We start from the raw sequence: 69707 nt of genomic DNA on the forward strand, positions 1-69707 counted from the left end.
GCTCGTGGGTCATGCCACCTTCTATATATGATAGATAGCCTTTTATAATGATCAAAAACCCGAACACGCACTCTGCAACCGGGCGTGGTTGAATCTTGAGTGCTTTGCTGAAGCACTACTATGTGCTGTTGATCATTAAGAATTGCGACAAAAGCAAAATTTGCTAAATCGCACGCTTCGACCAAAGTGGAAGCAAGAGGCTACATCATTACTACTCCCTCCATCCCAAATTACTATTCATTTTGGTTTTTCTAGATATCACTTTAGCCATGTATCTAGACATGCATATCAAAAGATAAGTATTTAAAAAAAGTCAAAACGAATAGTAATTTGGGACGGAGGGAGTATTTGTTTGCTTGCAATCATATAGTGATAAACCCATTTGTTTTATCGATCACTTTAGGATACAAGCTGTCATCATCACCTGGTTTCCTGGTTGCCCGGCCCGTTGGTCATGGAAGCTGGTAGAGGCAGCCACATTATTTTTTCAGGGAAAAAAAAAACTTCGGAGAATGGGCACATGACGAATTCTACCCATTTGCTTACAAGATCATTGGTAGCAGTCTAGTCTCTAGTAGATAGAAATTATATTAAGCAGTAATCATATGGCATCCATGCCACAATAAGACACAAAAACAAACTGGCAGCCAGGCAACAGACCTGTAGCAGGTAGCCGCAGACAATGGGACCCAGCAGAGGGAAGATGGCAATTATGCAATAAAAAGAGATGTTAGAAGGGGGCAAACAACAGTTGGTGCTTCCCAAGTACTGCTGCAGGAGAGCAGGTTTACGTGCCCATCAGCATTACCACAAGGTCTCTATGCTGTGGTACTTCCAATAATGCATTCAGCTGGACACCAAAGTCCACAAGCTGCATTTCTTTACGAGTTCCAAGATTGAATGAGACAGCAATAGCTAACTGGGAACAATCATATGATAGTTGCGACCTGCCTAATCAATGGTGATGACACTGCAACATGCCATGAACCAAATCCAAAGGTAGATTGTCTTGCCTTTTTTTAGCCACGGACTGTCCGACCTAAAAGGAAACTCCCTATACAACAGGCTTGATGCAATAGCAAGTATACCAGCCTGATGTGAGCTGACCAAAGAGATCTTCAGTGAACACCAGTGGAGTCATAAGCACATAGCAGGTCTGTTTGAAGTTCTTTATCGCATTCATCCCCATACTTAACTTCCTGACTTAACAAGAAAGTTCTACCAAGGAACTGTTTCTTCTCATACATTTATATGGCTTGCTCACCAGTATCTGTTTGACTGAGATTTACAGGTACCAAAGCACAAGGGATAAGTTATGATTTCTTACCTATTAAAATCGCCGAGTAACTTCTCATTAATATTGTGCTGATGGGCACTTATTCAAATTTCAATACATAACCACAGAATGAAAACTCAGTTCAACCTCTAGAGTAGCTAGGATCATTCAGTTCTAAAATATCAGATCTAGTCTTTTGTATTTCCAGAAGTCTAAACAGTGATCATAAAACACAATAAGTACAAATCAGGACACAAGATTTAAGAAAAAGGAAACGATGTAAATAAACACATCACATACAGAGAGTATACGGACCAGAAAGAATAGTACAAAGTAGTCAATAAAAGCAGGAATAGCAGGTACCGGTCAAAGTATGGATGCTAACTGTACACTTCTGCTTCTGGTTTTATCCTTTCCAATAGCTTTTCAGCTTCCAGAAAACCCCCTAAAGGTCCCAGAGGGGTATATTTCACTTGCCTCCAACTGTAATATGAAGCATGCAAATAATTTTAAATGGGAATTAAAGGCTGGTTCAAAGTATCAGTCTCACTATTTCAAAAAGCAAAAGCATCAACCCCTGAACTCAATTACCTGGGCATAAATGGCAGTGCGAGGCAATGAAGATGAAGGTGATCAACACTATTAAATGGCGGTTGATGAAACCCAAGCCTACAATGCAGGTCACATATGTATGAAATATATAAGCAATTTTAAAAAAATTTGCCTGCATATGAAACAGCTTTGAAAGTATACAGGAGAACAGATGATATACTCTCCTCTTGGCAATACCTGTGTTCCTCAGAATTGGGAGCATCTTGATTGAGCAAGTCTTTCCCCACCTTCACCATGTGGCTGACTGAAAAAAACAACAACAACAAAAATGCTGCAGCTCAAGTCTGGGTTGCATTATAATGCATAGTACACTGCAGTAGCAAAGCCAGTCGTATGATGGAAAAAGCCAGAGATTACCCACCTAACTGGTGATCATCTTTTGTTTTGCGGAGGCTATTTACAGTTGGTATATGATCAATGGGTATGACAAGATAGTGCCTGCAAACATGGCAAGGAATAATACATTATAAAACAAATCTTCAAGCAAATAAATTGGGTATGTGCAAGTACAAGCTCTCAGAACACAACAACTTGGAAGCAAGTTGGGGGAGGCTAGAGATGAAACTCAACAAGAACAAAACAAAAAAAAGGATAAAAGAAGGTGAAAATAGGGTACTACAGATAGTAATGATGAATCAAAAACTTCTTCTGGCAATGAATAGGAGACCTGAATTCATTTGTCTCTAGCATATGAAACAATTATCAAACAGCCAGGAAGAGGTCAATCTTTAGTGATAACTTTGCATCATGTACATGACGGTGGGAGTGTGACCAACCACACATCAATGTTTCTTCTCACAAGTTATAGATCTTCAATTGTAAACCAACTATGCCATTAGTACATGCAAACTAAAACACCTAATTACAACGAAAACAGTATGTTGATCTCAATAAGGTAGTAAAATGTATGATAATGTATTGGACAAATATTCCTTTCCTGACAACTTCTTGCAAGAAAATGTGATGCTTCTGCTCATGTACACTGAAGTTCATAAAAATGAACAAGACTTGTGTATAGGCACCTATTGTTCGAGAGGACACCCAAACTCATATAACAACTGAGATGAGATAGGCATAGATGGCTAAGTATTGCCAGCTTCTAAGCAATAAGGAACAGCATCATTTTTTTATGCATGTCTGTGAAACTGAACGAAAACATTGAGGACATAATCTATCAATCTATATGAAAAAATAAGGTGCTTAGAAGGCCAACCCCCGAATAGATTCAGGATACACAGTAATACTAGACAGCAAGACTGCAAGAGACCAAGCTACAAGCTTAAGACAAACAATTCAAGTGGACAAACAGAACGTGGCAGGCTAGCACTGAAAAAAATAAGCTCCAATCGGATACTTCCACTTTCCCCTACTCTGTTAAAGATGGCCAATTCAACCTAAAATGCATTGTTTCAGGTGTTCGACGAAATGAACACAAGCCGCCCTAGTTCGTCTGATCACACGTAACCCGACATCAAGACCACTCCAATCAATAGGGTGCTGTACAAACGAACAAATTCTCAGAAAAGTACCTGAACGCCGACGGGTTGATGTCCCGGAACGCAACGACCTTGTCATCCTGCGCACAAGGGAGAAAAAATAAAAGGGGGTTAGCATTTTGAGGAGCCAAACCAGCACTAGATCGGCAGTGGTGATGGGAGCAGTGGTACAGAACGGAATAGAGGAGGGCGGTGGTGGAGGTGGGGGCGCGGCGGGCGATGTCGCAGAACACGCACCCGTCGGACATCGGCGCCCGCTCCGATATCCTCTTGGCCACGCGGCTGCCCCCGAAGCAGAAGGTCTTCCTCATGGCGCCTACCGCGGGTTGATCCGGGTTAGGTGGGAGTGGGGCGCCGCCCGACGCTGGTTGGACTTGACCGGCTCAGCAGCACTGCTCCAGGACGCGGCGGCCGGCTCGGGGTCCGGGATGCCGCCGCCGACGTGTCGGTCGTCAGAGCCGAAGGCTTGGTTTTGTTGGTTCGCCGTGTGATTCCATGGCCCATGAAATGTATGTAGCAGTTAATGGGCTTAGGCCCACTGACTGCTACCGGGTTGGGCTCACTGAGCAGGTTTCTGCGGCTGGCTCTGCGACAATAGAATGTTAATTTTTGTTAGGCCCCGTTTGGATAGGGCATTCGAAGGAATTAGAATCTACTTAATGGAGTAGGCTAATTTATCTTGGAACGTGGCATTCCACAACCTTTCAAAGTTTAGATATAAGTCTATCTTAAATTCATAGGGTGTGAGATGGAAATCGATTCTATAGATTATGATTATTAGAATGGAATTCAATTCTTATAGCACGCTCTTGAACTCGCTTCCCTATAGTAGAAGTGCAGCACATAAGTATCTCTCTCATATCACCAACAATAATATACTAATATATTCCACATACAATTATATTAGCTTAATTAATTTGTATCTAAATTATGATTATTAGAATGGAATTCAATTCCAATGATCCAAACGGGACCTCATTGAAAAGCATGGTGTTTATTCTGTGACCTGTGGTACTATAATGTTGGTCAACCGTGTATAAAATATAGCTGCTGAATGCTTATGATAGAGAAATATGCCAAGGATGAATTGAAGAAACTTTTCCACCACCGCGTGGCAGGTGGCAAGTTCAATTCCCACTTGTATTTGCGATGATTGGACAGGATTACCTCGTAATAACGACACTTGACACGCCAAGAAACTTAGCCGTAGCAAGGTACGGTTTCATTCCCCGGGAGTTTCAGCAAACCGTGAGCCACGAAGCATCAAGAACTTGACGAAACCGGCAGGCAGGTCTGAATGTCGGGTGGAATGTGTTGCGTTCGTACACGGCTACTTGTCGGTCCATACGGCTCAACCACATGGAAGAATTGACGCCATGCATGGAGTGGAACTGGAAACAAACCGAAGATGTGCACGGCAGAAACGGATTACCTCATTGCTTGGCTCGGAACTTTTCGTGTCACGGTTGCCCACGCAGGATCAAGGTTTTCGTCTAATTTTTCTATTGTCCGGTGCCTATCCGTGGACTTGGGGACATGTCCGCGACCTCATGGCCTTTTTTGCCTCGTGCAACGCATAACCTGCAGACTTGACCGGCAGATACAGATGTCCACACGTCGTCGTCGTCAGCGGTCGATGGGGGGATCGATCGGGTGGCACGACGAGACTTGGACTAGCCATATGGTTCCACCACCTTGGTCCTTGGCACGCACGCATCGTTTAATCGTAGACGAGAGCTTCCCGAGCACATGCAAATTAACTTGTCTACTCCACAATAACATCGTCGGCTCATGAACCTTTCTTCTTGGGTTGATTTCAAAATCGGCACGTTACATCGCAGCATTTGTCAAATGACAAGGAGTGCATCGTCCCATTGGTGGACGCTGGCCACCGACCACCGGCAGGGTCGTCGTCGTCGCCGGATGGGAGGAGACCGGTCGGCGGCCCACAAGCACACATCGATCGATCGGTGCTGTGTTTACTGCACATCATCCAATTCCTATCCATCCATGTCCAACTCCCAAGCTGTCTACGTATTAAATTCCCAGTTCGATTCGAACACTTGGACAGGACGTCGCACGAAATACACCTGACCGCAGCACCTAATAATTTGGCTGTCCAGCTAGGCCGATCCGTTTCCTGTCGCGGCTTAATTTGATCGATCACGAACGCGCGATGACCCGGCGGATCTCGTGTATATCCGCTCGCTCCACCGGCTGATTTGGCACAGTTGCTTGTTTCAGATAGTCACCTCCTCAGCTTCATCTCTCTCTTGAATTCTCCAGCTAGCTCGCACAATTTTCTACATAAAAAAATACACTCGCAGAATTGTTGCTTGATCCATCCCATGACCGCACGACGGAATAATCGATCGTCTGCGAGTTTCTACGCCGGATCTTACACACAAAGTGTCCGTTTAAATTATATTATCAGAAAACCAAGTGGTCAAGCAGATGCACAACCTATACGTACGTACAATTACAACATCTCTCGAGTTGCTTGTCTCAATTCTCATCCTATTATCCAAGCTTCGCGCGTTTTGCTTTGGAGTGAAGCACAAACTCGATGGTAGGAAGCACGACGTACGAAACAAAAACAACTGGTAATATTTTTATTCAGCAAAGTAAAAGATGTGGATAATATTTTTAGGCCCGGACACTCTGTACATAAAAAATTATAGTAGTTTGAAAAGAACCCTTCACAAGACACTCCAATTGTGTCTTCAGAAAATAGTGGACCATTTTTTTAGTCAAATAATTCAGCAAACGATCGTTTTCGATGTCTTATCACACAGACAGCTTCTTATTTGATTGCATCTATCTCATCAAGCGCAACACATGTGGAAATGTAGACCTACAGAATCAATAAATGAAAACAGCCAACGCATGGTATGGAGTAGCTATCGGGGAAAGGAGTTTTTCCCACATGCATGGCTGGCAGAAATTGACAGGGTTGACAGTCACATATCAAATTATGTATCAAATTACGTGGATACTTGTTGGGGGACATGTTTTTTAGTATCATTCAGCAAATGCTGAGAAAATGGATCTTAGTTGAAAGATGAGGAACTGTGCCGTCCAGCAAATAGACATAATCTACCAGCAAAGATCGCCTTTTTGCCACTGAGCAAAAGCCTCACAGTCAAAAGTTTCATTTAGCAAAAGCCTCATAGTTTCTGTAACTAAGCTTGTTTATCGTCTTATTAACAATTGTTCAAAGGGTGGCGTGCATAATTTTCATCGATGTGGCCTGTCCGCTTAAAAATTTTAATTTAGCTGTTGAAAAATCTGTCATACGCAGTTCAAATTCGTGGGTTGAAAGGTAAGCACAAAAACTTGAAAAAACGCTTTGTCGAGTTGAAATTCAAGATTTTTTCAGATTTTTGCAATATAGATAAAATTTTTCCTTTGGATTGGAAAAATCATTTAATTTAAAAAATTTAAACCCCGTTGTCAAAAGTTTACGTGAGTTGTGAGGAATTTTAATAAACTGATGCACTTGAACTGGTGTGGTCAAACAACTCCAATAATAATTATATAGTTATGCCATACGTAGTTGAATCTAAGCAAATTCAAATGAACAATTACACGGAGTAGTGTTTCGTTAAATGGTTATTATTGTACTAGGATCGTTATTCGGGCATCTTGGGCCTTGATTGCATCTAAGTGTTGTTCCTCCATCCTACTTTACCCTAGCGATCATCACGTGCTACTTCATTACTCATAATGGCAACCACCCGGTGGGATGGGAAGTATAATCTGGAGTAATGACATCCTGATAGTGCCACCTATTTTTCCTATGGCTCCACATGCACCACTAGGCTTGGGAAGCCTCATTGGATGGGCCTTCAAACGTAACTGCCAATGACATTAGGCTTATCATGTTTTTGTGGATTGCCGTTTTCTTACCACATAAGCTTATTAATTTTGCGCCAGCATTAGCCACAGAATGTTTTGCGTTTAAAGGAATGTCTCGGCTCTGGAAAATCTCTATGCATAATTTTGCGGTACTACCTTCATCCTGAAAACACAAGAGATTCCATGTATACACTTGGATAAATAGTACTAGTATCTAAGTTTATAATAGAATCTCATATATTTGAGGACAGAGGTAGTAATCAACATAAATAATACAGCTCCCTCAAGTCTCTATTCATGTAGACTTTGGGCACTAAGTTTTGAATTCGCTAGCTTAAGGATATCAATATTCTACGCTGTTCTGTCGATTCTATGACCCACAAGAATCGGGCCATGGTCTCGCTGACTCGGCCTCCTATCCACTCGGCTGGCCAATGACGACAGAGAGGGGCGCGGTTTCTTTTTTCTTGCCCGATTCGTCCGGTACGGTAGCCGCGCTTGGCTTCCAGACGATTGGCAAAGAGTGTCTCCGCCAGACTACATCGTCTCTGTCCTTCCAAATAAGCCTGGCTGGCTATAAATACTGCTAGCTTTGCTCCAACGCTCCACCTCTCTCTCGCGTTCGCATCTCTCGTTCAGAGTTCAGACTTCCCTTGCGTATGAACAGCTCCATGACAGCCACAACATAAAGCTCCTTTTGCCATCGATTGCATGCCTCGGTCTCCTCTACCATTAAGCAATTGAACCCTAGATATCCAGGAAGCCGGCCTGGTGCTTCCGGAGGCAGCCATGATCCCGCCCGTTGCTGATCCGGCGATGCTGGAGGGCGCCGCTCGCTCGCCGCTGCTCCCGGCGACCGACCCTCGGCGTGCTGCGGCCCCAGCCGGCGGCGCCGGGCAGAGGCGCCCGTCGTCTTCGACCGTTCTCCCCGCCGTCGTCTCCGCCGTGCTCCTGCTCGTCCTCGCGGTGGTCACGATCCTCGCGTCGCAGCACGTCGACAACGGGCAGCGGGTCGTCATGCCGCCAGCTGGCGGCGACGTCGCCGCCGCCGCGGGCCGCGTCGTGGAGGTGGCCGCCACCCGCGGCGTGGCGGAGGGCGTGTCCGAGAAGTCGACGGCCCCGCTCCTCGGCGGCGCCGGCGCGCTCCGGGACTACTCCTGGACCAACGCGATGCTGGCGTGGCAGCGCACGGCGTTCCATTTCCAGCCCCCCAAGAACTGGATGAACGGTTAGGCCCGTCGCCATCTCTGATTCACGCGATCGTTTCCTTTTTCTCGATCTGGCGCTAACTCCGTTTCGCGTTCCTGTCACGGACGCCTCGTGCACATGGCGCTGCCCCGATCTGTCATCTGCTCATCTTCCTCGACCGGCCGGCCTCTCCAGATCCGAACGGTAAGTTGTTGGCCCTGATCGGCCATATATCGATCTCACATGTGAACTCGAGCATGCTTTTCTTCGTGGTTCGTAGCATTCCACGGGTCGCATTGATGCGCGCGTACTAATCGTATCGTATGGCATTATTGGCGATCCCCATCAGCTAGCGAAAGCTTTCGCGCTCGTATTGATGTCGTGAACCGTGACACGTTTCGGCACGTGCCGCTACCCCCTCGTGCAGGTCCGCTGTACCACAAGGGCTGGTACCACCTCTTCTACCAATGGAACCCGCACTCCGCGGTCTGGGGCAACATCACCTGGGGCCACGCCGTGTCGCGCGACCTCGTCCACTGGCTGCACCTGCCGCTGGCCATGGTGCCCGACCACTGGTACGACGCCAACGGCGTCTGGTCCGGGTCGGCGACGAGGCTTCCCGACGGCCGGATCGTCATGCTCTACACGGGATCCACGGCGGATTCGGTGCAGGTGCAGAACCTGGCGGAGCCGGCCGACCCCTCGGACCCGCTGCTCCGGGAGTGGGTCAAGTCGGATGCCAACCCCGTGCTGGTGCCGCCGCCGGGCATCGGGCTCAAGGACTTCCGCGACCCGACGACGGCGTGGCGGGTGCCCAACGACACGGCGTGGCGCGTCGCCATCGGGTCCAAGGACCGGAGCCACGCGGGGCTGGCGCTGGTGTACCGGACGGAGGACTTCGTGCGCTACGACCCGGATCCGGCGCTGATGCACGTCGTGCCCGGCACTGGCATGTGGGAGTGCGTGGACTTCTACCCGGTGGCCACCGGCAGCGGCGGCGCCGGTGAGAACAGCGGGCTGGAGACCTCGGCGCCGCCGGGCCCCGGGGTGAAGCACGTGGTGAAGGCCAGCCTCGACGACGACAAGCACGACTACTACGCCATCGGCACCTACGACGCGGCGGCGGACACCTGGACCCCCGACGACACGGTGAACGACGTCGGGATCGGACTCCGGTACGACTACGGCAAGTTCTACGCTTCCAAGACCTTCTACGACCCCGTGCTCCGGCGGCGTGTGCTGTGGGGGTGGGTCGGCGAGACCGACAGCGAGCGCGCGGACATCCTCAAGGGCTGGGCGTCCCTCCAGGTACGTAGTAATATTGATCTGATAACTCTCTCTCTCTTTTGGGTGGGTGGGGGGGGGGGGGGGGGGCTATTATAATCAGCTGGTAAATTGATGATTTGGGCTGCCTTATGATGGGTGATGGTGTCACGTAACGTACTTCAGGCTGGTTTTGCGATAGGGAAGGACGGGTTACGTATAATGACAGCACTACTAATTAATTCTGACAACGGGTTTGTTTCCTTACTTACTGGAAACTCTATACCTTACAAAACTTTAGACTTTCGAAAAGGTGAATCACGTAATTTTGAATTTTGCTGTAATAGGTACGTCTTTAGAGTTTTCTTCCTGTATCTGGATCATCGAAACCATAAATAAAAGGGAGGGTATGATCCGATAATCTTTTGCGTGGGCCCTGGCACGGCCATTTTATCCGAAACGAGTTCCACGATCCGATTTGTTTAATCCCTCCAACAACAAACAGTCCAACCCATCTCGCTCGCAAGCAATCAACCCGCCCGGCCAAAATCAGGGCCCAACGACGGCGATTTCCTGTCGCCCAATGGACACGCGAGAAACAACACGGGCGCGACCGCGCGATGGCGTAAGCGAATCGGGGAAATATTTTTCTGGTGCGTGCGACCGTGACCTGCTTCCTGATTGGCCGAGAGAGGCAAGCAGGCATGGTCGGATACTCGGATTAGCTTGCTGCCACGTCTCGTCCAGCGTAGCAGGCTAGCAGGAGGGCTGGAGTCAAAGCCCCCCGTGAGGATACAATCATATTTGAGAAAAAAAAATTAGATCAACTTAGGGGAGCTAGGTGAGTTTTCATAAAAAAAAAAAACAGCCATATTGAAGAGTGGAGTAGAAGAGTTATTTGTCTCTGTCTGGCGTACTTCAATTTTGTGCTTTGTTATTAGTTGACGCAAAAGGCGAGTTGAGAATTGAGTTCTGGAGGGCTACTCTTCAAACTGAACTTTTCAAAGGGTTGCTTCTTCCGATTAAGTGGGCATGTGCATAATGATATATCACTGATAATGGACGTGAAGCTGTCGCCGTTACCATTATTTTTTCCAACATAAATCGTCATTGCCGATATGCTGTTGAAGGCGTGGAGGGCATATTAGCTTCTGCACGCTAAGCTTAAATTATTTGGGTGCTGCCTCCAGAACTGGGTTCAAGTCGTTCTAGAGTCACTGTCTTTGCCCGGCTGCAACATGAATATAATTGATCCGAAATAATTGAACAAATTGGTCTGGAAAAATGCGCCCTAGCTAATGTCTGCCTGTAAAGAATGGAATTGATAAACTTAACTGATATTTTTTTTGTTTTCTTTTAACCATCACCCCTCAGATCGGGGTAGGTCAGTGGCCACGTTTGCAGTTCACCAACTCATTGCCCGGGCTGTACTTTTCTTGGAGCCACGATCTGTCTAGATTATGCACGGATGCGCACGAAAAGCATGAATCGGCTTCTTGCTAATTACCACGCACGTCCCATTTTAAATTTTCCACGTCATGCACGTGCAGTCAATCCCGAGGACGGTGCTCCTGGACACGAAGACCGGCAGCAACCTGCTCCAGTGGCCCGTGGTGGAGGTGGAGAACCTCCGGATGAGCGGCAAGAGCTTCGGCGGCGTCGCGCTGGGCCACGGCTCCGTCGTGCCCCTCGACGTCGGCAAGGCGACACAGGTAACATCACACCCGAGCCGCAAACATCAGCAGCAGCGAGTTCACGTTCTCGATATATCGTTTCCTCTAGCTCGCTAGCTGATCGTGTACGTGCATTATCGATCAGTTGGACATCGAGGCCGAGTTCGAGGTGGACGCGGCGGCCGTGGAGGCCGTGACGGAGGCCGAGGTGGGGTTCAACTGCAGCACCAGCGCCGGCGCGGCGGGGCGGGGCATGCTCGGGCCCTTCGGCCTGCTCGTGCTTGCGGACGAGGACCGGTCGGAGCAGACCGCCGTCTACTTCTACCTTGTCAAGGGCACGGACGGCAGCCTCAAGACTTTCTTCTGCCAGGACGAGCTCAGGTACTTACGACGCGCACTTGTGAACTATAGACTCCATGCCATTGAAGCCTCACTAGCTACATTTTTTTGTTAATTCTTGTTTGTTTAATATCCAAGGGGCTCGAAGGCGAACGATCTGGTTAAGAGAGTCTACGGAAGCGTGGTACCTGTGCTCAACGGGGAGAATCTGTCAGTAAGAATACTGGTAAGTCTTTGCCGTGTTAAGCCAATACCCCAGCGAGCATTTTTACGGGACACGATATTAGATTATACTAGTGTTCGAAAATAACTAGTATAAAATATCCGATGGTCAAGATTAATTGTATATTATTAAAAACTTCACCTTCACCTGTAGTATATTAGCATATAAGAACACAAATGACATCACTATGATATTTTTTGACACTGGTATAAAGTTTACAAGATCATTCTATTTGGAATCTCACTTTTACAACGTACCTCCTCAATTTCAAATTATAAGTCGTTTTGGCTTTTCTAGATTCATAGATATTACATGCACATAGCATAGTAAAAACTATGCACATAAGAAGGCTAAAACAACCTACAATTTGAAACGGAGGGAGTAATAATTATTAAATTACCCAAAGGTTAAATCTTCTCTATACTATAGCACTGAGCAGTAGTATTATGTAGCGTAAAAGAACTCCCGTGTTCATATGCCAGTATATATTAGTATTATGGATTGGCCATTATTAATGAACACTCGTTCATCACATTGCGTATCGCTTTACAGGTTGATCACTCCATCGTGGAGAGCTTTGCGCAAGGCGGACGGACGTGCATCACGTCGCGCGTGTACCCTACAAGAGCCATCTACGACTCCGCCCGCGTCTTCCTCTTCAACAACGCTACCAACGTTCACGTCACCGCGAAGTCCGTCAAGATCTGGCAGCTCAACTCCGCCTACATCCGGCCGTATTCAGCGAGTTCTCTATGAGTAGAGCGACAGGCAGATGTGCCTGTGTATGAACTCATTTGTAGAGCAGTATTGCTTAATTATTTGGTTTTCTTTCTAGCTCTTCCTCTGGAACTAGCGCACAAGCAACAAATTGAGAAGATGGAAGAGACAAGTGTAATTTTTGGGACAACAATAATTAATCTATTGCATGAATAATGCGCTTCAAGAAACTTGTGTAACGTTTTCTCTCTCTTCATTTTACTAGTGCATCAACTAATATCTCACAGACCATCTCCTCATGAGTCTCATCAGGTTAAAAAAATAAAGTGACAAAAACTGTATGGCCCTAGTTTAATGTCACAAAAACCAGCTCCACACTTTACCAGCTCCACTCCACCAACTCCAGAAAAATATGGAACTGCTATACGTGTTTGGCAAATTGTAGTGCTCCAGCTCCAGAAATATAAGGATTTGGTGGGAATGTTCTATTTTGCCCATGGTGGATGGTTGGTTGTGTTTTAAGCATTTTGGAGAGTTTTTATTTTATTTTTTGTCACGTGCTACAGTACTATCACTACAGTACTTCGGGGGAAAAAATAAAAACTAGCTCAACAGTGAGCATGGCATGATATAAAATGAGACATTTGCTCCAAGGCTTTCATCCGTGATAAGATACAAAATTTAACAAACGCATCTGCAGCACAACGCAGCAGCACGAGTACTTTACAGCATTTTCGGTCTTTGGGCTCTGGTCATGCAAGCATCTCATCCCCGTAAACTCTGCATAAAACTACATAAAAGGAATAAAATTGGCCAATAGATGGCTGAAGGTTTGTTGGACATCAACTAAATAGTTCCCAGACACTATAAAAAAGAGGTAAACATAGACATCTGGAGCATTATATTGCTATGACCCAAAGATAATTGTTACAGAAATCCACTCAGTTATGGTGAATACCATGTATAACGACAGATTGACAAATGACAGTATCACTAACAAGGCCAAAAAAATTGATCTGTTGCTCTCCAATTTCATGTTTGTCTAGAACAGAATTCAGCTTCACAGCACCATTATTCAACAGGAACTCTTTCGAATTAAACAACAGTCACATCATTCTACAAGTAGGTGAAGGTTGCATCAGTTTTTGCTCTGATCCTAGAATTGCAGAGAATCCGAATCGGTGGACGGACTCACAGATCAGCTCTTGACGAGCCTCCAGCGGCTGAGGGCCCTGGCGACGGGCGGCGTGAGCGTGATGGTGATGGGGACCCTCACGGGGAGCAGCGCCTTGTTGCAGAGGAACGCGAGCGTGAGCATGCCGCCGCTCGACGCCACGAGACTCAAGGCCATCAAGGCCGCCATGGCCCAGCGCGAGTTGTCTCTGAGCGATATGGGCGGAGGACAAATCGAGCCGGTTGGAGGAGCTAAGGAAGGAATCACCGGATTGGGTGGAGGAGGGTCGCCATCGCCATCCATTTTCGCCGGGGACTTGGCCGGCGGCGGCCAAGGCGACCAGCGCCGCCGCTAGGGTTCGCGGGAGGCAGGCGGCGACGGAATGAGGGGGTCGACTGGATTCCTCGATGTTTTTTTTTCTTTTGTCGATCCGACCTAAGCTTGTGCTTTGAGTGGCCACGGTGGGTAAATAACCACCAATTTTGAGTGGCCACGGTGGGTAAATAACCACCAATTTCACAAGGAAGTCTCATAAAAAATATGGATATGACTTCTAGCTCCATCTTTTTTCTGGAGCTGGAGTTGTTAGAGCTAGACGTGTTTGACTGCTAGTTTTCTAGAGTTGGTGAAATAGAGCTAGGCCATGTTTAGTTATCCCCCAACTTCCAACTTTGACACTATGCAAAAAGAAGATTCTCCATCACATCAAATTTACGGTACATGCATGGAGTACTAAACGTAGATGAAATTAAAAACTAATTGCACAGTTTTGTTGTACTTTGCGAGAGGAATCTTTTGAGCCTAATTAGTCAATATTTGGACAATAATTCACAAATACAAACGAAACACTACAGTGTGCTACAGTGCTAGCACAGTAATTTTGCATCTCCCAAATTGGCCAACTAAACAAGGTCCTAATTTTTCTGGAGTGTGGCAAACATCCCTAATAATTTTCTCCAAAAGGTGATCCTGGTTGGTAACTTTTCATCGGGCTGGATAGTCCAACTTGAAAAGGCCCAATATGCAAATACTAACTCGGCCCATAAAAGCAACCATTTGCGTTGAATAACATTCCGGATTGGAATAATTTCTCTTGCGTTTTTCTCAGGGTTGGAATAGCACTACAAAAGAGTACAGTGTTAGCATCATTTATATATTTTTCTAAATGTCCAACAGTATTTGTTGTATAATTTACCATCTTTTCCTACAATTTTGGTAATTACCAACAATGTAAACCCCCCACAAACTCATTGCCCACAGTTTTTGCAGCTATTGAACCAAATGCGCTATCACTGTTGGGCACTTTATAATAGAAGACTGTTAGGAAAAAGGCAAGTCTTGTAGTCGTAGCTCCCTGCCTCTCCCAGTCTCCCTCTCACTAAAACTGTAAAATGTATAGAACCGTAAAATATCCGTGTCAAAAGAATCCGCAAAAAATTCCATCTCTAGAAGAACTGGTAACCGTCTCTAAAAACTGTGAACAGTTCAGAGTTGACACGATATGCGAGCTAGCCAGCACTGACATGGAACGCCGACCAATCTAAACTGTCATATCGATTCTATGACCTGATCAGATGCTCCGCAAAGCCATTTTCTCTTTAACATATTACTGGCTACCTTCCCATATCATTCCCATTATACATTTATACCCGTCGCGTGCACAGTAGCATCCTTTTAAAAAAAAAACAAAACACGGTAGCATCCTTGGATAAGAGCGAGAGGAAATGTCAGTACTACACCGCTACGTACTACAGTACTCCAGTTATTTTCTTGACACGGCTCGTCATAGGCCATCATCGCGCGGCGGAAAGCGCCAAGGCACCTGCTGGGGTCGATCGAAACAGTGGCCGGCCCGGCGGCGGACGCGCGTTGGTGTCGTCCACACTCCACACGGCCGGGGGCGATCGTATCGACGTGACAGTTCCGATGCTGCCGCGCGCGAACTGTGCTGGCAACACGGCAACCGGGAACACAGCAATCATTGACCCATGAGAGGGAAAACCAAACCGCGATCATATCAAACCGATGAAGCGCCGTTCCCTCATCGGTTCCATCCCATGCATGTAACCGGAATCGGAGTACTCCCCGTCCCAAAATAAATGCACTTCTAGAGTTTAGGTGAAAATGTTGGTGAGATATATACCCGCTATAAAGATGTAATTATTGTATTTTGGGAGGAGAGAAAATAGTAGAATTGGATGGTCCCATTGCTAAATATGTGCACTTGTTTTGAGATAAATTTTGAACCTGAAATTCTAAAATTATGGGATCGGAGGGAAGGAGTGGAGTACTCCTGGGACGGGGCCGGCCGGGCCGGCGGGTGGCGAGTGGACAGATGAGAGCAACAGCACGCGACAGAGGGGGAAAGAGTGCAGGCCCGGGGGGAAGAGGCTAGGGTTAGGTCGCAACAGTGCAGCTAAGGCAAGCTTAGCTCTGGACATACGCAGATGGTCGCACCGTTATATCCCTGTAGCTGTAGCCTGTAGATGCTGGTGCGCAAAGGGTTCCATCACATCGCTCGCTAGCCTCCTTCCTGGCTCCCTCCATAATTGCGCTTGCGCCAGAGGCAGCGCACCGCGTGCAGCGCAGCAGCCGCTAGCTGTGCCCGGGCTAACAGCAGCGGGAGCGAAACCGCCCCGGGCCTAGCAGTGGCCTGGCCTCTGGCCTGGTTGTGCTCGTCTCCCCAAACTGTTACCTCACGCGGACGGCCGGACGGCCGGCCGGCGCCCTTGACTGACTCCTCCGGCCTGCCGCCTGCGCCGCGCACAGGCTTTGGCAGTGGCAGCCGCGCGCAGCCTGCCAGTGCTCTGCGCCTGCTGCCTGCCCCCCTGCCTGCTGCCTCAGTTCTGATCGTCAGCTAGCGCCGGATCTAGGCGGCACGCTGTAGAGAGGCTGGCCGCCTCCTCTCCGGCCGCGCGCCTGCCGTGCACGCGCAACGAGACGCTTTGCTTGCTTTGCTTTGCTCCTACGCCGCGCACCCGCGCCCGCACTGCACCCGCGTGGCGCCGTTGTATGTTTGTGTGGAGCACTGTCTTCTTGTCGTCGTGGGGGGGTATAGGCACGTACTTTTCCGGGGAAAGGGACTCGTCACGGCGGTTCGCCAAGAAGATGGATATGGCTTTGGGGACGCTGGATATGCGTTCTAAATTAGCGGCTTGTTGTGTTTGCTTATCACACCAGGCTCGTTCGTGGGTGCGGCACCTTTATAGTATATGTGGGCGTTTAATTTAACATGGTAAAAATTTAGAGATGAGAAGAGATTATGAATTTTTTCTATGTCCGGGTGCACCCAGCACATTCGTGCCACATTTTTTACATGATTTGCTATGAGCCGCTACTATGTTCGTCACATGTTTTCTAGCAATCTTCAAGAGTAGAATGAAAGTTGGACACCAACCAAATATATGTCCGGCTTTGAAGTCGAGCTCGATCTAGCTACGTGTACCTTTGTAAGTAGGCAGGCAATAAAGATATAGACGGTTTTTTGCCATGATTGACCGTTGCCCTTGTTCTCTATTACACAACCACTGTTTTTGTTGATATTTTATTGCTGCAAAAGCACATAATGACCGATATATATGGGTGAAAAATATATAGGCCACATGTTGGTTCCTCCCAAGCTGATCCCAAACGTAGATGAGCTTGAGCAAGCTGCAAAATTATGTCTAATGATGCAAAAAGAAGTAGCCACAAGGGTTGGCAACGAACTGGTGGATGTATTTTACATTGGTAAAAGTCCATTTTGCTCCTCTCACCAATCCATTCTGTCCACTTAACTTCCTTAACAAAATTTAGACTTACTTTCTATACACACTAAAGCATGATCGTGTATTGTGCAAGTTCGTCCGTATTGTTTCTTAGCGCCACCCTCGACTTATTATGTCACCTTTTGCCCTGTAGGTATGGCCCTCGAGGTACTGTGCCCTCACCATATCTATAGAAAGTCACTTTGCTATGCATAAATAAATACTACATGTTCTATATACTGCCGAAATTGTGAACTAAGGTCTAGAAACACAATTTTTAGCAACTTCGTCTTTAGTAGTCTATTTACGAGGACCAATTAATAAATTGTAATATTATTAAAAAATCCTGAAAATACTTATTTATGACTTTTCCATGTTTTTATTTTAGTATTCCAGAAAGATATTTACAGCCATTATTATACTGCCTTTTGAAGCTTTCCTACTTGTATTTTTTGCAGAATAAAATTGTATATGTTTCTGTGACCGAAGGATTGGAGGTGAACACTAGGAAAAGCTAAAGTCAAAGAGGCTCAGCCAAAGATCCAGCTAGAATTATGTCCATATTATATAAGAGGCAGCATACGCACATGTCAACCTCTCCAGGAGTCCAGGTTACAGAAAAACTGAAAAAACGGAACGGAAGCAGAACTAGAAGAAGAAGAGTACGCATAGATACCGACATGCGGTTACTGAGAGATACGTTTCAGATCCTCCGGAGGAAACATTAAAGCTAAACTAGCTAGCAACAAGATATCGAGGGAACGAGGCAGAAACACTAAGCTGTGCCCTATTGCTAGATGCACAAAGGCAGAACTCTGTCGATCATCCCGGTCCGTGAAGATCAGAAGGGAGCAATGCCCATGCTAGATGCTGCGGCGGCGGCGGCGGCGTAGAGGCCATCCTTGAAAAGCATGCATTCACCTCCCTCCTACAAAGCACAGGAAGAGAAATTAAAAAAAAAAGTGTTGCTCATCAGGCAGCATAAGTGCGTTGGCTTAGAGTTCAGATTACTCTACACAGTAGCAGTGTATGATTAGGGTTTGGTAGGTCTTCGTTAAGATCTTACGTGATTTTGCATAGAGGCCTTCTTGAGGCCCTGATCCGGCATGAGACCGAAATGGATGTGTGGGAAATGGGCCCACTGATGCATAGACAGGAAGAATCGAACAGTCAATACCAAGTCTACATACACTGCAAATTAAATCTGGACTATGAGAAGATCGGTTGCGCTTGAGAAAAAGAGAGGAGTGAGTTACGTTCTTGGCAGCCGCGCTGAAAGCCTCCCTGTGAGTGATGTCCGGGTTGCTGGCCTTGATGCGCTGGATCTCATCTCTATGCATTACAAGGCCAACATACAACGCATGAGTGGCAAGCTCATCAAATATATATGCATGATGCTAAAGGGGGAAACTTAACTTGTTCCTGAAATTAACGATTAATAAACTCACTTGATGAATCGGTTGTATGCCGAAGGAACTCTTTGCCGCTTCTCTGCAGCTGCAGAAAACGCGCACACGAGTCAACAGTAGAACAGATGATGAACAAACCTATTTTGCAAAGACTGAGAAAACTACATCAAATAGTGTCAGATAACATGTGGGCAAACTGGCCAACGTTCTGTACGTATGTTGTTATCGATCCCTAAAGATCACTGTTGGATCTCCTGTGTTTAGCACTTGCATATTTCAACACTTTATTTCTGGTCTATTTTTTTTCGCACTGTGCATATTATAATAATTTTGAACTCTGGGATTGGGAAGAGCCTACCGTGAACGTACTGTGAAAAGAATCACACATACAGAAGGCACTATTTGGCTGACGTGCAAACTATTCATCTCGCTCTTGACCTCTCAAATATAATCCTCTATGAAGAAAAATAGTGGGCTAAAAAAAGACTGCTCAAAGTCTCGAGAGACAAGAGGAATCAAGCTACATGCTTGCAGGCGTGCTCACAAGAACTGTCAACTATGTGCAGCCCTCAGCCTGTGGAGCTCTCCTCTCTCGACTAACTCGATCGTTTCTCTATTGCTAGTGCACTAAAACTATGAAGAGGAAAATGGGAGAACCGACGAGGCACTCACTTCTGTTCCCGGACGCCGCGCTTTTGGGCAGCTGCGGCTCCTGCGGTGCAGGCTTCAGCGGCGGCGGCGCCATGGACATGGCCGACGCGTTGTTGCGGCCGCCGCAGCTGTTGTTGATGCTGGTGATGGTGCTCACGCAAGCGCTCGCCGGTTCAGCACTCGTCAGGCTCGGCGCTTGTTGGAACGGCATCATCTCATCCTGCAGGAAGATTGTTATTGGTTTGTTTGTAGACGGGTGCAGATCCAAAACATCTGCGAATTCGAAGTTACAGTATATATGTAGTAGTACATACAAGTAGGCCGTGCGGGGAGGTCGGAGAGAGGAGAGCCTGCTGCTGGCCGCCGAAGGGGAGCTGGTTGTTGGCCGCCGCCGTCGGCAGCAGGAGGCCGCGGAGGTTGACGGAGAGCAGGTTGGCGCAGTGGCCGCACCGCACGGTGACCGTCTTGAAGAGGCTGCTGCACGGCACGCCCACCTGCATGCAGCAGCAGTACGGGCTAGGGGTTAGTTTTCTCGTCGCGGCGGAAACGGTCGGAAAACCATGCCTGAATCCGGCATGTGCGTGTACGTCGTACCGCGAGGATGGTGTCGCAGCACTTGCAGTGCACGTAGCAGAGCTGCTCCTGCTCCGCCGCCGTCTGCAACTGCGGCGGCGCGAGGTGCTGGTCCATGGCGAACGCCGCCTCCGGCACCGACGACATCATCGCGCCAAGCTTTGCCGTGCTTGCACAGAACAGTCGTAGCCCCCCCTCCGGCCGGCGGGTGTGCCTGCCGCGCGAGCTCTCCGGTGCTTGGGCGGGCGCGCGCTGGAGAGCGAGGCAAGTGTTCTGCAACTGCGGGGCAGCACAGCGAGGAGAAGGAGGCCCTGCCTTGGCGAGAGTGGATGGATGGATGAGCACGGGAGAGCGGGGATGGGAGGAGGGAGGGTTATATAGGGGCGTGCCGGGCGGCTCGGTCCCCCCCTGGGGCTGGATGTGGGTGCGGTATCTCGATGTGACGAGCTGATCAACGATCGGCGCTGGATTTGACGGGTGGTACGTGAGAGCGGCTCGTCACCTGGCGGATTTGATTGACGGACCTGCCCGATTCGAGAAAGCCTCGGATCTGTTGTTGTTGCCTGTTGCTTGCTGCCCCCGGTTTGATTGATGAATGATGCCCGAGCCGAGAGAGGCAGGCAGAGGGAGACAACGGGCGCGAGGCTGGTTTGCTTCGGATGGGTGCGTGAATGGGCGCAGGCCAAGGGCAAAATGGGAAAGGCGTCGAGCCCAGAGCAGGGCCGGGCAGCAAAGCCGAGGGGGCGTCCTCTCTCTCTCTCTCTGGCTGGTCTGGTCTCTCTGCAAGGCTGTGGGAACAGTAGCGGCAGCAGTAGCCGCTAGCGACTGTTTGTCTGAAAAGCGGGCAGGGCCGGAATGAGTGGTGGGGATCGGTGGTGGACGGCAGAGTCAGTGGGCCACCGGGCCGGCCCGCCCCGCGCCCGCGCCCAACTAGTGATCGGCCTGCATGACGTGGTCGTCCCGTCTGGTATCTCTGGTCTGGTCCTGTCCGCCGGTGTGGTCGCAAACTTTCGACACGTTCGGTGCGCCGGGGGTTACAGTGTGCCACAGTACCGTCTTCGGTCACCGATTAACTGCCCACATCGCTGCGTGTTGCGTTGCGTAAAATCTTTTCTGGGTTCTGGCTATGCACGCTGTCGCCAATCGCCATCGAGCACTACCCATGGACAATCTAGCTCGGACATGTTAGTTCCAATCCAGGTGTTCATGATGCTAGGTGTGCACTGTTTCGTGCGCCTTCACAAAGAAGCGGCCCTATCAGAGAACGGACACTGTAGAAAATTGAACATCAGTTCCGGTTGGAGAGACGCATAGGTCTCGAAAATCCAACCGGAACTAATTATTTGAAACTAAAGTTCCTCATCTTTAGTTCGGGATCTTTCATCCAGGACTAAACACAAACCTTTAGTCCCAGTTGGTAGTACCAACGGGACTAAAGGGTTTTCGCTAAAAAATATTCTAAATTCCTGGGAGACTCCCCCACGTGCGTGTCGCAAGTCACGCGAAGTATGCGTGTGCACGGTTAGTCCAGATTGGAGAGACGCGTAGGTCTCAAAAATCCAAACGGGACTAATTATTCGGAACTAAAGATCCCCATCTTTAGTCTCGGTTGGTAATACCAACGAGACTAAACAGTTTTTCGCGCTAAAAATATTCTAAATTCCTGGGAGGCTCCCCACGCGCACATCGCAAGTCACGCGATTTTTCACGCGAAATATGCGCGTGCGCAGTTAGTCCCGGTTGGAGAGACGCTTAGATCTCGAAAATCCAATCGGGACTAATTATTCGGGACTAAAGGTCCCCATCTTTAGTCTCGGCAAACATTTAGTCCCGGTTGGTAATACCAACGAGACTAAAGGGTTTTTGCGCTAAAAAATATTCTAAATTCCCGGGAGGCTCCCCCATGTGATTTTTCATGCGAAATATGCGCGTGCGCGGTGGGTAGGATTCTAACCCGCAACCTCTTACCTTGCGCATAGCTTCGTTACCATCTCACCTACACGGCACATCTAGAGTAGGGGATGCTATCCTTTTAAATTTACCCGTGGGGGACTCTTTAGTCCCAGTTGGTGTTACCAACCGAGACTAAAGCTCAGAGAGGCTTTAATCTCTGTTGGTGTCACCAATCGGGATTGAAGGAGTTTGCACGGACCACAAAATTAGTCCTAGGTTTAGAAACGATCGATATTTTTATTGAGGATGGAAGGTTGCTACCGGCGACTTGCCACCGTTGACGCCACGCGAGGTCCCTTCCGATTTCGGTCCCGCGCTAGGTAAGCCAGTACTATACCTCAAAACTTTGTTGCTATCTACTCGCCGTCTGCCAAGGCTGAGACTGAGAGAGGCGTCAGCCGGCCAGCCGGCCGGGCAGGCGACTGCAGCATGCCAAAGCAGGATCATCGGCAGCCGGCAGGGCTAGACGGCGGGCGGTCTGCGCCAGAATTGATTCCCCCAACGCGCGCGAGCAATACAGAAATGCAATCCGCCCGTGCCCTTGCATGCCTGGACCTGGACGTGCAGCGAGCGAGCTGCGTGCACGTACGCCTACCCGTAGCCTGCGTCGATGACAAGGCGCGCCGCGGCGTGCCCTGTGGCCGCGATCAGCTATACAGGCCTTCGGGTTACGCTTCAAAAAAAAGAAAAAGAATACAGGCCTGTCGGGTTGGGGGGCTGGGGCGAGACGGAATGGTCCCCGTAACTAGTTAGGAGCCGTGCCGCAATTGGTGCCCGGGGAAAACGACTTAAATGGAGACAAAAGCAGGTTAGGCGCGGCAGAGGGGTAGCTAGGGCGATCAGTCGCCGGCCGGGACCGGTCCGGCCAGGCCGAGGCCGGCCAGTACACTTTCGTCGCTTGCTGGATGCTGGATGCTGGGGGGCGCCGGGCGCGGCAGCGAAATGCGCAGCGCGTTGCATGGCCCCCTCGCTCGCTCTAGGCCAGCTTATTAACTGCTTAAGCTCCGGTGTCGGGTCCCATGCTGGCCGTGCCGGAATATATATCGGTCTCATCTGCTTGTGGGAACTGTGGACAGCCCAGCCCGGCCGGCTGGTGCCTGCATGCATTCCACAAAGATACCCTCAGGCGGAGCTCGCGTCACGTTTTCCTTTCCGCATTCAGTCTGCTCGACACGTTTTTTGGGGAGAATCCTGCAATCTGCCGGAGACGCTAGCTGCATGCTGCATGGCTGCAAGCTACTAGGTAGCTACTACAGTAGATCCAGTGTCCACAGGATGCATGCATGCTTGATGCAGACAGGGTAGTAGCTAGTTTACTGCCGGAGCCTCCTGGGAGTGTGCGTTTATTTTGGGACGGGGAGAGTAGGCAGGAATTCCCTGTCGTGTAAAAGCGTGTACATTCTGCATACCATGCTACGAGTTCTTTTTTCACGCTTCGCAAGAAACCGTACGAGTACGTAGCCGCATCCATCGAGGCCTACCGACCTCCATGGACGGGCTACAAAGGCTACCTGCTGCGTGTTTGACAGTTTACGCAGTTTATCGCAGCAGGCTAACCGCAACTTTGCCTTGTCTAGGTTCTACGCTACCTGCACTCACCAAAGTCAACTTAGGTTATTCTTCATGTGCTTTTTTCCTTCTTGCATTTCCATACATTTAATTGCTTTGTGGGATTAAATAATAGAATGGCGTGGTGTAGCAACAATATTGAAATACATTATGTGCATGTTTCTACACCTAATTGAGCTAGTCAAATACTCGAGTTGTTTGAAATTATAAGTTTTTTTATTTTATTTCATTAGGACAAGCCTTTGACTAATAATTATTGTACTAGTATTCCAAAAGTTGATGACATTAGATTCGTATTAAAAATACATTTTGTGTGAAATAGTGATAGATTAGCTTTTTGTCAAAGTCTTATTCAACAAAACAAAATACACCTTGTAAAAAAATTGAAGGGAGTAAGCCTAATGCATAGTTCTCAAATCCTAGAGGCAAGGATTGTGAACGAGTTGCAGATGCTAAGGCTATCCGCACCGTCGAACCGTCGAACCTCTATCTTCGTCTCCATAGCCCACATGGCCCACATGACAGGAGGCTCCGGCTCCATCTCCAAATAAAAAATACTGCACCGCGCCACCCTCTATCTCCACCTGCAAACCAACCACCACCCCGCTGCCTCCTCCTGCCGGTGGCCAGCGGCCTATCCGCACCGTCGAACCTCTATCTTCATCTCCATAGCCCATATGGCCCACATGACAGGAGGTTCTGGCTCCATCTCCAAATAAAAAATACTGCACCGCGCCATCCTCTATCTCCACCTGCAAACCAACCACCACCCCGCTGCCTCCTCCTGCTGGTGGCCGGCGGCCTTCTCCCTCCCCACCGCTGCCTCCTCCCGCCAGCGGCCGGCGGCCTCCTCCTTCCCCGCCACTGCCTCCTCTCGCCAGTGGCCTCCTCCCTCCCTGCCGCTGCCTCTTCCCGTCGGCAGACGGTGACCTCCTCTCTCCCCGCACCTCAACCTCGACGATGACGACGGGCGCCACCTCCGGCCTCGACCCCACCCCCTCTCCTTCCCGCCGCCTCCCTCTCTCTCCAGATCCGATGCGGTGAGGGCACGAGGAGCCCGTCGGCGCTGTGGTGGCCCTCGGCAGCCACCCGCGGCCTCCTCCTCCCCAGCGACGGCCTCCTCCCGGCCGCCATCTCTTGCTCCTCTCCTGCCCCGATCACCAACTCCTCCTCGATGGCCGTGCGCTGGTGAGCACGTGGCGGATGGCGAGCTCGTCGGCTTCGGAGCCCGCGGCCTCCTCCCGCCGGTGGCCGCGGCTTCCTCCCCGGCGCCGCCCACGGCCTCCTCCTTCCCTCCCTCCCTGCTTTCTCCAGGATGGTGCGAGAGAGCGATACCATTCGCCTCGTCCGTATCTGGATTTGCCGGTGCCCTGTAGCAATCGGTAGGATAGGGGGTGGGATAGCATACCGCGGTGCGGGAGAGGGACCGGCAAATTTGCAGTTGAGGTAGGGATAGTGCACCGCGGTGCGGATAGCCTAAGCTAGGTGTAACTGTAAATAAATAGTGGCCTTTACAGGAGGTTGCAGGCTAGCAGCGAACAGAGTCTAACAGAAGGTCTGAAGAGTACTCTGCTTCATTGAGAGTTGCAACGTGCATAGCTAGTAGCTTATTAGCTAGCTGGCATATGCTATAGTTGTATTCTTTTCTTGGACAAATTTCAAATCTTAGAATTGCTTTTTTTCCATAGATGGAGGGAGTACTTTGGCAGAAGCAAAGGTCAAACCGTTGTGGCAGGAACAGCAAAACGAATGCACAGGTGTCAGGAAAAAAATAGAAGAGGAAAGAAAAAGCTCCTCCTCGTTCGATGTGAAGGCGCTATATGTACATGACGCGATCAGCCGATCACAAAGATAGGAGAGAAATAAATCCATGTTGACTCACTGGGCCGATACAAGCTCGAAGCCTAGCGTAATCTTGGCCCAACGCGTATCGAGGCCCAAATAAATCATATGACGCTCCTTTTACTCCACCCGTCGTCGTCGTCGTGGTGTCCTCGCTCCTCACGCCGTCACGCGGACTCCCCACTCGCCGCCGGAGGCGGACCTGATGATTGATGAACCATGCCGAGATACAACATGGCGACTAGCCGACTACATCAGGCCGCTTCCCAGTCCCACACGCCGCGGCGTTGGCGTTGCTTCGAGACTGCTGGCGCCGGGCGGCGCGAGATGAGCAGCGCGTCATGTCACGCATAGGCAGCTAGGCTGAGGGCGCCTGCCGTCCGGCGCGCGCGGGCCTCATAAATCAGATCTCTCTGCGTCGGCGCATTTGTCGATCGTCCTCCGATGAGTCATATATGGCATTGTCGTTCTCATACCTAGAAAGTGATTTACTCATATGTCATTCTCCTACACGACACTGACAAATGGTTTTGTGCAACCAAAGTTTGGCGCAATCGTGCGAGTTTTAACTTCATCCTTCCATGTCAAAATACTTGGCATTTCAGTATTTTCTAATTGAGAGATGCTATTTGTCAATTATCTTAAAATGAGCAACTTTGCAATCGGCTATATGTTCCTATTCAACGGTGGACATGTCATCTTCTACCTCGCCCCTTCTTTTGTGTTACTCGTGTCAAGCAACACAATCACTCACCCCCACCCCACCCGTCTCTACCACAATAATCTGCAGCCGCACTAACTAATCCAGCCATTTTCACTCCTTTGCCGCATCATTCACCGTTGGCTTACTAAATGTCTCCCTCTTAAGCTTAGCATGCCTAGAGATCAAGTTGATATGTGCCTTGATCTATTTATGATGAGTGATTGATTGGATGATTTGAGACTTTACCGGTTGAGTCCATATTCCATATGTGCTTGATTATGCTAACGACTAACCGGAGGTGTGTGTGTTTTGTTGTGGTGTTTGTGTAAAACATATCTTGTGTGTTGTGTCTCTTGGCTTGTGATGTGCAGGTGATGGATGCGACATGGCGGTCGACGGCATGAGGTGAAGGTCAAGCGAAAGGTTCATACCGATGTACTAGGGCTGTGAAGGGTGGACACGAGTAGGCTTAGATCGAGGGAATCGAGGAGTCCGGGCGGAGTCATGGGCGATCCACATGGTGCACGGAAGAGCAAGAGTACACGGATGGGATGGAGACGGCATCGGTCGAGTCAAGCGGGACGGAGGAAAATCAAGTAGGCGGCCTGGGAACGGGAGCAAAAGACCTGAAGGCGTCGAAGGTTTGGCGGAGGCTGGACACACGTCGACATCGGTGAGTCACGCCTTGCGAGGCGTGCAAGAGGGTTTGACTGGTTTGACCTCAAAACCGCGAGTGAGTCACGCCTGCGGGGTGTGCAAGAGGGTTTGACCGGTTTGGCCTCAAAACCGGGGGTGAGTCATGCCTGGCGGGGTGTGCGAGAGAGTTTGACCGGTTTGGCCTCAAAACCGGGGACGAGTCCGGTGCGGTCGGACGGCGTCGAGTCGGAGGACACATGGCACCATCGTGAAGCTTGCGTCGAGGCGAAGCGAAGTCGTGAAGGCGCCAGGTCCGTTCGATGTACCGACAAAAAGTTGGACAATTTTACCCCTATGGGGTATTTGGGTTGTAGCTTCATGTAAGAGTATTTTGGACATTTGCCAGACGCATATATATGTGTGTCTATATATATACACACACACACGAGGAGTGGGACTTCTCATTTGTTTGTGAAAGCCTTTAGGTGAGAGAGAGGGGGAGAGATGCATGGGAGGATTTTTTTATTTGATTTTTTTACCATCTTAACTTTGATTATGCTTAAGAGTGGCTTGTAACTGAACATGGTGAAGTAATACAAGTCTCAATCTCATGCACAGTTGCTCCACTTCTTCGTCCCGAGTGTTTTATCTTTTCCGGGTGATTTTTTGGTGTTTTTTCGTTCTTGCGACTTGCTGCGATTTATGTCAGATTTCTTGATGGGTTTTGGTGTGTGTCATAAATTGATCTAATCCTCTTGTGAGCACCTTCGATTTCGGGTTTTCCCCCAACTTGTTCTTTCCCTAGGGTTTTCCGAAAATTGCAAAATCGATTGTGAATTCTTGATCTTTTAGAGATCTTGTTCTTGGATCACTCATGATGTGAGGAGATCGCGGTCCAAAATCCTGTGTGAATCGGTCCTGATTTAATTGGTTTTTGGTGAATTTGGTGTAAAGCTCGAGCTCCAGTTCTGCTCTGTTTGCTGTGTCGTGCACCAGAGGGTCACCCGTTAGCACATCGAGGTGTGACCATATGCATCTGGTCCGACTGTTGGCTGAGCGTCGAGTGCATCGCCTGGCCGTTGTTCGATTTCTGTGATCCTAGGCGGCCTGCAGCTTGACTTGTTCAGTGGTGACCACAGCTTGTGTTCGCAGCAGCAAGCTTTCAGTTTTCTGCAGCAGCTTCTTGCGCGACTCGATTGTGTGTTCTTCAGTGCAGGCTGCGGCTTTGGGTCTCCCATTTTCTTGTACAGTAGCAGCCTCAGCTGTGCATTTTCTTCTCTGTCTGTGCCGTTCGTCTTTGGAACCGTTTGGTTCCAAGATACTTATTTTTAGCATCTATCACATCGAATATTTAGATACTAATTAGAAATATGTAGAGCATTTAAAAACATATTACACAGATGGAGGCTAAACGGTGAGACGAATCTATTAAGCCTAATTAGTTCATGATTTGACCATGTGCTACTACAGTAAATATTTGCTAATGATGGATTAATTAGGCTTAATAGATTCATCTCGCCGTTTAGTCTCTATTTGTGCAATTAGTTTTATAATCAACTCATATTTAATCCTCCTAATTAACCTCTGATTATTCGATGCGACACAGACTAATTTTCGAGGAACAAAACACCTCCTCTGCAGCTGCAGCTTGGCCTTCAGGCAGTCGACAGCCTGTGCAGGTAAACAGAGAAGGAACTAGTTGCCATCTGAATTCCAGCGGCAAGTGCAGGTACTGCATCTTTTGGTTTTGCAGGTCACGCAGGTAAGCAGCTCAAGCAGCAGGTAGTACCTTGAAAGGTTGCTTTCATGCTACAGAGTCCAAGCCCTAAACTAATTAGGGGTGTTTGATACCCCTACTAAACTTTAGCACTTGTCACATCGAATATTTGATACTAATTATAAGTATTAAACATAGTCTAATTACAAAACTAATTGTACAGATGGAGTCTAATTCGCAAGATGAATCTATTAAGCCTAATTAGTCCATAATTTGACAATGTGGTGCTACCGTAACCATTTGGTAATGATGGATTAATTAGTCTTAATAGATTCATGTCGCAAATTAGACTTCATATGTGCAATTAGTTTTATAATTAGCTCATGTTTAGTCTTTCTAATTAGCATCCGACCATTTCACGTGACCTGAAGTTTAGCACTTGCCCCCCTAGTTAATGCTCTTTTGTTTTGCCGATCAGAATTTCTCAAAAGCAATGTCATTGTCATGCTACAGTAAGTAATCATTGCAAGGCAATTTAGGCTCTACCTTTTCGTTGAACAATTCATGCTGTGTGAGCTTGTTTAGTGTGAAATGGTGATCCTGTGACAGTTTTTGTTTTGTTCAGTCGGCCAGCTAGCTTGTGTGCTTGAGCATCTTTCTGGTTTGAGTTCCAGAGCTTGCAAGTATTAATCGTTGCCTGTTTAATTACTCAGCTGCACTTTTCCTGTCAAGCTCGATCTCTGCCTTGCATTGCTGCACCTGTAGCTTTTCTGTTTCCATAGAATCTCGAGTAGCAGCTCAGGTAGCCTTTTGACATGCATTCAGTTCAGTAGCTGGAGATAGTTTTAGTATCAGTTTTGAAGCTTTGCTTCCGATCTTTTTCTTTTGAGCCTGATGTTAATTTGTGAGCAGCTCTTTTAAGCTTCCGCGTCGCTTTGAGCCTTTCTAATCGTTCCTAGGGTGAGTTTGTCACAAGTTGACTTGTGTCATCTTAGCAATTAGGAGCGAAGTGTGTTTAGGTGGTAATCGGGATATAGACCTTGTTCTCGGAGAGTCCCACCCTCCCCTCTGATCGTCCGTCCCGGAACTTCAACTTTGCCGCATCCTTCACCATCGGCCTATCTTCTAAATGTCTCCCTCTTAAGCTTAGCATGCATAGAACCTCCGATCCCCATCCTAACACCATCGATCCTAAAACCCTAACATTGCTATTAGTTCTTCACAGGTTGTGGCGTATACTTGCGTACCACTCTATTGTGTCGAAGTATAGGAAGTGTGTTTCTAATTTATTTACTTAATTAATATTTACTACTGTCGCACATGTCGTAGCGTCCCTCAGAATCAAAATTTATTGAGAGATACCTTCTCTATCCCAAATTATAGGTCGTTTTAATTTTTTTTAATTTTTATTACATTTATAAACATAGCGTAGAAAAGCTATGTATTTGAACATAGCGTATATCTAGGAGCATAACAGAAGTTATGTATCTAGAAAAGTCATATCAACCTATAATGTGAGAGGGACGGAGTTCTTTTTATTTCCTTAAACAAAAGACACACACAAGATGGTAAAATGAAGAATGACAATAGCTACACCTGTATACATGGACAATACAAATAGGCATTGTCTTTTGGCACTTTAACTATAAATCTTCACAAATTGCCAGGTCAGTTGCTAACCGTATCAACATCAGACCTTATGCCAACTTATGCATAGAAGTGTAACTTCGTCGATCGGTTACACATTATTATGTACGGTACTTTTCTTTACCGTGACACATGAATTGGTTGGCTAGTTATACACTACGTTACATCAATCACACCACAACGTTATTGGCTTGTACAATGCAATGCATCAGTGATTTAGTGTGTATATACCATTGACACTGTTATTTCCACAGGTCGTTATCCCCTCCGCAGGAGGCTGACGTTGACACGTAGTCCAGGGCCTCTTCTTCCTTCTCCTCAGCCTGCTGAAACACCTGCACCGGATTGGAGTAACTGGATTCCTTCGGGGTGGTGTCAGTGTCACCGTGGCTGAGCTGAGACGCCACGAACTTGTCGAGAGCCCTCCAATCTGTGCCTGACGCATCCCCACCCGTCAGATAGACCGGCTCGGCATGGAGCTCCTCCACCGTGTAGCGAGGGGCGGCGCCATGCTCCGGCGTAAGGCTGCATGGTTGGAGAGTAGTGGCTACATGGCCGATGAGGTCAGGGAGCTTGTTGGGGCTCTCCAGCTGAGGAAGCTGCTGCAGGAAGTGCTCCTGGGGAAGGAGGTGGTGGTAGTCCAGCTCCACCTTGCAAGGGTAGCTGCTCTGGGCCCTGTGGTACATCACAGCGCTCTGCTGGTGATGCGCCACCTGCCTCGGCGAGCCCAGCTCCGGCGCCATGAACCCGGCGTGGTCGTTGAACCAGTAAGGCGAGTCCCCTGCCATTCTCTGGACAGTGGCGAGCCTCTTCCTGAACACCCTGCAGACCACCCAGCCTTCCTCCTGAATGACATGCATATAACCTTTTGTTAGGCACGTGCTGAAGAACAACGAACGCGTAGGATGCTGACATGCGTCAGGCATACATGTGGAGATGAGCATCAGTTCCTGGGACTGTGAAGCTTACATGTGGGATTCCTGTTTCGTGGGTCTCCAAGCGATACTCGTGCATGATCCAGTCTGATTTCTGTCCATTGGGCGCCCGGCCCTTGTAGAAAACCAGTGTCTTCCTCATCCCTACGAGGCAGTTCTTCACGTAGATCGGCTTGTCCCTTCCGGTGGCCTTCCAGAAACCGGCCGTCGTTGCCCTGTTGGTGCGAGTGCCCGTAGGGTATTTCTTGTCCTTATGACTGAAGAAGTACCACTCGTTCTGCTCTTCGTTTCCAATCTTGCATTTTTCTGGTTCAAAATCATGTATAGAAAGTTGGGTTAGAGCTTACTACATCCATTGAGGAGTTTCAGATGCATGAGTGAGTTCATAAGAAGCGTATCATTTATACTCATGTTTCAAGTGTAGATTTCAATGTTTGCAAGCTTGTAGCATCAGTGGAGCTGTGATTACCTTGTAGATCCCAAGGTTCAATTTTGTACAGATCCACATCTTTTATAACATCCAAGTCTATCTTCTTCAGTGCTACCTTTTTCCTAAGGTAGTAGTCAACGAGTTCCTCATCAGTAGGGTGAAAACGAAAACCTGGAGGAACATGGGTGAAGGCGTCCATCTTCTTCTTCCGGTCCAAGTTATATTCTGCCGGATGTTGACCAAACCTCACTGCACCGTGGTTAAAAAAGTTATCGTCTAGACACAATTTTGTTTATCAGCTAGTATTTTGGCTACTTTTATACTAATCCAGAGAACATAATATTAACTCAGTGATAAGAATACATGCATGACGAGACTCAATCCTGTTCAAGAATATATGAATGTTAGGACAAGGAACAATTTTCCGATGCAATTAGCAAAACATGACCATCAGTTCTCTACTGTTGGGGATAGATCTTCAGTACCCGCAAGAAGAAAGAAGATGGACTCCTAATAGGATTCTCTGTAATTCTACTAGAACTCATACCCTATACTAGGATTCCCTGTAATCCTACTAGAACTCATACCTTATAAGTCTAATAGGACTCCTACCTTGTAACCGACTAGTAATCTCACCCTCTGAAGTATATAAAGGAAGGTAGGGGTACCTAGATCGGCAGAACCACAACAGAGGACCAAATCTTCAATACCAAACAACACCCAAGCGCAAGGCGCAATATATAACACCAAAAATAGGACCTAGGGTATTACGCTACTCTAACGACCCGAACCTGTATAAATCTTTGTCTTGTGTCCTCGCTTTTATCTTCGAGTTCCAGGTACGACGATTCCCCACCAACCAATCTAATACCTCAAGGTAACCCTCGGTAGGTTGCCAGGTATAAAACATCGACATCTGGCGCACCAGGTAGGGGTAATCGTCGAGATCATCAGACGAGCTTGAAGGACCTACTCATCAAGATCAATCTATTCGAGCGGTGAGGTTGTTCTGTTTCAACCAATCAACAGCTCGACGAGTTCCTGCGTCAATTCCAAGCCTGATTCTATTATGTTACAAAGCGGAGTCGTCGAGTTGGAGATCGAAGCAGATAAATCTACCCCATCACCAGCAATTCACCGTGGTGGTCATTGTTCGAAAAAAAAAATCGCACTGCGTGCGGAGCAATTCCGCATAAGTACCAGCTATTGTGCGTTCGTTGCTGCCTTCTCCGAGTTGAATTGAACGATGTGCAAGGAGCTGACGATGCAATCTCAGTGAATTGCCTCCAGTTGCCAAGTTCGACGCGGTGAAGAGATTCCGAAGGCATCAAAGCTAAGTATTAAAATCAAGAAACAATCAACGCGGTCAACGCTGTTCCCCGCTGGAAGTTAAATTAGAAGCAAATTGCTACCTACACACTAAGATTTACCAGAGGAGATCTTCGATCGCGCGGTAACGCCAACAATCGTCAACACCAGCTGCAGCGACTCACCGACGGCTACCTCGACTACTCGTCTCGACTAGAAAATAGTTGAGGACGGACGTCACACCATCGACAACTAGTTGGAATCGACTCCGACTAACTTCATCAACAATCATCATGGCTTCATAGACAGCCGTCACGGCTTCATCGACAATCGTCTACGAATCAAGCTAAATAACTTTTTTAATTATTCTATATAATTTTTCCGGCTTGTTTTTCCGCATGTAGGACAACGCGCCGAGTACTTTTTTGTGTACGCCTCTTGACGGAAATTACCCTCCAAAGCTATACTTTGCCAATTATTCCTGGGGCATGTTAACCGACAACCATAGGTTTGGTATACCGAATTACGGAGGCTATAGCCACGGGTTTTGTGCACTGAGTTTCGTAAGCTCCACCAACAGGCTTGGTACATCGAATTTCGAAGGCTGCGGCCACGGGTTTGGTGCACTGAGTGCTGGAGGCTCACAGTGGCTACACCATAAGGAGACACAAATCCTATGCGCGGCAACACGCGCTCTCCTTGCCAAAAAGGCAGAAAAGTCTCATTGACTACTTTACGCGCAATCGCGCAGTCTTTTTGTCGCAATGCGGACTACTTATTTTAAATGTCTTCTCTTAGCGGTCACTAATCTCCTCGAGCAGAACACACCTTAATTCATGAAAGCCTTGGATCCTCTGTCATGCCTAAACACTAGGATGCGAGACAAAGATCTCTGTAGCAGCAGTGCCAGTATGCGTACAAGATAAAGATCTCACACGCAGTGGCAATGGCTAAACAGGGATTGAGAGCATAGGCTAATTACTTGGAAAAAATATGGCCAAAACCAGAACGTGACACACAACATTTACATTATATTCATCAATGCACTTCTCCCCTAAAGTTTGATGGTACTCCCTCCGGTCAAAAGAACATAAAATTTGTGGCCTTCAGAGTGTAATATTCGTCACTATTTTCCATTTGTACATATTTATATAATCTAATAAATTTATGAGATTATAAAGATACTTTGGAAACAAATCTATGCATATGGTTTTTATATTTCCAAACTATATATTTGAAAAAGTTATTAGTCAGAGTTTAAGAATTTTAGCTGGAAACGTCAAGCATATGAGACAAAAGGATACCAATCTAGATAATTTTGTTTGCTCTAGCAGTCAAACCTTAGATTGATCGACCAAAGCTCTTAAATATATAATTCTTTATTTAGCTGTGAACAAACAAAAAAAAATGTTTGTATAGGAAAAAGGTGAGAATCATTGTACGTGGCACTATAGGCAGAAGCAGGCTTATACTTTCATCATACGATTACCCATACGAAATCCAATATCTTGCTTTTGTTTATGTTTCTTTTGTGTCAATGAAGCTAGATTTCTGCCCACGTGAAACTTTACGTTGGATTCACAAATGCTAAATTAATAGATCGAACAGTCAGAACACCCACTTAGAAACCCGATCAAATGATAACATGGTAAAAGAAAATTTTCAAGGCTCATTTTGCTAACGAGGAAAAATTGCAAAACACAGTTCAATTCAACGTTGCTGTCAAAAACTAATTCAAACCCCGAGGGAAACACATCATATATTACTGATAAAGGCACCCTAAGGGCCTTGAACCATATTAGGGCATTTTTCCCCATTAAACCAAAAGGAGATATTGTAAAGACTGCAGTAAACAATCCCCAAACATAATTTGACTTCTGTTATTTTCTCAAAGAATAGACAACTGTCTAGTATGTCCTTGCGGATCCCTACTATTGGCTTGTCTTTCAGATACGATCAATAGACTGGAGTACTTAGCTGGGACTATCTCGGAACCTAGAGATGTGAACTAGCGCCTAGCTGGTTAATTACCTGGAGGTAGCTTGTTTTTTGTGCCCAATGCCAAAGCTAGGCCTCAGTCGTCTGCAAGTGTACTGGAGCACCGGGGCCAACGTTTCGCCGCTCCCTTTACCTCGCCGACGAAGACGAAGAAACAACTGTGCGCGCACATATCATGCATCAGCAGTTCAGCAAATGAGCAACAGCGCGAGAGATCATCGAGAGGAGAAGGAAATGGAGGATTGGAGGCTACCTTGCTGGGAAGCCCCGGCCCGGCGCCCCCCTCGCTTTCGTCAGCCGATGATGGATCGATGGATAGATCGAGAGGCGGGATAAGGCCGCGGCGCGGGTATATATGGCGGTGGCCGGTGGTGGGTGGCGCCGGAAAGCGCGGATGGATTGCAGGCCAAGGCTCAGTGTGCAATCCAGGAGCAGCACGGGCGGACAGCGACGCGGAGATCTCCCCCGATCTCTCGCTCCCCCCGCGTTTTTCTATTGGCCTTCTTCGCCGTAACCGCCACCTCGCCTCACCCGTCGACGACAGCGACCGCCGCCCCCCGCGCTGTCTGTTGTCTGTGCCGGCCGGCCTCTCAGCGATCACCTCGCCTCCTCCGGCGCCAAGACTGGTTCCGGCCGCTGCCGTGAGCGAAGCTAGCTTATGTAGTGGTGCGCTAGCAAGTTTAGCAACACGCGAGTCCAGGGCCTTTCGGTGCAACATGCAGAGAGGGAGGCTGCAGGCAGGCAGCAGCAGCAATGATGGCCGATGCCTGAGGCGAGCCAGCAGAAAAAGGCCAGAGCAGCTGCTGCCACCATTATTCTTCTGAAATTCAGAGACAGGCCTGGAGGAGGGAGTAGTAGTGCAACGGTGTGGCTGGTAAAAGGTTCTGCTCCAGTCCTTTCGCTTGTCGGTGATGGGCAATTGTCTCATTCGACCGAGCCTTAACCGAAACGTGCACCGGCGTGTGTGGCCCTGAAAGCCAAGTTATCATGGCCATCAACGGCAATGGTGGGATGCATTCTCATGATTGTAACCTACTAATCGATCGATCAATCGATTGCACTGCGCGATCACCGGGCTCCCTGAACCAGACGTTAAACAATGAAAGTGACGTCGTCACATGTAATCCACAGCTCACTCCCTGTTATTGACTGCGTGGTCCAGGACCATCGATCGATCTTCGCAATTATGCGTGGAATCATAGCTCCTGTAGGCACTCGAAAACCCGATGTATATGTACATGGTTTCTGATCTTTTAGTGCGTTCATCGTAGGTTAAGAGCTCTTCTCTTCAGTTAACGCTAGCCCCCACTGATCTGTGCAAATTTTACTGTTGCTGGGTAATCCATGCCGTGGACACACTTGAGTCCCACGCTAGCTGCACCTGTCCTCGGTTGGTCGTGTCTACAATAGCTAGCTGTCAGTACCACAGCAACTCATCTAAGCTCTGGAGGGAGCTTTTGCTGGCTCTCCATGTAAGAATAGGAAGAAACGTGATTGCCTATCTTAGCCGGTTATAGTTGTACGTTTATATAGGGTGAAATTCACCAAGAGATATATATAAATATTATTGTGATCATCTGAAACTCGTTTGCCTTATAACTTGAATTACAAGAAGAATCTATCTCTAAGCAACCCGAGTCAATCTCTAAGATCACAACAGTACAAATCCTTTTCTTGTTACAAACATATCTCTAGCATCCTCCCTAAATCTAAACTTCTCTTCCTTTTGAGATTTAGATTGTTCTTGAAAACTTCTAGCTTACCAACCAGCAAAGCTTTGGTGAATCCATCTGCAACCTGATCATGTGTAGATACCAATCTGGTTTGCAGTTGCTTCTTGGTTACTCGCTCTCGAACAAAGTGAAAATCAATTTCTATATATTTTGCTCGAGCATGAAAGATCGGATTTTGCTGAAAGATAAGTGGCTCACAAATTGTCACACCATAGAATAGGCGGTTGTGTCAATTGCACTTCAAGTTCCAATAACAATGACTCTAGCCAAATCAACTCTGCAGTAGCATTAGCCATAGACTTATATTCTACTTCAGTGCTAGACCTTGAGACCGTAGCCTGCTTTCTAGCACTCCAAGACACAAGGTTAGGAGCGAAAAATATTGCAAATCCTTCAGTAGATTTTCTATCATCAACACTTCCAGCTCAATCAGCATCAGAGAAGGCACTCAAGGTTATTGAATTTGACTTCTTTATATTTAACCCAACATTCAGTGTATATTGAACATAACGAAGAATTCGTTTAACAGCAGTCCAATGAATAGATGTCGGTGCATGCAAAAATTGACATACCTTGTTAACTGCAAAGGTTAGATCCAGCCGTGTAAGAGTAAGATATTGCAATGCCCCAACTATACTCATGTAAAGTGTATCGTCCTCTAGACCTAGCGGTTCACCTTCAAAACTTGAGAGTTTTTCCAAACTTGATAATGGTGTTGGAGAGCCTTTACACTTCACCATACCAACCCGTGTCAAGATCTCTTGCGCATACTTTTCTTGAGAAAGCAACAATCCTTCCTCACTTCTCTGAAGCTCAATTCCCAAGAAGTAATTCAAGTCACCAAGATCCTTTAGAGCAAATTCTTTCCTCATATCTGATAGCAGGGCCGAAATAGCTTCACTAGAAGAACTAGTGACAATGATATCATCAACATATATAAGCATAAAAATAACAACTTCTGATTTTTGATAAATAAATAGAGAATTATCTGATTTTGAAGCTATGAACCCAATATCAATAAGCTTAGAGCTCAACCTTGCATACCAAGCACGCGGAGCTTGTTTCAGACCATAAATTGTTTTGTCAAGTCTACACACTAGATGTGGAGCATCAACTCTTTCAAAACCTAAAGGTTGTTTCATATATACCTCCTCTTCCAGAACACCATGCAGAAATGCATTCTGAACATCCAACTGTCTTAAGCACCAACCTCTGGATATTGCTAAAGACAAGACAAGCCTCACAGTAGTAATCTTGACAACTAGACTAAATGTGTCCTCATAATCAATTACATATATTTGTCGAAAACCTTTTGCTACCAATTGTGTCTTGTATCTATTAATTGTCCCATCAGCCTTGTTTTTAACCTTGTACACCCATTTGCAGTCAATTAGGTTGTAGCCATCCTTGGGTTATGTCATCCTTAGGTAGCACAAAAATTTCCATACCTAACAGTCCCATCTGTAAACCTTTAGGGTTGGACAATACCATGTTGAAGTCGTGTGCGCCGTTAAGGAAGAACATCATTTTCTGGTGGGATTGTAAACTTTTTGGGTTGGACAATACCATGTTAAAGTCATGTGCACCGTTGAGGAAGAACATCATTTTCTGGTGGTTGCGGCAGCACAGCTGATCCGGTGGGAGGCGCAGAAGATCCACCAGGCGAGCTCGCAGGCAGGACCGCTGGAGTTGTCGGTGGGGACGGGGACCAGGCGACATGTGTCGGCGACGGAGAGGCCCGAGGTGCGTGCGCGGTCGGCGACTGGGAGGCCCGGGGGACACGCATGGGAGACAAATCTCCTGCCCCCCTCCACGCGTCACGCTCGGAGCGGCTCCGGCTGGCGCAGGTGGATCCGCCCAGGATTCCGCGCCCGATCCTCCGACGGCTAGCGCAGACGTATCCGCCTGGGATCTACCGCTAGGATCCTTTGCAGCTAAAACTCCACCAACGCCTGCATTATTACCCTATGCAGCTTCTTCTCCACTGTTTAACTCCAAATTTGCTAGATGAGGTACCTGTGCATCATCAACATTCTCACCAAGATCATTAGTAATATTAGTTACACAACTTACATCCCCATGTGTAAGCAAATGCTAGGGTAAAAGAATAATTTCTTGGCGCAATTGAGCACCGACGTTAGGATTGAGATGGGCAAAAGGGAAAAAAATCCTCATTAAAGATAACATCTCTAGAGATGTAGATGCGTCCAGTAGAGATGTCGAGACAGTTAAACCCCTTGTGCATAGCACTATATCCTAGAAAGGCGCAACGAGAAGAGCGGAAAGCAAGCTTTCGTGAGTTGTATGGTCGCAAATTAGGCCAACAAGCGCAAACAAATAATCTGGAATTTCTTGAAGAAGCCAAGCAACAGGAACATTATAGCCAATGACTTTGCTTGGAAGGAGGTTAATAAGAAAAGCATGATCCCAATATTTCAAGACCTACCTCAACTATATGGCGGTGCTTCGTTTCGGCAGCACGGTTTTGTTGATGGGCGTGAGGACAAGAAACTCGATGTGTTATTCATGTGCGTTGAAAGAAAGAATTTAACTTCTCATATTGTCCTCCCTAATCTGATTGCATAGACTTAATCTTTCGATTGAATTTTCTTTCTACAAGTTGTTGGAAATTTTGGAAAACTTGAAATACATCGGATTTTTTCTTTAGCAGATAGATCTATGTATATTTGCTGAAATCATCAATAAAGCTAACATAGTAGCTATGTCGCCCACAGATAAGGGAGCAGGTCCCCACACGTCAGAGAAAATTAAATCAAGGGGAGATTCATATGAACTGTTTGATATAGGATATGGAAGCTGACGGTTCTTAGCCATCTGACAAGAATTACAAATAAAATCTGAATCTTTATCACTAGCACACGGAAGTTTATTTAAACTAAGAATTTTTTCTACAATAGGAAGAGCTGGATGACCAAGTCTACTATGCCATCGTGTAGTTAAAGGCTTATTGACTACGAAGGCTTGTTTTCTGGAATCTTCTGAAGATAGATGAGATCCTAAGGGAGAGACCACATCGGGATCTACCTTGATGGATGACTTTCTTCGTTTCCTGATCCATTATACCAAAGAAATTTGGATGAAATTCTATGAAGGCATCATTGTCTCGAGCTAGCTTGTGAACAGAAACTAAATTCTTGCTAGCACTAGGAACATTAAGGATATTTTTTAGAATAATATTTTTGCTAGGGGTATGTAAAGTTGTATGACTAATGTTACTAATTTTTATACATGTTACATTGGGCCGCATGTACTTGATCTCGTCCATTATACTTGTCATGGACTGTCATCTTCTCAAGTTCACTAGTAACATGATTAGAAGCTCCACTTATACATGGCCAACCGGGCCGCACGGGCATAGCGCGGCATGGCACTATGCGGCACGGTGGCTTAGCCGTGCCGTGCCGTGTAGTGCCACCGTGCCGACATCTCGGTCCTGGCACGGCCCTATGGGCGGTTAGCCGTGCCGTGCCATGCTATCGAGCACGGTAGCTCGGCGTGCCCGCGTTGGCCCGACGTCACGCTAGCCGCTCCATCGTCGCCGCGGTGCCAGGTGCTGAGGGAGACGCTCCTATCCTGGCCGTCGGTGCCGCTCCAGACAAGGCGGCCGTCGTAGGTGATCCATTCATCTAGAGCTTGCCGCCCGTGGTCAGGGCGCTCCTTTTTGGTGGAGGAGATGGAGAGGGAGGGGAGAATTGGAGGGGGCAGCCATGGACAGAGGGAGGAAGGGGCCAGCCATGGGCTCTTGTGATCTGATTGACGCTGCCGCCTGCGCTCGCCCGCAGGGGCCCGCGCTGCCGTCGCCGCCTTGTGTGGGAAAAACAGAGACGAGGAAGAGAATAGAGAGTGAGGAACTCTAGGGTTTCCACGATTATATATGACTTGATGTGAATCTAACGGCTCTGGTTTAATTAGGAGATCCAACAACTGATATTTATCGGGCCAGCATAGTGCCGGCCCATTAAGCGTGCTGTGCCCGTGCCGACACTGTGGGCCAGATTGGCGGCCCAGGCCCGGCACTACCTACGGGCCGTGCCAGGCACTGGCACGATGGGCGTCGAGCCAGGCCATTCCTGGACCATGCTTCTTAGTGCCATGCTTGGGCCGGCCCGTAGTGCCCGGGCCAAATGGCCAACTATAGCTCCACTGTCTACATACCAGTTTGTGTCATAGCCATAACCAGTAGTAGCCGCCCCTGCCGTCTTCTGATTTTGTTGATCTTCATCATCATCATATCTATACCAGCAGCGATTTGCTTCATGTCCTACCTTCTTGCAAATTTGACAAACCGTCTTGTTATTGGGTCCACCTTGCTTGGACGTGTTGGTGTTGCTAGGGTCGTAGCTGCTGCCATGATATGATCCACTGCGGCCACCATTACCGTGGCCACGACCACGATTGTTGTTATTGCCACGGCCATGACCTCTTTAGCTGTAGCCGCATCCTCTACCAGCCATGTTAGCTGATGACTTGAACTGACCCCCTTCTTGATACATCTCCATGCGTTGATCATATGTGAGTAGCTGGGAATACAAATCACTCAAGCAGAGAAAGCCAACACGACCAAGCATTGATGACACAAAAGGATTGTAGTCAAAGTCAAGACCATTCAAGATAAAGTGAACCATCTCATCATCATCCATAATCTTTCCAACCGTGGCTAATTCATCTTTGAAAGAACACATCTTAATGAAAGAAGCTAAGGAGGACATGTTACCCTTCTTAGTTGTGGAGAGTAGGACGCGCTGATTTGCAATCCGCGTCTTGGAGTGCGCCGAGAACATCCTTTCAAGCGCCTCCCATGTTTCTGCTGTTGTGGTTGCTGTTGCCATCGGTGCCAATGCATCCTTGGTGAGAGAATTCAACAGGTAGCTCAGTACTTGCCAATCTTTCGCAACCCAGGAATCATACTCAGAGTTGTGGACGATCTCCTTCTTGCCATCTGCCTTGACCACCTCCAGAGTCTTGGGCAGCTCAGGGGTAGATCCATCTAGGATCACCATGAGTTGAGCTCCTCGTATGGCATGAAGGAATTGAGCCTTCCATAGAAGGCAGTTGTCTCGAGTTAATTTCTCAGAGACAACCCCTAGTAGCGCCGGTGCTGGGGTAGATGACGACGCCATGGGCTTAGTTTGGGATGTTGTGGATGTTTGTGGAAGAGGATGCTCTGATTACCATGTAAGAATAGGAGGAAACGTGGTTGCCTATCTTAACCGGTCACGGTTACACGTTTATATAGGGTGAAATTCACCAAGAGATATACATGAATACTATTGTGATCATTTAGAACTCGTTTGCCTTATAAGAAGAACCTATCTCTAAGCAATCTGAGTCAATCTCTAAGATCACAGCAGTACGAATCCTTTCCTTGTTACAGACATATCTCTCACACTCCATCCTCGATGGTCGCTCTCAGGTGGGCTAGCAGCCGCGGCCGGTCCCGTTTCTCGACCGACCTAAGTATATTTCGGATGGCGACCTTCCTCCAAATGGAAACCCGGTGCCACATAAGGCAAGCCCCTCGCACACTACTCCGGCTTGTATCCTTCCTGAAAAAGAGGCCAAAAAGCAAGGATCCCAAGCCTTTCAAGACACGTCACGAATTAAACAGGACCAGCAGGGCTGGGGCTAGAGCTATCTAATGTCATGTGTCACTAGCTGTTTAATTTTACCATATCCTGGCAAGGCTGATGGGTACTGCTGATGTACACTGTGACTGTAACTAAATGTCTACCGGCCATCATCTGATACGATGTACGCTTGCACCTGCATGTACTTGCTTTGTATGCGTCATGGAATCAATTCTTTGTTTTAGACCAAGCTGTGTAAGGCAGACAGGAGGACTACTGTTGGTTCTTATTTAGTGAGGTGTGTTTATCCGTAGATGCGAAGTACGGTGGTCAGTAGAGTGCATGCTAAACCTGATTACATCCCTTTAATCTTCAAAGAAAGCAGTTCCAGATAAGATGATGAAGGCTAGCCGTGGGGCCGGCCGGCGTGGTGCTGAGGTTCGCAGAGGCGCCGGCGGGCGGTCCGGCGTGGGCTCGACCTCATCATTATCCATCCCTGCTTTATGGCAGCTCTGAAACAGGGCCCATGGAGTCAGTGAGACTGTGGGCATGTTTGGTTCCTGATCACAATTTACCACGCTTAAGGTTAGGTACGAGCTACATTATGGCAAGCCACATTTTGTGGTAAAAATGGACGGTTTGGTTCGCAACTAAGCTTTGAAAAATCACTGTGATTGCTGTTTGGATTCTTACCATAAATATTTGACAAAAAGTTGTGGTACAGGTTTGGTTGCTAGCGTAAATATATATTAGTAAGAGTAACACAGAACACAAGCTGCCAAACGACATATATTAGTTAAGAAAAAATATATCTAACTAAAATCGATACCTCATCTTGATTTTATTGTGAAAATCTGATCAAAACGGTGACCAAACTAATCTTATCGCTGCCGCCAAACGAAGAAAAAAACGACAGCTTATTTCCCATAGGTAGAGGAGCTAGAGGTAGGATATGCAGGCTCCTGTCCGTCAAGCTCAAGCAGCGTCGGGGGCGATCAATCGATTAAACAAATTGACGCCACGTCACCTAATCTCCTGCCAAGGAAGCAGAGCCGCCGTGGAGCTGTGGTGAATTAATCAGGGGTGTTAAACTCGCGGCAGGTGGAATGTTTTGGCAGCAGTGGCGCGCCATGGGAGCGTGGCGCAAGAAAAACTCGCCACGCTTTCCTTGGCAAAAGCTGTGGTGGATGAGCTAGGAGGCTGTGGCGAGCCTTGCTTTAGTCAAGAACCAAACACTCACCAAGTTTTTTTTTTTTTGCAAACCTAACCTTAGGCATGGCAGCTTGTTGTTGGGAACCAAGCATTTACACCACACACTGCCAGACTCTGAACAGCCCAAGCTCCTAGGTTGTTCCTTGTTCGGCAGTCCGAAAAACAAGCTGAGGTAGAGCAGAATATCTGTTAGCTAAACTCCTAAACATCAAACTCGTATCAGATGGATTGCATTGCTGGCAGCAATCATACGTGTGTTACGGAAACAGGTAGCAAACAAGCGCGCAGTTTTCTGCAAGCACACCCCTTGGCTATATGAAGCAACTGATCTATCTCAATACAGTTGTGGTCCTCAGTGTGCCATGCACGCCCTTTCCTCGCACGCAAGAATGAAAGCTAAGCCCTAGCTTTTGGCATTTTCACGCCGCTGTTGCAGGATCAATTTACACATACTCGTTCGAACCGATCCAACGAACGGTGGTGTGAGACCACACACATATTCCACGTGCTTCAATTCTTATCGTCGATCACGACCAGGACGAGACGATCAGACGAGACCAACCCTTAGACGTGGCTGCCCCTAGCTACTCCAGCTGCTCGATCATTAAGTTTCTTGCTCTCATCGCCATGGCGTCTTGGTTGAAGGCTGCTAGGGGTTCTTGGCAGTCGACACGTGCTACTTGGTGCGTGCTTAAACTAATGTGTGGCCGGGAGACAGATGGCGATGCCCAGAGCTGGCCTGGCTGGCTGGCTCGCATCCTTTGGGAGCACACAAAGAACGGAACAAGTGGATAGAATTGGAGATGCCGATGCACTTTTGGCCGCTTGGATGGCGATGCATTCTCGGATGTTTTATTTGGGTGGACAGCAGCCTTGCTTGCGAGTGGTGCGCTGCATCTTGATCTGGGGGAGAAGTGAAGCAAAAGGACTGTGCGACACACGGCGCATCATATATATCCTGGCCAGCTGCATGCCGACGTCACGCTGCCCGCCCCCCCCCCCCCCAACAAGATTTCGACATTTTTTATGATCTCATTAGCAGTTGCATTTTCTTATTATATATGTGTATACCGGAGTATTGGTGTATTCTTGTAGTAACGCAATACGGTCGAGGTCACAGCCTCCCAGGAACCAGCTACTCGAGGAGTCGAGGTCTCTTGGTTCGACCACTACTCGAGCTAGCTATAGATCCTGCAGGTTTCATGTAGGCGATCCTTCCGGTCATGATTTCGAGCTGTAAGCAGATGGAGCAAGGTCTGGTTTGCAGCAACGACTGAGCATGCATACAGTGGCTGTCGTCAGTCTCTGTTAAAAGGCGGCGGACAAGCGTGAGGCATTGGTCAAAAAGGTTTCAGGCGCGTGCTCATTTCTGTGTTCTCCTGCACGCTCGAGTATACTACTACTACTACTCCTCCTCCTCCAGTAGCGATGTCTGCATGCCTTTTGGTTCATCTGTTATTCAGAAATCAGAACTCCAGTTTGCAGCTACAGCATGGTGCAGAGAGAACACACTCGGCAGTAAGGACGCCGACTTGCCGAGGCTCAAGGCACGCCTGATGAAGAGGACAGCATCTTACTGGATCAGAAATGTGTCATGTGAGAAACCATTTGTATTAACTATGGCCGTATGGCGAACGAAGGCGTCCACGATATGTGGCTACGGACCCAAGCTACCCTGCTAGTCTTATCCGATTATCCGAATCGAACCCGGGCCCGGGTCCAGTGCCGGATCGACGTGCATCCGGCGCCGCACCTTCGCCGTCGCATGCATTCCTGCTGCAATTAATGCAATGCATCGACAAGACACACGCGGCATCATCATCAGTGCCCTCGGCAGTCGGCACTCGGCACCAGCAAAACGCCGTGCCATGGCCCTCCTTATCCACTTGCATGCAGAAGGAATCATGCGATGGAGCTGCCTCACCGGCTCACCTTTTAGCTTGCTTTTCCACCGATCGATCAGCTGCTCGATCGGAGCTCAAAGTTTGCTAGCTGCCACGGCTGTATAAAACCTCTTCCGAGCTAGTATCGGGGAGGCACCTTCGTAACGGCCGCAAACCGGAGCGGCCGCCGGCCGGCCAGCGCCACACGTCCGAACGATCGATCTATCCGGCCAGTTCCGGTCGGCCCATGTCGGCCCGCCGCACGAATCATTGGCGCCGCCGTGAGTGCGTACGTGCGCGCGGTCCCTTCCCCTTCCGCGGCGTCCGCCGTGGCGGCACCTTACTGGCCGCGGTAGGGGGTGCGGGCAGCCAATGGCGAACAACGTTGCGGGCGCTGCAATACTCCTCGGGCCCCGCCGCGCACCCGCACCTGCCCATCATGGCTGCCCCCTCCCGCGCACGAGCAGTCGAGCACGAGGTAGCGTAGCGTCTGCCGCCACCAACCGGATGGATCGGCGGCCACCGCCATATACGGCGGCGCGCAACGCAGAATGTGTCCAGGCCGCAACAGGCAAAACTGTGAAACGCGCGGATCGAGTGCAGCGATTTGGTCGGCAGTAACTTTTGCTGCTTGTTTCTTACTTCAGCTCCACCAGTGCGATCGATTAATCGAAATGCATCGCAGCGTAAGGGTAACTTTGCAACTTCTCGCGCCAGGAGGTGCATTGGTCATAAACGTACTAGAAGTGCATCAGTGCATTTGGTGGTGTTGTATTTCTCTCGGGATGTATCAGGTATGTATGTAATGAATCTACTAGTAAATGTAGTGGGTAAGGCCAGTCTTGGTGGAGTGTTATGGAGGTTTCATGGACATTAAATCCTATGCCACATCAGCAGTTTTGCTAAATTGGCAACCTAATTATGAGGAGAGAAGAGGAGAGTTTCATCCCCATGAAATTCACATGATATAGTTACCAAGTCCAATGAAACACAATGAAACTTGCACCGAGGATGGTATAGTTTCGTCACATGACACATTTGATAATAACTCTACGTAAAAATTAAATGTTGCAGGTTGTCTATGAAACTATGTAATGAAAATATGCACTAAAAGTGACAGTTTCATTTTTTGAAAAAAAATGATATGGCAGTCTTGGTGAAACCGTACACTGAGACTGGCCTAATTCTCTCAAATCTCATGATGACACTATGTTAGAGCCTTGAGAACCTACGTCGCGGGACAAGCAATTCCGATTTAGGTTCTATTCCCTTCATCTCAAATTACTATTCATTTTGAAATTCCTATTCATTTTGATAGGGACTCGAAGATAAAACGCATGAAGCAGGAAACCAACAAGCAAATACACACCGAGGCATATATAGGCAGCCTACCTTTTGACTTTTGTTGACCGATAGGTCAGTCCACGAGCCCACTGAAGTAGAGGCCAGGAGCCTTTCTTATTTGTCCGCCATTCAACCCATATAGGCAACCTAGTCAATTACTCTTTCTATCTATCGAAATATTTATTGCTGACTCTCTTTTCACAATATTTAGTTATTCATCTTTTTTAAAATTTTATTATAATTATAAAAAATTAATGTTTAAAATATATTTGATAATTGTACTTACATAATTTTTGAATAAGATGCAAGCGTCTTGACCAAAAATATTAAGGAGATAGCAATAATGTGGCGCCTTTCATTGGGCGATGGTGAGAAGGCTTGGGCCTAATATCTCATGGGCGAATGGGCCAGTATGTACAACTCGTGAATGACGACGGCGCGGACGAGTTTGTGGACCGTATAAGAAAGGACAATCATCGGCCCAGAAGCGCGATGCGGCCCATCCGACGCAGGCAAAGGATGGGAAAACGGCGCGCGAGACTGACGGAATGTCTTCTGACTTTTGGTACCTGGGAAATAGCTATAATGATTCATCAATGCATTCTCTTAGCTGTGCTGGAAGATAAGGGGCAGGCTGTTAGCAACCCTTCCTTAATCCAATAGAAATGACACAGGCAATCTGATGCAATAGTAGCTGATACAAGTATGAGGGAAATAGAGTTTGGGATAGGAAAGCACAGCAGGGGGATCGAGATAGTAGAGCAGCAAGATCTAGAGATAGAGAGAAATCAGAATAGTTGAGGATCTAGAGGATTGGAGAATAGGAGACAGACTTGTTCTGTGTATTTCTTCGATGCCCATCACTGAAGCAGCTCGTGCCCTTGCACTCCAGACCCAGCCTCTTGGACTCCCTCGGCTCATGGCCCATATGGCCCAATAGTCAGTCCCTAACATTCCCCCCTTCTTAAGATCCGATTTGCCCCCAAGTCGATGAAATAAAATCTTCATCAAAATCATAGTACCACCTGGATCCCATGGCAGTTGCAGATTCTTGGCGATCAGCAGCAATAAGAATGGCCATGCCTGATGACTGAAAACCACTTCTGCATGTGCTTCATATCTGAACCTTTTACATGGTTGGTTATATAATGTTGCTATCAGACTGTCCATATTTATTAGCACTGCATTTTCTAACAATTCCATCCAGTTTTTCCTTTCCCCCCTAGGAGAATGGAATGCCCCTGTATTTAGCTCAACCACAATGTCACCAATTGCTAAACTGAAGCAATTATGAACCTGGGAAGGCAAAACAACAGTAACACTGACTTCTTGTAAAGCCATTGGCAAATCCCAAAACTGAACCAATAAATCAGGAATATCATCACAACATTTTTGCTGCTTCATCTCTCGTGCAAATAACAAATTTAGATTGATAATTCCTGGATTGCATAGCTTAAACTCTTGATATCACCTCTTAGTCTCAGTAGCAAGCATCACCATGTCAAAGCCATAAGGTTGGAACTGATTTCTGAATACTCCTCTAAGCAATTGCCTCTGGATTCCAGAATTCCAGGAATGCATCACAGTGTACTCTACCAGACTAAACTTCTGCAATAGTGGCTTCCTGGCGTTTATATTTTCCCACAACAATTCTTGTTCTTTTCCTGAACATTGCCCAAGTATACAAGGATTGAACAACAATGGGGGCAGATGGAGCCAGTCAAAGCACCAAAAAGAACTAATCCCACCATCTACGTGTGGGAGATGGTGTGGCAATGGTCTTGGCCGAATCTTGGCACTGTCACACATGAACACCATGGGTATCGACGGCGACCGTTGCATGGGATGCAGAGTAGGTCCATCACACATCATCATAATTAGCAGAGAGGTCAAGGATGAGAAATTTTGTTGAGCTGGAGGTGGCCATGGAGGCTTCCTATGAAAACTGAAAGACCACCTCACGAAGTCATCATCAAATAATATCTGGAAAGACGACCATGGCCTTGGACGCATATCAGCATTGTCAGAACTACTGCCCGATGGCATTGATGGCGGCCATGGCTGCCAGTCAGTGTACCTCCTTGACAGAGCCCATAAAATCACCACATCACAAATCATATCATCTAGGTGGAAGAAGTTTAGAGCAGTACCTACACCACAATTCGATGCTGGAACATTCTTGGTGACCAATGGAACAGCAGGCACCTGGAGCTCATCACGGCGGCGTGGTCCATGACATCCAGGACGACCATGGACTGGACAACAACATCGATGCTACCGCGTGCTCCTGCAATAGCAAGAACCTCTGCACATCCTCCAGCTGCATCAGCCTCCACAAATAGCTTCTCAGAGTTATGGTCCTCGGACACAGCTTCAACAAGTGGAAACGCAGTTATCTTGTGGTTGGCGCTGGCATCGACATCGAGGCCCCGAGTTGAACCAGTGGTGGGCGCCTCAATGCTGGTGATGTTGGGAACAAAATTGATGGTCGTTGCAGCCACAGCAGCAAGGCTGGAGTCTGGGTCATGCCCCTCGATGATGGTGGATGTAGTAGAAGCTCCAAGCATGGTCGAAGATGAGCTTGCCATGGTGTCACAGCAGCTCAGGTCTTGAGATGACCCCCACTTGATGTCCAGCTGACAACAGCCAGTATACACACACCGGCCATGTAACTCCCCAAATGCTTCTGCTGCACCATACTTTGTTTCAAACACAACCTGAGCCAACACATGATCTGATCCTCCAAGCACTTGCACATGCTGCACCTCGCCAAACGGATCAAACACAAGATGGAGAACCTCCTCAGTGATGGGATAGTAAGCCTGGTGAATGGTGACCTGCAGAACTCGGCTAGGCGATCTCCAATCACTTGCAGACATTTCATCGAACAGGTTGCAGGCGCCGCTATTGCAGCCACCATTGCTGAAGCAAATTGGCCACAAATCACTCCGGCTCACTTCCTCTTTCCACGCCATCTCCAGATCGAAAAAAAAAATCCAAGGATTCGAACATCTCTGAAATACACAGAACAAGTCTGTCTCCTATTCTCCTATCCTCTCTCTGGCTCATGTTCTTCTTTCTTCTCTAGATCCTCAGCTATTCTGATTTCTCTCTATCTCTAGATCTTGCTGCTCTACTATCTCGATCCCCCTGCTGTGCTTTCCTATCCCAAACTCTATTTCCCTCATACTTGTATCAGCTACTATTGTATCAGATTGCCTGTGTCGTTTCTATTGGATTAAGGAAGGGGGTTGCTAACACAGGCTTGGCATCCTTTTGTACACTGAAGTCTAAATCTGTTTTCTCAAATTGACACAACAATTACACTCTCAAGTTGAAAAGGACATTCAATCATCGCATTCTGAATTGAGTCGCGGCCTCGAACCAGAAGCTGTGGGAGCCCTCACCGTGGCCGCAGACCTCGACCTGCAGAAGAGGATGCCAGGTTGGGGAGGAGGAGAGCGTCGGCGGAGGGAGCTTCCTCAAGTTTGGGATCTGCTCCACCCATGCTCGAGCCAGGGGAAGTGACGAGCTGCAGCTACCGGGCGGCGGCGATGGGGATTGGCCGATAGGGGGTTTCATGTGCTGTGCGCGAGCGCGAAACGGCGACCGCAACCGCAAAGCGAGCGGAGAGAGATGGGGTGGCCTCGTCTTGCTTGCCGTCAGATGTGTGATGGACGGCATCGGGCCCCCTTCGTCCCTTGGAGGCAGAAACAGGCAAACAGCTATACTGTGGAGAGGATCTGGATCCGTAAAACAAACACACCCTATTTCCTGCTCTTTTTTTTCCTCCCTCCCACGCATTCTCGTCTTCGCCTCTCTCTCGGGGTCTCGGCCGGCCTTTTGCTCCCGTCGACGACAGGGCGGGGCCAGTGGCGCCGCGCCGCCCGTGGCCAGTTCTTCGTCGGGCGCTTCTCCGGCGACGGGCGTCCGGTAGGGGTATGCCCGCCCCCATTCCCTTTCCTTCATTTCCCTTCCAGCTGTGCGAAATCTGACACCCAAACCCCTGCAATTTGTGTTCGGATCTGACCATGTATTTCACCTACGAACTTCTATTTTCTGTGCAAAAATTATCTGACCAGGTCCTATACTCTGCCTCCGCCCCTGATTCTAGGGTTTCTGGTGCCTTCTCGCTCTGAATGGCAGACCTTACGGACATAGGCTGCTGCAGTTGCTTTAGCTTTTTGAGGAAACCCAGTGTACCTGCACGTCAGCCTCGGGAAGCTGATGGCATACTATCTGAAGATTTGCTGAAGCGCCAATCAGCTGAAGATCCTGATGGGAGTTTCTACACTGGAGACGATCCTGATGTAAGCTTTTACAATGGGGATGATCTTGATCGAAGCTTCTACAATGGGGATGATCCTGATAGGAGCTTCTATGATAGAGATGATGCTGAGTATCTTCATGGAAGTGATGATGGACCACCGAGGAAGACTTCTGAAGATATTATACAGTCAAGAGCTCAAAATGGCTTTGCATGTAGAGAGATCCCAGTTAAAGAGACTAAAAAAGTATTCCGCTCAGAGGTAACATTTTTAACGCTTCATTTTTTTTTACCCAGCTATCTGCGTACGTGCACTTGCATTTCCATATTTGAAACTATGTCTATTGAGATCCTGCCTAACTATGCCCACTGTATGCATGAGCTTCTCATAAGAACTTGGATTCTGTCATATCACGCAACTGGCACCTCCCATTAATTTGGATATTTTTACCATTTGGCCTTTGATTAAGTTTATCTTTTCGAAAAAGATGTAGACTTGACTTGGTATATCAGAACGGCCTTTCCCCCTTAGTAATTGCACATAACCTTTCTGAAAATGAGCTTTGTTATCCTTAAATGTTATCCATGCCATCAATAGTTATCAAAAGAAGACTGTCTGATTATTAAAAAAAGGTGGACTGGCTAAGCATTTTTTCTTCAAAATGCAAAACTGTACTATGGATCATTCTTACAACTTTGTCCCAACTTGAACTGAACACTGGTGATGGACTATGACCGGTGATATCTTCTTTCCATTTTGCATAAATAAATCCCTTTTTTGTCTGAATGATAAGGAAGTAATGCATCTTTTCTGGAATGGTAAACAACCAGTCCAACCTTCTTATTGCATTATAGGAAAAGCCCGTTCTACTTCCCGTGAACAATCTGACCTGTTTAAAGATACGCACAAAGCATTTGAAAGTAATTCCAATACATAATTTAGCATGTCCAATGAAGGATAGCAATTTGTATGAGACAATTTTACCTTTTACATTGGACACTACAGTAACGCTGTCCTTTTTGGCATGTTAAGGATGAAAATGGTTATAAGATGGTCAATCAGTATGTCCATTTGGGAAAGATTGGTTCTGGAAGCTATGGCAAAGTGGTAAGAAACCTTGTATGTGCTAATAATTAAGTTTTCCAAATAGATGTCTAAATTCCTTTTATTTTGATGCTGAAAAAGGTTCTATACAGAAACATTAAAGATGGGAAGCTATATGCAGTGAAGGTATTGCTTTCTGTTACTCTCTTGTGTTACTAGCATAAGTATCTTTTTATCAAACCCTTTCACGATTGCGTATGCTTGCTGAATATGCACTTTCTTCTGGTAGCTACTAGTTACACTTTGTTTCTTTCTAATATGTTGCACCTTGGGCATATTTTGGGTGCTAGCTATGCTTCCTTCAGGACTTTGCAATCAGCTGTTCTGTATTGCATCTTTGCTTTGCTCAACACTGTTACTGTTAACACTTATATGTGTCCTGGGTGCATGTGCTGATGTCTCACTTATGTAATTTTAGTCCTTTCCCTTCTCTTTCAGGTTCTGAATAAGCCCTACATGATGAAAATACGTGTTGTACGATCAGAAACTGCCATGACAGATGTTCTTCGTGAGGTAACTTTGTCAGCTTATCTGTCCATGTAATACTTGTTTTGTTGTCATGCATGTGTACCTTAGTTCCATTTTAAAGTTGTTGCGCGTGCTTTGATGATGTTATCTCTCTAGGATCTACATACATAAGCTAACCAGTTGAAAAAAAATGCTAATTGATGTTGTTCTGTCCGATACTTGAACCTGATAAAATAATAAACATTTTGAAGTATTTGGTTAGTGACTGGAAGGATTTTTTATTTAGTTTACCGGAATATCATGTTTTGGGGCTTCTGCTGTTTATGGACTTACGTTTAATTTAAGTAAAAACAACTAGGCACCCTGCTCTTGAGCATATGAGAATGCCCAGCTCACATATTTGGGATGCATTTATCTGATATAAAGGTGGCCAAAAGCATATATTTGCAGTATAGTTTTCTTATGATCACACCATGAGTCCATGTTTCCCAGCTATAGATCAGCAGTTAACTGTACACTTTGTGCAATAGTAACCCATTTAGCCTCTGAAGAGAAAAGGATTCATGGGAATGTTACAGAATTCATATATCTTTTGTTTATTTGGAAACTCTATTTGCTGCCGTTGCTGGTTCCTTTCCAGTTTCATTGGCCATATGATTTTTTGCTGGATGAATCCCCAGCTCAATAACTACCACGAATAGGCTGATCTGTAGCTTCATTTCCTTTCCAAAGTCATGAAATTCACTCTTAGTCTTGAGCTGCCTTAAGAGGCTAAATAGATACCCATCACCAATATAGGTGGATTAGGGTCAAAATATTGTTAGAATCAGTGGAAAGTTTCCTGTAAAAATGTAGAAGCATACTGTATTGGTCACTGGCACTATAGCACACCCCAGGTGCAGTGTATGCATCCTGATTTTACATGTTAATTTGCTTCATTGTTTATTGTTTACAGTATCTAATTCCTTGCCCCTTTTTTGTATTGGATACAGGTATCCATAATGAAAATGTTGAATCACCCCAATATTGTAAATCTTGTTGAGGTGATTGATGACCCAAACATAGATAAATTCTACATGGGTATGTAATTATGTTCCCACTGTTATACCTTTCATTTTATATTACTTAAACATGACATTATGCATTCTATTGATTTTTAATACAATTGCCATTTACATTTTATTTTTTCATTTGCATTGCCAGTTCTTGAGTATGTTGAAGGAAAAATGGTTTGTGATAACGGTTTAGAAGAAGCTACTGCAAGAAATTATTTGCGAGACATAATATCTGGTCTTATGTATCTTCACTCTCATGTAAGATGTCAGTTTTTCGTTTCTGATAACTCTGGTTTATCATGGTGAATACTTTGCCATATCAAAGTTTACAATTTAGGAACACAAATGCTGTATAAGTCGCTCTATATTATGTTTAACACAATTTTCTAAAGTGCTGGGATTTTGAAATTTTTATTTGAGCATCTCTTTGTTTGTTTTGCACTTATTAATCCAAGCAGCCTATTTTTGCTTTCACAAAGCCCCCCCCCCCCCTCCCCCACCCCCCCTTTCACTAGACTTGATTATTATAGTTGATGGCCAAGTTGAACAGCAAACTGATATTCCCTGCAGATTCTGAGCAATCAGCCTTGCTTTTTTTTTTCCCTCCTTTTGATTTGCAAATTGCAACTGCGCATCTTGTTTAGCTCCTCAATCAGTATTTAAGTTAACTGATTGCATGAGCAAATATTAGTTTGGGTTTGTAATGCATGCTCATTGCTTGATTATGAAGGATCAATAGATTTCTGCAAGCTACTTCTCACTACACACATATAAGTTCACTTGACTCCTGGATTTGGAGGGTTCAGCTTCCATAAGCTTAAGCCCAGTGAAGTGATATTTGTTTGGTTTTTAGGGACTGATTGAATTCATTAAAAAATCTGGCAATGTCCTCGCTCGAGTACTAGGCAAATCACAATCAACATTTAGGATGGTGGCATGCCCCAGAGATTGGTTTCTGTTGTTGAATAAAGCTCCAGGTAGTATATCCAGCTATCTGTCATGCATATTATTTATCTGCCCGTTGTGCACTTGAGCCCTATCAGCAGTGTGCAACGCAAGCAACTGCTGTGGTGGACTGGAGGGTGCTGGAAGGAGCAACAGCATGCTGCTAGACATCTACCTGTTTAACAATGTGGTTCATTCAACAGTCAAGTTAGGCTTAGAATGGAGGGTATGACATAGGTCTGTTAGGCATGCACTGCAACACGAATTTAGGAGGGCTAAATCTAGTTAGTAACTGAGTCCATTTAAGTTCTAGAAGACAGTTAGAGATGAAGCTAGTGTCAGAGACCGAATCCTAACTAAGCTGTGCACTTGAGTTTTGTTCAAGCAAGAAATAATTCCTCCAGTCTCTGCTGTTTGCTAGCTCTCAAGCCTTCAAGTCTCTCATCTCAATCATGTAATAATATCATAATTCAAGTAACACCATCTGGCCATCATTTGCGCAGTAACAATCCTGATGCAAACCATGTTTCATGGTTCGCATCAGGAAACCACTAAACTCCAATGTGAACCACAGTTCAAAATTGTGTTTGCCTACAAAAACAAAAATCCCATGGTTCCAAGCTTCCCAGTTGAGGTTTATGTACCCCATTTTTGGACATATTTACATATTATTTACATGCATTTCTGATCGCCTGTTTTTCTATGCCATGCTGTATGCTGTGTGCTTCCCAGCTTGATTGAGACACTGAATCTTGTATTTTTTTTTCCCTAATACACAGAATGTTATTCATGGTGACATTAAACCAGACAATCTCTTGGTTACCAGTACTGGCAATGTGAAGATAGGAGATTTCAGTGTAAGCCAGGTTTTTGAGGTAAGGTCTATAGTCCTGTAACTTTGTGTATTCTATAATAATTATTATTATTCCTGTCAGGAAATAATGCTTTTCAGTTGAATGACCTCACCCTTGAAAGAGATAAATGCCTAATTTCTGCTATCTATTGTTAATTGCTCTTGCTCTGATAAAAAATGGCTCTGTATATTCAGAGTTTCTCAAATCAGGTTTGTATTGATGTAAACACTTTTAATTATGTCACTCCCTGTCTTCCCTAGGATTTTTAAGATAACTTCCATGTTCTTCTTTTGGAAATATGTTCAATGTTTAGTAGGCCCATAAATTGGATAAAACTTGTTTCATTCTTCAACTCAAGTAAAATCTACTTGATCTTTCAAAGTATGGGTATGTTCTTGTGGTGAATTCTTCTAGATTATCTATTTTCATATTTTGGTGTACTGATAAATGGGTACAGTGGTGCTGACGTGTTTGCAACGTAGGATGATGATGATATGCTTTGGAGATCTCCTGGCACTCCTGTTTTCACTGCACCAGAGTGCTGTCAAGGTACTAGCTATCTTTGATGTTTAATTTCTAAATGTTGCGTATAAAATTAGTCAATCGTCAGACTATCTATCGATACAAGACTGGCTTTTAGATGCTCTATTTTCATAGCTACATGATTACAGAATCAAAAATAAATGAAAATGCGAGTATGCAAAAGACCAGAATTTTTTCTGCCATTTTCAAAATTACTAAATTTTCTTTGGCTATCGGCTATAAACTTGCTAAATATGGTGAAGTGATCTCTTTACCTTACTGCAGGTTCAGCCTACCATGGTCGGGCATCTGATACATGGGCAGTTGGTGTAACTTTATATTGTATGATTTCTGGGCAATATCCATTTCTTGGAGATACATTGCAGGAAACTTATGATAAGGTGCAAAAAAAACTGCCTCTTCCTTTTCCTTTTGATTTTATTTAGACAAATGCATGAATCTCACTTGAGTTGTTGCTACAAAATAGATTGCCAATGATCCTGTGCAAATACCTGACGACATGAACCCCCAACTTGCTGATTTGCTCCAAAGGCTTCTCTGCAAAGGTTGCTTTACCACCCTATGGTTTCGATAAATCGAGCTTTGGTGCCAGATATGCTCTGTTAACGGATGCCCTTTCTGTTTCCACACGTGCTTGATTTGCAGATCCGGGGGATCGCATCACCCTGCAGGCTGCGGCTGAGCATCCTTGGGTTGCTGGGGACAAGGGGCCAGTCCCTGAATTCTTCTGTAGATGTGGCTTTGGCCGCAGGAAGAGGAATGATTTTCGGGAAGAAGTGCAATAACAGAGATGGTCTAAAGGTCTAGTGTAGATAATTGATGAGGTGTTGCAAAACAAAGCCCTGACGATACGCTTCTCCGTTGTCTTGTATTCCCCTCTTCCAATCGAGCTGTAGGTGCTCGACTGGACATAATTCTTTCTTTCTTTCTTTCTTTGCTCCGGTACAGAATAGAGTTTAACCCTATGCGAGTAAAACCACTGCGCCGTCTCTCAAAATTTCTCCCCCTATAGGATAGATATAGTCACAAGCCAAGATGCCTCAAGTCCTCTGACATTCAAATACAGTTTCTGAACGCTGTGTGCATTGTTTGGAAGTTGGAGCATATACCGTTTCTATCTGTGACGTTCATTCTGTCAATTCTAGTATCGTGTACTCTGTACTGTGCACATTTAACTTCAGAGCACGATGGTTTCATATTGTAGCGAAGGTGAGATTACCCGCAAAAAAAGGGTGAGTTTAGCGCTGAACAAATGATCATCCAAAAAAATGCTAATGAATAATTTTTTTTTTAGATTAGCTAATGAACAAATGTGCAGCCTCATGTACCATAGGCAGCCCAATAGCCCATCTTACAGAAGGCGAGTTCGCACCTCGGCCCACGGTAGGCCGCTCCTCCAGTCCTCCCCTCACCTCTGCTCTCTTCCGACTCTCCGTCTCCGCGCATACTCGTTGGCTCTTCCTCGCCGCCTTCGTCCCTCACCGCCGCAGCGATGGTGTACTTGGATTCGTGGGACGACTTCGTGGAGCGGTCCGTGCAGCTCTTCCGCGCCGACCCCAGCGCCGTACGCCGCCGCCGCGACCCCGATCCGCTCCTCTCCCCCGAATCCCCTCCCGCTTCGTTCCCTGTGTCCGATGTAACCGAACCTGTCAGTGCGCCTCTCTGCAGACCCGCTATGTGATGAAGTACCGGCACAGCGAGGGGAAGCTCGTCCTCAAGGTCACCGACGACCGCGAGGTACCGCGCGTGACTTGTTCACTAAGATTTTTCTTCCGCGCTGTTGGTTTGGGACATGGATGGCTGGTAGATGGTGTGTTCTAGATGCCAATCGCTAGGGCGGCTGTGCAATTGCGCATATTGCAGCGGAACTGTGCTGATCAAGTGTTACATATTATGCGCTCTGTCAAATTTGGCTTGCATTGGACTATTGGAGCAATCACCTTGTGTTTCACGCTGTAGTTGGGTGCTTTGATTGGGTGATGTGAAAGCTGGATACGTTGCAGTATGTGACCTAAAATTCAGCAGTCTGAAAATGTATTGGACCATTGGCAGCATCTGTTCGAGGATAGGAAAATTAAGAATAAGATTGGCGCCAATTGTTCTGAAGTGACTTGTTCATATCTCAAATCTGATTGATTATGTGGCATTAGTGAATATTAGTCTTGTGTGGCGATAGTCAAAATTAGTTGTGAAGATCTGTACTATTTGTTGGCATGCGTAGGTTTCCTTTGTACTTCAAAAGGTCATTATTATTTACAAGTCAACTGCTCTTGCTTCCAGCTAGTTAGTTTTTGAGTGACCATCATATGTGAACTGTTTTCTGTTTGTACAATACTGAAGGGTGCTGTTTTAGCTCAAACTCGAAAGGTGCTTATTCTATTGGGGAACACTGTGTTCTGCGCATCTTTTACATATGCTTCAGTAGACTAATGCAGCTAGTTGCTTCACTATTCTGGAGCCTTCCACTTCTGTATTTGCATAATTGCACTGCCATAAAATGTCACCATATGCTGGTCAAGCAGCAGATTGCTCCCAGTAAACGCAAATTTTGCTAATGCTTAAACATAAATGTTGGAACTACGTAGGCATATGTTTCCTAGAACAAATACATGCCTGGACATTGCTTTTCTACAATAGATGATTAGTTGTTACAGTTCTATAAGGAAGGTTTACTTTCATATTATAAGTCTTTAATGGGATAGGTATTTTATTAGAAACCTTCTTCAGCTAGAAGAAACACTTTTTTATGTTGATGATGAAATAAAAGGTACTGAGTTTAGAATGTCTTGAGCTAACATATAAACATTAAGAAAGCACTTGACTTGCAGAACCTTCAAAATGTGACATCTACTGCATCATAGTTAACAACTTGCAAATAATAGAGTTATCTTTGAAGGTTTACTGGATCATATTTACTTGCTTGTCCTTGTGATCTCAGACTGAGATAAATTATCAACAAAATCCAATCAGTGGTATCTAAAAAATCAATTGTTTATTGAAATATGTTCCCATATGAATGTTATGCATTGAGATAAGCTTACCAGTGCGAGGCATTGCTTCAGTTAACATTGTTCATCATTGCTTCATTAAGGTTGTGTTTAATGTTGGTTTGTATTCGCCACTGTACTGCAGATGCAGTTCTTATGTGCTGTAATGAAAGCCAGAACTTTGAACTTCCCATAGTAGTGTTGCGTCTTGCTTGTTTATTTCAGGAGCAAGCATTGTGTATTCTAAGCTGAGAAAAGTACCTAATGATATCAAAACCTAGACGGTAGTTGTGTAACTTGTTACTAGCTGCTGAAAGGTCATTGATTGCTAGCCAGTGTGTTAATTCTGGCATGCCGCATGTTGTGTGAAGTTTGGTTGAAATTAAGCATCCCCTGCTTTGCTGACGAAGTGTATTTGCCCACAGTGCTTGAAGTTCAAGACAGATCAAGCTCAGGATGCAAAGAAGATGGAGAAGCTCAACAATATCTTTTTTGCTCTCATGACTCGTGGACCTGATGGTATTATGCTGTGTTTACACCAAACGTTACAATCACTGAAGAAGCGCTGAATTTTATCATTTCACTAATTTGGGTTCCTATTCTTTGGATCGTGCAGCTGATATCAGTGAAGTTTCGGGGAAGGAACAGGCAGAGCAACAACAATCAAAGAAAGGACGGGGCAGGAGGCAGTGATGGCTGGCTTGCTCCTGATTTCTTTCAGAAAATTCACAACTGGGATGCTGGATTGACGTTTCATTGACTCTTGTCCCTACTTTGTTACCCTGAAGGAATTTTGGACCATATTGGACATTTTCTGGTACAGAACCAAAAACATACTGAATGAGCTGTCATGAATTCGTGATCCAGAAACACTCAATCTTTGACGTCTCTTTTTGCACCTGCAGCGTTTGTCTTGTTTGCCATGAATCCCTGAATGAGCTATCATGAATCCCTGAAGGAAATTTTGTTGTATGACTAGATAATGGTAATCTGATCTCATCTATTGTACTGCGTATGTGGCCACACCGTGTTTTGCAGGGCATACTGATACCTAGCAAGTAGCAACTATGGCCATGTTAATGCAGGATGAGCGGCCCTGAGCTGATATAGTAGTTAGAGTGACAACGGGGCTGTGCATCCCTGGCAACTTAAAGCCGGTGAAAAACTATAGTTCTGCTGCGCGTCATCTGTTGTCGGGTCAGATGTGCTCGTGCATGCGGCTAACTATTTTGCCTGTAGTCACGAAGGCGAAGCAGATGTCTCGCAGAGGCTGCTGTCTGGTAATATAACGAATTGCATTTGTCAGTGACAAATAAAGCTGCACATTTCACAACTAAAAATATCTGCCTACAGCAGCGTCAAGAGTGTATCTGCAATAAGCCCATTTTAGATGGTTGTGCACTAATTGTACCATTGCACCAAAACTTCGGTGGAATACTCCATCCTGAAGAAGAGCGATAACAATTTGCAATTTTTTTCGAACCTCTTCAGGGCTGCATAATGTCCAAACTCTCATTTTTACTTTCAACTCATCAACCATCTGCAGGAGACTAATAGTTCCATTAACGACAATTCTCACTACAAGAGTAGATACATCATTAGCTACTTTGGCATTCCTCCCAACAAAGCCTCTCATCTGCTTACATCACTTGTGTGCATACCATAAACATCATGGGTTTCAGCAAAGAGTTGAAACTAATAGCAATGCATCTTTGGATCGGAGCAAAAGTTGTTGCTGAAGAAGCTCTAACAGCTAGACCAAATGGAGGAGCCTCTCGATGCGTTGCTCCCAGATCATATGTGGAAGCCCTTCCACTCTCAAAGCTGGGAGAACAACATGCCACCATTTTCTGCCCAATTGATGCATCTTGATCCTGAAAACTATGGTAAATGACCCTAGATACAAATAAATAAAGCAGTTGCCTTTCTAGTCAGTTTAATGTAGACATGCTCTAGTGTTGCCTTTATATACTTCATTTATGTAATTGATGCGAATAAATGATGCACATTTTCGTACCAAGAAATTCAAGGGATTTAAAGGTTTGTTGATGAATTCTAATAAAAAATACATGTATGTCAGGGATCGTAATTGTTTCTTGTCCTAGGCTTCTTATTTTTAAATCTGTCTATCTAATTTGTAGCAATATTGCTTCAGTAAGTTCCTGTCCTAAGAATTTAGGAAGTTTCTCTCCTCTTTTCATGAGTAATTTCACGTTTTATTGATGAATTTTTGATAAAACTATATGCATTCCATTGAGCATAATGGTTATTGTTGTAGGCTTCTTAATTTTTAATCTATGAAAAATAAAGCAATATTCTATCATATTTTGGTACCAAAAAATTAGTATGTTGTCTCCTCTTTTCTCTGAGGAATTTCATGGCCTCTTATAGGATTTCTCAAGGGAAAGTGCGGATGACATACGTTGCGGGTGTCCAATTGGTATGGTTCTAGGTTTGGCTCATCAACCCGATCGGTCAAATGCTGGCAAGATACCACATGAGTAGATATATACAAAAAAAAAGAAATCTAAATCCGCTAAATCGCTCGTGTTATGATCTTCTACAGCTGAGGTCTTCACGTTCGTCATCTGACTTATGTTCTTCATGTAGCATTCAGAACGAATGACTATAAAATCACATTGATACTTCCACGTATTATGAGACAAAATCATATCAGACGAGAAGCCATGCTGAATGTTGATAAATTACAAACCATAAATCCACTATGACGTATCTTGTAACTGTTTTACTGAATTTTTTCCCACTTTATACAGAGGGTTCTTGTGTTGTACATGCATACTCAGATGCTCTCACAACGAAGCTGCGTAGTGTTTTCAAGAGCAATGACTTTGGCGTTGATTTGAAAAAGCTCCTAACACTATCTGCTGGCAAAGAGATTCTCACTGAAAATAGTGCATCACCGAGCAGCACGGGATCCCCTCGAGGGAATGATCCCCTATGTTAGTGGCAGGTGTGGAAATTTACAAATGGGTGTACATAATATTCATGTTTTGTTTCTAAATATATATCATTCTACTATATTGTTTCCAACAAAACTTATAATTTTTTTAAAGGGAAATCATGTTTTATTAGCAATCATAAACGCAAAGAAGCACATAGTCTCTGTATACTTTGCAAGTTCTAAAAGTTCATGAGATCACTCTAACTTCACGTGTGCCACGGCAACATATCCCATAGACACACTCCCAGACTTCAGCAGTGAGGAGGTCACTTCATCAATTAGCTTATGTAGATATTTTATTATCAGTCACACTGTAGTTTTCCTAACAAAATATCAATATTTACTACTACCCTTATAAAACTTTATTTGAAACATATACAATTAACTAGTGCTCTCCTATAACTATATTTAAAAATATACACTATCATTTTTATGTAGCAATGAAAATATCTTTTTGTGTATTAAATATTTTATCTAGAGACATCTTTAAAAGTAACGAGCTACATGATTTTTATATTATCTTGAAAAAATTATACATCTATTTGATTTAAATAGCATTATAGAAATTTTCTTAGTGAGGTAAAGATTTTGAGAGGAGTCAACTGGCATACTTTGTTAAGGCATCAAAATTGTAATTACACTTGAAATGTTAAAATGTGCAAGTAATTACACTTGCTCTTCTCTTTTGTATGCTTTCATCAGTCATAATATTTCTGTCCGAGTAAAATGCATGTATGACAATTGTACTTATCTTCGTGTGTCAGTTTGGGCATTATACTCGGGAAAGTGTAAATCATGGTCATAAAACTTGGGTCGACTACACTGATACGGTTATCAGATCATGAATCATACATATTCGGATGACATATGTTAAGTTTGGCTATGTCTGCTCATCCAAGATGGCCAAATTATGGCATGTACATATTGTTTTCATATTTTTGAATACGTATAATTAACGAATAGTTACATGTCCAAAGATCCAAAGCATGTTGGCAACTAATGGCTAACTAATTTCATTGCTCATGTTTCATAGATCTCAATACTATTTGTTGGCGACTTCAGGCTGGTACTAGATTACTATTGAATTTGTGTTAGAAAGGGAATTTAAGGATGAGAACATGCTGAAGTAGGACACGTTCGCATGCAAGGATTGAGTCGGGTTCATGCCCCTGACTGGCAGAGCAAGCTAGAGTTGCTAATTAGGGTATAGTGCACTAGGAGCACTAGGTAATTACAACATCTTGGTGCATTCATCGCCTTATTCTTGTGACATGAACAATGCAGTTAGTAAAGAGCAATGGTAGGATGTGTCTCATTTGTTCATATTCTAGCATGTGAAGATAAGATTTGGGTAATTCAATCATCATGTGAAATTGCCTTATGTCTCATTCTTCTTCACATAGATAAGTGATTTGCTCTCTCTTTACAATATCGAAGGGGCTATAGATAATTGTATAGGTGGAAAGAGCTAACAAAGGAGAGGTATAAATACGAGAAAGTGAAGGGAAATATGTTTATTGTGATTTGCCCTTCATCAGTTATACACAACTACATTATACAAATAAAAATACATAGAATTATGAGGTACATAGCCGTATCGGCATAGTTGAACAAGTTTGATGGTCATGATTTACACTTTTATGAGTATGATGACCAAATTGAAACATAAAGACAAGTACAAGAATCATACATGTATTTTACTCTTTCTATCAAGATGTAAGGTTAAGAAGCACTTGCAAGTATTCTTGAATGCATTGCTTGATGTATATGAAGTTAGCCTAGTAGAATGAATTGAAGAGGAAGAGGAGGAATGATGAACACCGAACGAAATGGGAATTTTGTTCGGGTACTCGGGGTGCTTGCCATTCCTTTTCTCCTTAAACCAGCAGCCAATGACCAAGCAAACACCTAACAAGCAGGTCACCAGAAAGTTAGGTTTCGAGGAGGCTATTTATATTGTTTTGGCTTAACTATATACAATCTAGTCTAGTTACGGGTATTTCTATATTTTTGTACATGCTAACTAAAATCCTTTAATAAAATTATTAAGGGTACATTTGTACATTCATACAACTATATTGTGTCTGCTCATGCCCTACGTCGAGGGACACCAAAGGTTCCAAATTCAGAATTACAATGAGAATGTGCTCGCGACATCTGTTGCTTCCGTCCGTGCCTCCTCGCTGCCTTTCTCCAGGGACCCCTAAGGAAGCAGAAGATTTATGAAATGTAGAGAGCACCTGTGCGAATGTCTTGATTATGCACAAGTTCTGCTCTATCCCCTATAGATACATTACACAGACCGGCAGGCCGCCGCAGAAAGAGTAAGCCTTACCGCCAACTGCCAGGCAAGAACCAGTACATCCTTATCCAAAAAAAACAGTGCATCACTAGCTCTAGCTGGTTGCCCTCGTTCGTGAAGATTGGAGAGTTCCACTGGCCTTTGGATACACACTAGGACGGGACGCGCGCTTCGCCGCGCGCGCCTGCAGTACACGCTCTTATACTCATATATTCATGCGCAATATAGAACATGTATTGCGCTGGGGAAGTGGAAGCAAGGATAGAGTGCATACAGGCAGAGCCGCAGAGGCCTGTGATGTGTCTTGACGAACCACTCATACAATGCAACTGGGGAGCAGGAGAGGCAGCAGGTTGCAACCAAATCTGGAGGGTGGAGTGCCACAGCCCACATGAGTGTGAATGGAACATGGTGGAAGGTGCTCTTTGAGCTGAGCTTCCGGAGAACAGAAATGCTAATATTTGGTTGTTATCTCTAATCCTAACGATGACTATTACATCCTTGTATAGCATACCCAACTGCGAAAGAATTTGTTCTGTTTCTTCACAAACCAAGAGGAAAATGTATGCGAGTAGTGAGGTGTGACTAATCTTTCATATCTAGTCAGAGGGTGAATATCATGATCTAAACTGTCCGTGAAGATATTTCAATTACATACGCCAATGAAAACATAATCTGAATTAATTATAGTTTCTGTAGGGAGGATCTATATAATCTGATTGTGTGAAGGACCATATGCTGGGTAAAAAGTTTTAAGATATGCAGGGTCTCCCTTAAAGGGCTGGCTATGGAAATTGGTTACACTTACTAAACTGAATAGCAATGTCTACAGTGATGCAATATAGGGGTTGTCAAAAATCATCAGTTTCATTCTTTAGACTGAATCAACTTCGTGGAATACAGATAAACAAAAAAAATACACATCAGTTAGATTACTGTTGGATTACTTCACATGCTGTTGGATTACTCCACATGGATTGCCTACCACAGCAACTCCGCAGGCAGCAGCTGCAATAACAGAGTAGAGCAAGGGATTTTAGCATAGAACCAATTCATTGAGAAGCAAAGATGACTAAAAGAAAAGGGAAAAGGGAAGGGAGAAGTCATGGAGGCTGCAATTTCTGGTTTTGGGAGCTATAGATTAGACCACCGCCGGTCACCTGCTTTGACAATGGCGCCATGTTACTGGATCGATCTTGCCATGGTCATGGATCTCGCGCTTGGCAAAATGCTCTAGCCATTAAGGGATCACCGGCCGTGCCGCTTGCGCCACCGAGGCACTGATTAGGCCTGCGAGGTACACCGGTCGGCCGTTCATCCACCACACGCGTCCAACGTCGTTCCACCGTAGAAGAAAGTACGCCTGCACCATCCATGCCGCTCGGCCGCCTTGCTCGCCGCCCAGACTGGCATGGTAGGCCTCCGCGGAGCCAACGAAGTTGGGGCCACAGAAGCAGCGGATCCAATAGAGGGACGGTTGCATGGGAGCACGAAGACGGCGGCGCGGCGCATCAAGAAGCGGATGTGTTGTAGGCGCGTAGTGGCACCGTAGCCGCGCATGCACTCGCGAGCGGGCGCACGGCACATCGGAAGAGTGGAGAAGACGAGCTGGCGATTCCCGAGTCCCCGAAGTCCGCACTGCGCCGATTTCTTCGCGAGGCAAGGATGGGGCACCCAGAATCCTGACACACGTTTCCCACCGTGGAGCTGATGCAACTAAGGCAGCTGGTCTAGCAGCATGACATGTCAGTGTTCGAGTCAAAAGATAACTCTGGCCGATGCGTTTTTCCACCATGTGGACTGGGACGTGAGGTAGATACAGTAATAGCGCACAGTAACTTGATGCCTCCGCTGCACGGGTAATTCTTCCGCTCTATGAATAGGAATATGTCCTGGTGGTGATGTTCGTAGCATTCGGTTGATGTGCCAAAAGAGAACATGGTCGGAGCATCGGATCCATCTCCGGGTCGCCTTACATTTCATCCGGATGCTGTGGATTATTACCACCTCCCAATCCTCACAGATTCGAGTTTTAGCAACAATCCAGCCGAAGGGCATCGTCTGATGCTGCCACCAGCCCCACGAACGGACGACACTGCTAGAGGTGTTCCGCATATAATTTACTGTGTTCGGTCTCCTATGTGCTAGGCATGATCCTATAGAACAGTAGACACATGAAGTGATGCCTGCCATTTTGGTGAATCTTTGAGATAATGCAATCATCATTTGATTTGGATTTCTTTGTGGCTCGTTTTTTTAATCTGCCCCCGAGCAAGCTCGCTGAGTACTCATCGTAAAACATTGTTGTTTACGCATATTCTTAGTTTTTTTTACCACCTTGATTCATTGATTCATGACCCCCATCGGCCCGGGTGATTGAGTACAAAGTTTTGCTTACAACGAGTAAGGTAAGGTTTTACATTGCATTCAAAAACAAAAGGCACCATTGTTGGGGAACACTCGATGTGTTGCGCGGCATCATGCTCTCCGAGAGGCATGCTTCCTTCTTGCACGCTTGCAGAGTCTGACGCATAGTCATCGTTGCACTCTGGAAGACTACCACGTTCCTGCGCTTCCAGAGTTGCCAGCAGCAAGTACTATATAGAAGGACACATGTCTCGAAGTGTTCTGCTGGAACGCAATCCGGCCTCGGCGTTCGGTGTAGAACGCGGAGTTGGTGGGCAGCCGGCAGACAGAAGCCCAAAGCCGCCCAGAATGAACGTGAGAAAGGGCACTCGAACATGATGTGGTCTGCAGTTTCCACGCCATGCCCACAGACTTCACAGTTCACAAGTAGAATCTTGCACAATCTTCTTTACCTGCAATCTTTCCCTACTCTGAATGCGGTCATTCGTGATCGAGCAGCCAACCAAAGAATTGCATATTCTTAGTTAGCAGTTCGACGAACAGCTTCTTAGTCAGCGAATCCTTGGCGGCACACGAGGGAGCGCCCCAGCTCACTATACCATAGCTCCATATCACCGACTACGTAAGAGGCGGTATAAGCCATTATGCTGACTAGTCATCTGCCGGTACAGAGCTACTGGCTGATGGTCAGACACTCCCAAGCGCTCGCCCCTCTCAAATTTTCTTCCCTATAGGATAGATAAATTTTCTCACAAGCTAAGATGTCTTAAGACTACGCCAGGTGGATAATGAGCTAATACATCCACTTTTTTATAATTTTTTTTTATTCAAAACCCGTTTAATTCGCTCCCACGGGAAGTCGAAATCAAACCTGCTGGGTGCTAGGTGCTCTAACCATTAGACTAGAGGTCGTTTTATAAAAAAAATGAGTTATTCTTATTTATTATAACAAGCCTAACGACGAGTCGAGCTGAAGTTGACTTTCGCACAAAATCACCTAATTATGAGTTCAAAATAAAAATAAATATAATTGAAACATTTTTGTAACAGCCGCTGAGCAAGTTTTGTCTAGCCCTCCTCCGCTGCCATTCAAATACCGAACGCTAGCTGTGTGCATTGTCGGAAAGTTTGAAGCATATACCATTTCGATCTTTGACGTTCATTCTGTCGATTCTAGTATCGTTTATTGTGCACACTTTAACTTCCGGAGCGCGATAGTTTCATGCTGGCGCGAAAGGTAGGGGGTGTTTGGAAACACCCTATTAAAGTTTAACACCTATCACATCGGATGTTTAGATGCTAATTAGGAGTATTAAACATAGACTAATTATAAAAATAATTACACAGATGGAGTATAATTCGCGAGACGAATCTATTAAGCCTAATTAGTCCATGATTTGATAATGTGGTGCTACAGTAACCATTTGCTAATGATGGATTAATTAGGTTTAATAGATTCGTCTCGCGAATTAGCACATGGTTCTGCAATTAGTTTTATAATTAGCTCATATTTAGTCGTCCTAATTAGCATCCGAACATCTGATGTGACACTGTTAAAGTTTAGCATACTATATCAAACATCCGTTAGACCTCGTTAACTGGCACCTGCATACCCAAATGATGAAAAATCCTATGACAGGTCCAGCTAACGGTCACCTTCCTGCATAATTGGAGTGCAACTTTGAAGCAGAGGCACGATTGATGTGAAGTAAGGCCATGTTTAGTTACTCCCAACTCCCAACTTTGACACTATGCAAAAAGAAGATTCCCTATCACATCAAACTTGCGGTACATGCATGGAGTACTAAATGTAGATGAAATTAAAAACTAATTGCACAGTTTTGTTGTACTTTGCGAGACGAATCTTTTGAGCCTAATTAGTCAATATTTGGACAATAATTCACAAATACAAACGAAACGCTACAGTGTGCTACAGTGCTGTAACAGTAATTTAGCACCCCCAAATTCGCCAAACTAAACACGGCCTAAGCTTGTTACACTCTCCAAAATTGCATTGTTTTCGGGACGAAAGGAGTACTCAGCAACCTCGTTTCCCGTGGAGCAAAAACCCAAGACCCTCATGTACTGCATGCCGTTGGGGACCAAGGGAACGTGTGCCTGTATTTTCTCTCTTCTAAAACTCCCAATTTTCCCAGCACCATGAATATGTGCGACTGTGGATTCTGCATGCAGATAAACAGCGAAGATTTTGCCAGCCATACATCCGTTCCCGAAAGATAAAGGGCACTTTTCGCTTAGTTTTCTCTTAGTTTCGGTCGAACGACTAGGGCACTAGCTAGGACAGAGACTCAGAGAGCTGCAAACAGCCTCATGTCAGTTGTGCTTTCCACGTTCGTGCGGTTGTGCTTTCCAAGTTTAAGCAACCCGGTGTCCGGTGTCCGGCGTCCAGTGCTAAACTTTAGCACGCCACCATTTCATTTCAACTGGACTGTTCAAAGTCAGCGGCTCGCGTCCATCGATGGGTGCACGTACAGTACAGGCGGGCGTGCGAGGAGGTGGAGAGTACGGTCGCCGTACGGCTCCGCCGAATCCGATGGTTGCCCGTCTGCTAGATGCCTAGATCGAGTGAGTAGCCCAGCAGTAGGCCGTGGTCCAGTGGCGATGCGTGGCGCACGCCCCTCGCCTTTTTCCACCCGTAGCTGTCTCCCCATCTTAACAAGCAAACCGGATGTCCCTCGCTGCCGACGCACGAGTACTCACCGAAACGTGATCTTGTGAGCATGGCACTGTACGATCCGGTACAAACCAGTACAAGCCCACAATTTCTTATGAGGATGACTATCGAGGGGTCTTGATGTATTACGTTCCGATCCGATCCGATGTCCGTCGGTTGCCAACTTGCCATTGAGGTCTGAGGATTTGAGGTGGCACCTCGCTGTACGTACAGGCTGTGCTATTTTGATGTGTTTTGTGTTGGTTACAGGAGCTGACTTTCGTTTTTTTTTTCTTTTGAGCGGCTGACTTTCGTCTCGAGGAAAAGGAAAACAGATTGCAGGAGCTGACCTTGAGAAGAGAAGACTTTCGGAGCACATACAGTTAGGGGTGGTAAATGACTTTCTAATTTAGTCTAGCAAATTTAAGGATCGAATTCAATAAGAGCCGAACCGTAATTTTATATGATTTTGGTCTCGATAG

The 69707-nt window shown here is 46.1% G+C and overlaps 6 protein-coding genes across 9 annotated transcripts; 3 read left to right on the plus strand and 3 right to left on the minus strand.

The window, feature by feature from the left end:
• Positions 1–557: 557 nt before the first annotated feature.
• On the minus strand, positions 558–3852 carry LOC101769143 (bifunctional adenosine 5'-phosphosulfate phosphorylase/adenylylsulfatase HINT4). The gene is made up of 6 exons (XM_004976306.3): positions 3561–3852; positions 3418–3464; positions 2250–2326; positions 2066–2132; positions 1868–1945; positions 558–1759 (listed from the first exon to the last, which is right to left on the minus strand). The coding sequence occupies exons 1-6, from the start codon at positions 3693–3695 to the stop codon at positions 1657–1659; spliced, it is 507 nt and encodes a 168-aa protein (XP_004976363.1). The 5' UTR covers positions 3696–3852; the 3' UTR covers positions 558–1656.
• Positions 3853–7780: 3928 nt separating this feature from the next.
• LOC101769822 (beta-fructofuranosidase 1) lies at positions 7781–12875 on the plus strand. The gene is made up of 7 exons (XM_004976307.3): positions 7781–8470; positions 8626–8634; positions 8858–9738; positions 11244–11405; positions 11512–11747; positions 11844–11931; positions 12481–12875. The coding sequence occupies exons 1-7, from the start codon at positions 8032–8034 to the stop codon at positions 12682–12684; spliced, it is 2019 nt and encodes a 672-aa protein (XP_004976364.1). The 5' UTR covers positions 7781–8031; the 3' UTR covers positions 12685–12875.
• Positions 12876–18095: 5220 nt separating this feature from the next.
• On the minus strand, positions 18096–20661 carry LOC101770225 (protein YABBY 5). Its single transcript, XM_004976308.3, has 7 exons — positions 20220–20661; positions 19940–20119; positions 19647–19845; positions 19014–19062; positions 18822–18897; positions 18632–18706; positions 18096–18493 (listed from the first exon to the last, which is right to left on the minus strand). Exons 1-7 carry the CDS (start codon positions 20346–20348, stop codon positions 18407–18409), a joined length of 795 nt encoding a protein of 264 aa, XP_004976365.1. The 5' UTR covers positions 20349–20661; the 3' UTR covers positions 18096–18406.
• A 9472-nt stretch (positions 20662–30133) lies between these two features.
• Positions 30134–35615, minus strand: LOC101770896 (NAC domain-containing protein 7). The gene is made up of 5 exons (XM_004976310.4): positions 35190–35615; positions 34970–35094; positions 31670–31879; positions 31235–31506; positions 30134–31110 (listed from the first exon to the last, which is right to left on the minus strand). Exons 3-5 carry the CDS (start codon positions 31827–31829, stop codon positions 30508–30510), a joined length of 1035 nt encoding a protein of 344 aa, XP_004976367.1. The 5' UTR covers positions 31830–31879; positions 34970–35094; positions 35190–35615; the 3' UTR covers positions 30134–30507.
• Positions 35616–50461: 14846 nt separating this feature from the next.
• LOC101771684 (serine/threonine-protein kinase GRIK1) lies at positions 50462–57072 on the plus strand. Of its 3 annotated transcripts, none has more exons than XM_004976313.3 (12): positions 50462–50635; positions 50779–51225; positions 51997–52071; positions 52150–52194; positions 52507–52581; positions 53529–53616; positions 53740–53849; positions 55316–55411; positions 55873–55939; positions 56198–56313; positions 56400–56478; positions 56579–57072. In XM_004976313.3, the coding sequence occupies exons 2-12, from the start codon at positions 50836–50838 to the stop codon at positions 56716–56718; spliced, it is 1281 nt and encodes a 426-aa protein (XP_004976370.1). In that variant the 5' UTR covers positions 50462–50635; positions 50779–50835; the 3' UTR covers positions 56719–57072. The 3 variants fall into 3 exon arrangements, with proteins under 3 accessions (XP_004976370.1, XP_004976371.1, XP_004976369.1); XM_004976314.3 differs by having other exon boundaries at positions 50462–50629; positions 50811–51225; XM_004976312.3 differs by having other exon boundaries at positions 50463–50635; positions 50811–51225.
• Positions 57073–57286: 214 nt separating this feature from the next.
• On the plus strand, positions 57287–59923 carry LOC101772621 (signal recognition particle 9 kDa protein). Of its 2 annotated transcripts, none has more exons than XM_022828289.1 (4): positions 57287–57497; positions 57587–57670; positions 59346–59439; positions 59537–59923. In XM_022828289.1, exons 1-4 carry the CDS (start codon positions 57426–57428, stop codon positions 59611–59613), a joined length of 327 nt encoding a protein of 108 aa, XP_022684024.1. In that variant the 5' UTR covers positions 57287–57425; the 3' UTR covers positions 59614–59923. The 2 variants fall into 2 exon arrangements, with proteins under 2 accessions (XP_022684024.1, XP_004976372.1); XM_004976315.3 differs by having other exon boundaries at positions 57306–57497; positions 57602–57670; positions 59537–59818.
• The last annotated feature ends 9784 nt before the right edge of the window (positions 59924–69707 follow it).

Source organism: Setaria italica, chromosome VII, assembly GCF_000263155.2.
Source record: "Setaria italica strain Yugu1 chromosome VII, Setaria_italica_v2.0, whole genome shotgun sequence".
Lineage (NCBI taxonomy): Eukaryota > Viridiplantae > Streptophyta > Magnoliopsida > Poales > Poaceae > Setaria > Setaria italica.

Excerpts from the sequence above, each read along its gene's own strand:
- LOC101769143 (XM_004976306.3), bottom strand. The coding sequence starts at position 3,695 with ATGAGGAAGACCTTCTGCTTCGGGGGCAGCCGCGTGGCCAAGAGGATA. Across the intron at positions 2,133-2,249 it reads AAAAGATGATCACCAGTTAG|TCAGCCACATGGTGAAGGTG; the intron begins GTGGGTAATCTC and ends TGTTTTTTTCAG. Across the intron at positions 1,946-2,065 it reads CCCAATTCTGAGGAACACAG|GCTTGGGTTTCATCAACCGC; the intron begins GTATTGCCAAGA and ends CCTGCATTGTAG.
- LOC101769822 (XM_004976307.3), top strand. The coding sequence starts at position 8,032 with ATGATCCCGCCCGTTGCTGATCCGGCGATGCTGGAGGGCGCCGCTCGC. Across the intron at positions 11,748-11,843 it reads TTCTGCCAGGACGAGCTCAG|GGGCTCGAAGGCGAACGATC; the intron begins GTACTTACGACG and ends TTAATATCCAAG. Across the intron at positions 11,932-12,480 it reads ATCTGTCAGTAAGAATACTG|GTTGATCACTCCATCGTGGA; the intron begins GTAAGTCTTTGC and ends ATCGCTTTACAG.
- LOC101770225 (XM_004976308.3), bottom strand. The coding sequence starts at position 20,348 with ATGATGTCGTCGGTGCCGGAGGCGGCGTTCGCCATGGACCAGCACCTC. Across the intron at positions 18,898-19,013 it reads GCATACAACCGATTCATCAA|AGATGAGATCCAGCGCATCA; the intron begins GTGAGTTTATTA and ends TGTAATGCATAG. Across the intron at positions 18,494-18,631 it reads AGGCCTCTATGCAAAATCAC|GAGGGAGGTGAATGCATGCT; the intron begins GTAAGATCTTAA and ends TGTGCTTTGTAG.
- LOC101770896 (XM_004976310.4), bottom strand. The coding sequence starts at position 31,829 with ATGGACGCCTTCACCCATGTTCCTCCAGGTTTTCGTTTTCACCCTACT. Across the intron at positions 31,507-31,669 it reads TGAACCTTGGGATCTACAAG|AAAAATGCAAGATTGGAAAC; the intron begins GTAATCACAGCT and ends ATTTTGAACCAG. Across the intron at positions 31,111-31,234 it reads ACGAAACAGGAATCCCACAT|GAGGAAGGCTGGGTGGTCTG; the intron begins GTAAGCTTCACA and ends CATGTCATTCAG.
- LOC101771684 (XM_004976313.3), top strand. The coding sequence starts at position 50,836 with ATGGCAGACCTTACGGACATAGGCTGCTGCAGTTGCTTTAGCTTTTTG. Across the intron at positions 52,582-53,528 it reads TGACAGATGTTCTTCGTGAG|GTATCCATAATGAAAATGTT; the intron begins GTAACTTTGTCA and ends TATTGGATACAG. Across the intron at positions 53,617-53,739 it reads CATAGATAAATTCTACATGG|TTCTTGAGTATGTTGAAGGA; the intron begins GTATGTAATTAT and ends TTGCATTGCCAG.
- LOC101772621 (XM_022828289.1), top strand. The coding sequence starts at position 57,426 with ATGGTGTACTTGGATTCGTGGGACGACTTCGTGGAGCGGTCCGTGCAG. Across the intron at positions 57,671-59,345 it reads AGGTCACCGACGACCGCGAG|TGCTTGAAGTTCAAGACAGA; the intron begins GTACCGCGCGTG and ends ATTTGCCCACAG. Across the intron at positions 59,440-59,536 it reads CATGACTCGTGGACCTGATG|CTGATATCAGTGAAGTTTCG; the intron begins GTATTATGCTGT and ends TGGATCGTGCAG.